This window comes from Styela clava, chromosome 4, assembly GCF_964204865.1.
Source record: "Styela clava chromosome 4, kaStyClav1.hap1.2, whole genome shotgun sequence".
In the NCBI taxonomy this organism is placed as follows: domain Eukaryota; kingdom Metazoa; phylum Chordata; class Ascidiacea; order Stolidobranchia; family Styelidae; genus Styela; species Styela clava.
The window spans coordinates 17160256-17232344 of NC_135253.1; the positions used below are offsets into that span (position 1 = coordinate 17160256).

At 34.5% G+C, this 72089-nt stretch overlaps 5 protein-coding genes across 6 annotated transcripts in view; 4 read left to right on the forward strand and 1 right to left on the reverse strand.

The window, feature by feature from the left end:
• Positions 1 to 1763: 1763 nt before the first annotated feature.
• LOC120327163 (uncharacterized) lies at positions 1764 to 14110 on the forward strand. Its single transcript, XM_039393588.2, has 10 exons — positions 1764 to 4489; positions 5097 to 5413; positions 7761 to 7928; positions 8559 to 8726; positions 9150 to 9243; positions 9679 to 9942; positions 10642 to 11445; positions 11813 to 11919; positions 12506 to 12590; positions 13334 to 14110. Exons 1-10 carry the CDS (start codon positions 3304 to 3306, stop codon positions 13348 to 13350), a joined length of 3210 nt encoding a protein of 1069 aa, XP_039249522.2. The 5' UTR covers positions 1764 to 3303; the 3' UTR covers positions 13351 to 14110.
• Positions 14111 to 16246: 2136 nt separating this feature from the next.
• LOC120327207 (uncharacterized) lies at positions 16247 to 21173 on the forward strand. Its single transcript, XM_039393657.2, has 13 exons — positions 16247 to 16913; positions 17814 to 17885; positions 17972 to 18098; positions 18344 to 18442; positions 18528 to 18611; positions 18694 to 18722; positions 18963 to 19014; positions 19088 to 19141; positions 19386 to 19537; positions 19705 to 19738; positions 20175 to 20255; positions 20747 to 20804; positions 21047 to 21173. The coding sequence occupies exons 1-13, from the start codon at positions 16675 to 16677 to the stop codon at positions 21115 to 21117; spliced, it is 1152 nt and encodes a 383-aa protein (XP_039249591.2). The 5' UTR covers positions 16247 to 16674; the 3' UTR covers positions 21118 to 21173.
• Positions 21174 to 25605: 4432 nt separating this feature from the next.
• On the reverse strand, positions 25606 to 29307 carry LOC120327198 (uncharacterized). The gene is made up of 2 exons (XM_039393642.2): positions 28787 to 29307; positions 25606 to 27338 (listed from the first exon to the last, which is right to left on the reverse strand). The coding sequence occupies exons 1-2, from the start codon at positions 29276 to 29278 to the stop codon at positions 26370 to 26372; spliced, it is 1461 nt and encodes a 486-aa protein (XP_039249576.2). The 5' UTR covers positions 29279 to 29307; the 3' UTR covers positions 25606 to 26369.
• Positions 29308 to 45591: 16284 nt separating this feature from the next.
• Positions 45592 to 49140, forward strand: LOC120327216 (L-serine dehydratase/L-threonine deaminase-like). Its single transcript, XM_039393674.2, has one exon. It carries the CDS (start codon positions 47028 to 47030, stop codon positions 47994 to 47996), a length of 969 nt encoding a protein of 322 aa, XP_039249608.2. The 5' UTR covers positions 45592 to 47027; the 3' UTR covers positions 47997 to 49140.
• Positions 49141 to 49186: 46 nt separating this feature from the next.
• Positions 49187 to 72089, forward strand: part of LOC120327155 (uncharacterized) — a 26860-nt gene continuing 3957 nt past the window's right edge. Inside the window, exons 1-19 of one of the 2 annotated variants that reach the window (XM_039393577.2) lie at positions 49187 to 49629; positions 53430 to 53518; positions 54330 to 54538; positions 55642 to 56544; positions 57011 to 57382; positions 57690 to 57788; positions 57990 to 58340; positions 58621 to 58710; positions 59232 to 59403; positions 60353 to 60528; positions 60930 to 61007; positions 61248 to 61586; positions 62798 to 63142; positions 63922 to 64227; positions 65738 to 65887; positions 66022 to 66127; positions 68138 to 68190; positions 70705 to 70829; positions 71722 to 71860. In XM_039393577.2, coding sequence (XP_039249511.2) covers positions 49187 to 49629; positions 53430 to 53518; positions 54330 to 54538; positions 55642 to 56544; positions 57011 to 57382; positions 57690 to 57788; positions 57990 to 58340; positions 58621 to 58710; positions 59232 to 59403; positions 60353 to 60528; positions 60930 to 61007; positions 61248 to 61586; positions 62798 to 63142; positions 63922 to 64227; positions 65738 to 65887; positions 66022 to 66127; positions 68138 to 68190; positions 70705 to 70829; positions 71722 to 71860 — 4545 coding nt within the window. Of the gene's footprint in view, positions 49630 to 50523; positions 51470 to 53429; positions 53519 to 54329; positions 54539 to 55641; positions 56545 to 57010; positions 57383 to 57689; positions 57789 to 57989; positions 58341 to 58620; positions 58711 to 59231; positions 59404 to 60352; positions 60529 to 60929; positions 61008 to 61247; positions 61587 to 62797; positions 63143 to 63921; positions 64228 to 65737; positions 65888 to 66021; positions 66128 to 68137; positions 68191 to 70704; positions 70830 to 71721; positions 71861 to 72089 lie in introns of those variants that run through there. The other variant, XM_039393578.2, reaches the window with a different exon arrangement.

Below are 72089 nucleotides of genomic sequence, written 5' to 3' on the forward strand. Positions count from 1 at the left end.
TACTTAGCTACTTAACATCAGGCTTTCCTGGAGCATCGATTCCCTTGTTTGCTACATTACCTCTTAACCATACCCAATAAGAAATAATTGCAGTTTCTGCAGCTGCTCAGACAGATGTTCAAGCGGGGTTGTAAACATTGCCTGGTTTTTATAATTTTGTTTTTTTGCGTGTTATTTGTCAGTTTTTAGCTCTGTTTCCAAAAAGTAGTTGAATAACTTTTTATTATGCCTGATATGGTTTATGTGAGCTCTAGTTTAATTCTGCAATTGCAGTAATCAAAATTTAGTCTCACGAATGATGTGAGTATTTTCTCGACTATACGCCTATCACGCGGATAAGCCGACTCCCTAATAACAGCTTCGAAATAGTGAATTTATAAAAATTCGCATATACGCTGTTTCCACAAATCGTAACACGGCGCACGCATCTATTACAGTCAATGATGTTCAATTCAAATTTAATATTCAAATATCGCGATTCGCTACCTTCTTGTATATGGCACACACATTCTAGCGCTGCTGTCCACATTTTGATTAAAACAATTTTCGATTATTATATTTTCTGTTTTATCGTAATGGAAGACAGCACTTTGCGGCACAACTAAATTACTGCCAACATGAAAGGAATTAAATCAGCGCCGACTTGAAGCACCAAACGTATAACATGAGGACATTTTTGATTGAAAATATTTTACAATCATTGTTTTATATTAAGGTAGTCGAGATATCCTGAGCGGACACGGCAATAAATTTGGTTATTTTTCGCAAGTCTTCTGAAACATAATTTGTGTGCGCTTCATATATGGGCTGATATATTTTATAATGTATGCCAAAGTGTCTCCCGATTATTTAATTGACTTTGTATACCAGTTGTTATTTGTCTTAATCCTAAAAACAAAAGCGTGGCCGGTGCAATGAAGCACTCCCTGCCCGATAACGGCACTTCAGAAAGAAAACGGCTACCACGAAATAAAGTGATTGATTTATGACCCTTCCGTTTTGCTGATTTAGGAAAAAACGGAAAACACAGCTGTTGCCTAACCCATGGACGTACAGCATAGTATTTATCACATCATATTCATATGTTATTTCAACCTTTCAGTTACCGTAAATGGTTGTTCAAAATGATTGAAATTACAGTTTTATTGTTAAGAATTAATGCTGTGAGTATTATTCTACCTGAAACTTCTATCTGATTCTTACTTCTGCACAAATGATAACGTTTTGACCACGAGACGGCTGGTAGATCAATGCTGTTGCTCTTATGCAAAAGATACAATTAAATTTAATCAAATACAAGCGGTCACGTTTATGATCAGACAATCACGCCTGGACAAGCGATCGCGTGTGTGGTGTGGGCGTGCACGCTCTTTATCGTGAGAATTAAGCATGGTTTGTAGCTATTGCAATTACCGGCAAGTCAGCATTATATCATTTCGTTGCGTGATCAAAGTCTCGATGCGCGGAGGAGCTGATTTTTTGGTGCTATCTGAGGTATGCGCGCATAAGACGGTCCCTTAGTTGGGCAACTTTTTTTTTTAGTTTTAAACTCGGCGTATTTGCGAATAAATACGGTACGCTAAAATTATTGAATTAGATATCAGTGGTCCACCTGTGAGCGGCATGGGGTTAGATAATTTTTTAATAAAATTGAGGATTTATAAATTTAAAAAGTGAAATTTTTTCTATAGTAAGATACAATATAGGGAGACAAGTTTAAGTAGAAACATGTAGGTATATTACATGCTGAAGCGGCACCCTGTCTTGTATATTTTGAATGGTAAAATAATTCTGTCCACTTGATATTTATTTCACCTTCTACAGTTCTATAGGAAGTTTACTTTCTATTTGTGTGCCTCACTGAATAACATGATGGCTTTAGGTCTACATCATCATCAGTACGTTGCCAAGGGCGCAAAATCTGACTAATCGCGGGGCTTTTGTACTTGGTAAAATTGTTGGCTTTTTCTGGCTTTTTTGTGTCTTGATTTGGCTTTTTTGATCGCTGGGATCTGGCAACCCTGGCTAAAGTTGCGGCCCGCGTTTCACCCAGTTATGGGTTATTTGTATCTGGCCCTTGTATTGATGGCTGCACACCCCTGTCTTGGGACATTGCAGCATCGGGACCTAGAATCAGAATTTTTCATTGTTATTACGGTACCGGTATCGGTACTTCTTCAATTACAGAACTAGGGGACAGAACTGCAGAACGCAATCGAGTAAACCACTAACAAATCAGGAGTTTATTGACTCATAATGTCATAATAAATTGCATTATATTGTAATGATCAAGAGGGAAAGAACGGCTGGTGGTTTACCATTAAACAAGGAGATTCTGGGACTGTTAGACTATGCAGTAGCCTGTGCGGAACTGTGAGTGAGCTCGTTGAGTTTGAACATCAGAACACATAGACTATTACATATAACGTTACAATTTCGTTTCTGCACTCATCAGCTTATGGCTGTGTGGAAGAACATCAATGGCAGACATGTATGGTCTCTATATTGTCATAGCCACCAAGTTTTTATGTATTAACGTTTATAAAGTGATAAAATAGTTGGTTAACCCCTTGACGTCAGGCTGAGTGTGGGCTGAGCGAGTGTGGGCTGGGGTAACTTTGGTCCCAACGATTAGTTAGCATGATGCAGCCTACTTACCGCAATACCACTTGTTAATTTTGCAACTTTGAGTGCATGTTATGTAGGCCTACATGTGCACTATGCGCAGAGCCAGTCTGCCTAATAAGCATTTTTGGGTCTCATGTAGTTTCGTACCTAACATACTTCTAGTGGGCGTAGCATGACAATTTTTTCAAGTATCAATCCTAATCCACACCCGACTACACCATCCAAAAATTACATCATTACGACGTCACAGTGACGTAATAGAGCCCTTCAAACTATATGAACTGCCTTCCAAGACGCGCAAACGAGCACCCGAAATTGAACAGTTATTTTTCTCGTTTCCTCATCGCAACGATTCCAATAGGAGAGAGATCAATAACATCAGTCAGTTCTTTATCGTCGGTGCCAATGCCATTTCGGGCGATTGTCTGTATATTTGGCAAGCTCTATGATGTGATTGTGATGTCGTAGTGACATGAGACCCGCATTTTTCTCATTTCACGTTTAATTCGATAATTTGATGTGATTTTGAAATTTCAATATTTAATTATGTGACATTGAAAAATTTATTATACACAGATATATTGGTTGTTCCCATGATTAGGAGCAAAGCTAATCGGCCAGTGGTAAACCCACTGGAATCATTGCAAAGTTAGTTACGGTATAGGAAAAACGGCAATGTCTTTTGAAAAAGTAATAGCTAAAGTCAATGAACACACAAAGAAGTGCACTGATTTTTATGACCTTGCGGAACACCTCAATATTTTTGAGAAAAAGTTGAATGTTGATGTCACTCCCCAGTTGAAAAAGGTTGATTTCTATAGAGGGGGAAGAATACCTGATTATGACTATAGTTTGGAAAAAACAGAAAGTCTTGGTCAATATTCAAGCAAGGAGAATGAAATTAAATCAGATGTGGAGCTTGACCAAGTACTCAATGACTTCAGTCAAGGTCATATCTGTTTGGTTGGGCCAGCAGGATGTGGTAAAACAACCCTTATGAATGCAACATCAAGAAAGGTTCTAGATGGCAAATATTTTCATGGGATTATAAAGATGATTCAATACATGGAATGCGGAATGTTCAACAAGGATGTTAAACTAACAGCCAGTGAATTCATTTTCACTTCTTCAAACCTCACAGAAGAAGAGACGGGATTAGCGGTTACATATACAAACGAAAATCCAGATAAAGTTTTATTTATGATTGACTCCTTAGATACGCTCACATATTCGCCGGACGGAGCCTATGAAATAATCGACATAAGTGAACCAGCATATCCTGAAGTGATAGTATTGAATCTTCTGTCGGGAAACCTATTCCCTGGATGCCGCATTATAAGCTCTACCCGTGAGCATGCGATCAGGAATTATCGCGCTGAAGTTCGGCCAGGAATCGTTATCGCACTCACTGGATTGACCATGGAATCAATTAAAGAAATCATTGCAGGATATGGAGGAAATGAAGAAGCAGAGAAAACCATTAAATATTTTGAAACCAAAGCGCCGTTACTGTTATTGTTATGCACTACGCCTGTGATGCTTGTTTTTACACTTATAGGTTTAAAAATCAATCCTAACCTCAAGCCTCGCAGTATGACTGGAATAATGGTTCTTGTTATGCAATGTATATTACGTTCCCCGCATTTCCACCGGGAGAAAGTTTCAGAAAGTTTTTACTCCCAACATCAAAGCATTCTGGAATTTCTCAAATCATTAAATATTCTGCGAATGGATTTAGAATCTTTCAAGGAGATTGTAGCGAAAGATCTACATACGAGTCCCTATGTTTTTGTTCGCGAAATGGTTTGTGGATTATTATTGGATTGTGAAGTTTTTGAAATGATTGGAATTTTACTTGAAGGTAAAGAAATATTATTGAACAAAACTATCTTATCTATAATGCTAATAAAAGTGAGCATCATGGCCTGCGGTTATTGCTTTGGACTTGACTGTTTTTGCTTTGCACAACACATATTTCTAGTCCAAATACCATACCCGTCGATAAATTGGGTAGACAATGCCGAACAAGTATGATCCCGGTATTCCCCAAAATAGTAGATACTTGCATATCAGAGCCTTGTTCTGAGTGAAAAGCATGAATAAACGTTCTGCCTAAAAACAGATATTTTTTCCTGTATTTCAAACCTATAATAAATTCAGCAACATTAGTAGGCCGTTATGATTTAGTGGCTTTTTCTTTTTTTTTTGCCATACTCACTTCATGCCAAAAAGTAATCTCAAGTATTACTAAGGCTTACCATTCCGGTAGTTGTAGGGAACCACAGTTGGTTATCAAGCAGTGATATTCATGGTATTAATATCTACTCAAAGTTTAATAAATGATCAAGAAATAAACCCTTTAATAACTGTCATTGTCAAGAACAACTTTGAAGTGCCATAGAATCATGCGTAATTGCATACCATAAATTACAATCTTGACTCGAACCTCAAACTTCGAAATTTTGCAGGAATGGGCAACCTGAAAGAAAAGCAAAGTGTTTTGAGAACAAGTTTAAGATCACAATTGAAAAATACGACCAATGCATCAGATTATATGGAACTTCTGAATGCATTAAATGAAGCTAAAGATGGAATAGATGACATAATTGGATCATCTTTGCATCGGATTCATCTTTCCAACTATCCCCTCACAATGAATGACGCTTATGTTATCAGTTCCGTAGCTTCCCTCTGCAGATCAGTAGCAATGAATCTCTCTTCTTGCAATCTCAACTCAAACTTACTCAAAATTATGGAAACTGAATTGAAAGATTCCAAGGTTGAGGTGAGTATGCTTCTGCTTAGGTTCGGCCAAATTGACTTAATTCACTATTCAGATTACATTTGTAAAATGATACTTTCAAAAATGGCATTTCATTGATTAGTGACAGAAATCAAATTAAATCTATTCTGTCTGACCTCTAGCAGATTATTCTAGACTAGACCAAGGGCGGGCAACCTCTGGCATGCGTGACAAACTTGGCACTCGAGCCCATTTTTTTCGGCACGTGAGCAAGGCCTTGGAAACCATATCATTCTCCTACAAATAAAAAGTTACAAGACTCTAAATTGCCCGATGAAAATATTTTATTTATTTATTATAGATGGTTAACAGTCCATTATTTAAACTCTCTTTGTCCTTTCATGAATTATGACTACACAGAAATATATTATGACGTAACAACTGAGTGAGATCTCGTCGAGAACATTCTTACGTAATACAGTTCGCCTGTGGCACACGTTTTCTTTGTTTTTTGCTTGATTTATGAAGTTGTACAGCTCATGTTGGTTAGAGTTACTTGGAGTGGAAGTGGTCACTCCTCCTATGGGCCGGGGCCACAACCCATCAGGCTATGGGCCGTGGCCCATCAAGTTGTACATCGGGACTATTCACTTGGCTAACACAGACAGTCCCCGAACTCATAATAGAACTATAAGATGAAAAATCTAAACAGAATTTTGTCCTAACCCTAACCTGGTACACATACTACAGGAGTATCCTTTTCTGTAGCTTGGTATTTTGCTTTATTTTGATATAAATGCTTATCGTAAGAAAAAAATTTGGTGGCAACCAAGATTTTTTTTTTGATTCGAATATTGACAATTTTGTAAAAATTGAAAATTTTGGTAAGATAATTGTATTTTTCCTGATGGGGCCGCGGCCCATAGCTCGATGGGCCACGGCCCATGTGGCCTGAATAGATGAAGGGTGGTGACTCCTCTACGGCCCATGGGCCGGGGCCACGGCCCATCTAATTGGGCCACATGGTCCGTGGCCCATCAAGCTATGGGTCGCGGCCCCATCAGGAAAAATACAATTATCTTACCAAAATTTTCAATTTTTAAGAAATTGTCAATATTCGAATCAAAAAAAAAAATCGCGGTATGCCACCAAATTTTTTTCTTACGATAAGCATTTATATCAAAATAAAGCAAAATACCAAGCTACAGAAAAGGATACTCCTGTAGTATGTGTACCAGGTTGGGGTTAGAACAAAATTCTGTTCAGATTTTTCACATTATAGTTCTTTTATAGATTCGAGGACTGTCTGTTTTAGCCAAGTGAATAGTCCCTTTGCACAACTTGATGGGCCGTGGCCCCGGCCCATGGGCCGTAGAGGAGTCACCACTTCCACTCGATTAGGATGCTATTACCGAAAAATTTTCGTATCTTAAAAACTTTGCTACTGCATTACTCTCCATGTTTTTCTCTACATATGATTGTGAATCTCTGTTCTCAGTTATGAACTTTATTAAGTCTCGTATCAGGAGTAGCCAAAAGATGAAACCAGTAGTTTGTGTATTTCTTTACAACAAAATATAAACCCAATGTAAAATCTTTATCAGTGGTTATGCAGCATCAGAAGACTCGCTGATATAAAATAAGAAAAGTATTCAAATCTATTTGTCAGAATCATATTTTCCCGAATAGTGAATTTGTCTGACATGTTTAAAAGGTTTCTGATTGTGTATTTTTGCTTTGAAAGTAGCAAAGCATCGTTTTTAATTTTGGTCGGCACGGAGAATTTAGTCGTTAAATTTAGCCGATTTTGGCACGCGAGCCGAAAAAGGTTGCCCACCCCTGTTCCAGACTATTCCTAAAATCAATTTTTTTTTATATCAAAAACATCTAGAGCTGTTGTCATTGTCATTGTAACAATGATCACCAAGTTTGAGCTACATATAGTTTTGTTATTGTGTTTTTATATTGTTTTCGCTGGACTAGCACTGGACTTTCAATTTTGTACTATGTATAAGAGTAATGTACTTCCCAGATGACTATTGGATTTTATATTTTGTCATAAATTCTCTTGAACCCCTACAGCTCGTTGTTTTTCGAGTCATAATCCTGTGTGTGTTTGAAAAATAAAACATTTGTTCCCATCCAATTCAATGTTTCTCTCTTATTGATTGCAATGACTGAACCGATCAATTTCAAATTTTTATTGTGTATTTAAAGCTAGTAGAAAGGTATTATTTTTTAGTACTACGGTGCTGATATTCATTCAAAATTTTACTATATTATTTCATTTCATGGATATTTCATTTTCTCTTATTGTAACAATGGGAACACTTTTGAATGGCCTTCGAATCTTTGTGCATCCATACATGTTGCTCCATTATTTCATCAGATCAAGGTATTATTGCTAAATGGAAACAAAGATATGGGAATCAAAGGTTTGTCGTCGGTTGGTCGAATACTTTCCAACCAATCTTTCATCGATGAGCTAAACTTGAGCAACTGCAACATCTCATGGAGACAACTGAAAGCTTTCAAATCAACATTAGGGAACACAGAGGTATTGCTATGTTTTTGAATGAACCTTCCCATAGTAGCATATTGAATGAGCTGTATTCTTGTCTCGTTTGATGACATCTCTATGTTCTGCAGAATCTGCAAAACTACAAGACAGTGTCAAACTTTTCTGCTGCCCGAGGTGAGTTTCTGATAATGCTGCCCCCTATACCTAGCTTCAAAATAATTTTAGGGATAAACATATTATAGATGTTGTTATACATGAGAACAAATAAATTAAAGATCAAGTAAGAGTGAAATGTTTGAGTGAAATATTATTATTAATATTTATTTAAACCATCGAACTAAGCAACAAAGTCACCCCTATAACGTGCTGCACGGGGCTGCCCCCCCTCTACACACCCACTGCTTTAAGGTCCTAAATCACTCCATGTCACCCAGATAACGACTAGCGGTTTTTATCTGAAATGGAGAGTTTGCAAATCAGACATCGTTTATTTATGTCTTTTGTTCCGAACAAGGCTATACAAGTAGTCACTGATATCTAATGATTTACATGGAGCTACTTTTATTTGGAAAAAACGGAATCTTTCCTTTTCGACATTGCCTACCCAATTTATTTCACCTATTATCAGTTCTAAGATGAGTATATGTTCTTATTTTATTAAAATAGATTGAACAGTTGGATTTGAGTGGAAAACGTATGGCGAGCCATAAAGATGTTGTGGCAGTAGCAAATCTGCTTCCTAATATCACTAAGGATTTATTTCTGGATGGATGGGAAATCAAAGACGAAGATAAAAATATATTGCAGAATAAATTGAACGAAATTAGTTCTGAGGTTTGTTTTGTGCCTGTCGACCGTGCCTGTCTTTTTTTTTCTCGGAGTTCAGAGCTGGAATCAGAGTCCGAATTTTTACAAGTCAGGATTTGGTGCCTAAAGCTCTATCTTATTATTTGCTCTTTGTAGAAGTGAGCTTTGATAGATAATATTAGATAATGATTTATTTCTGAATATATCAGAGTACACATTGCAGTAAAAATTAAAAAAAAATATAATCATAAAATATAATCGGAAGGGGTTGAGCAAAGTCAACGAGGGCGACCGACCCCTTAGCTTGAATTTTTATAAACTAACCTTAAGCGTTTTAGCAGGGTTTTGGGTGTTTTTAGACGGGTTTTAGGCGTTTTAGTATATTAATTCATACTGGCTGTTGGCATGTAACATTTGCTTGATTCTAACAACACTGTTAAAATTTTTCAGAAACTATTGATTTGGCTTCCAGAAGAAAAGATGAGACATGAGAGCGATCCACCACGTGCTACTCCTGAACAAACTATATCGAATACAGATTCTGGTAAAGCATCGTTTTTATACTTTTATTGAGGAGTTTGTTGCTCTGAACAAGGCTTAAAGCAGCAGGCAATACTCCACTCCACACACTTTGAATCATTACAAGGATAATAGGAAATTGCTGATCATGTTAGCTATATGGGAAAATACCAGATGCCAGAAATACTATAAAAATACATGTGGGCATCATTGCAGAACCTTTGCTCTGAACATAGCTCAAAGTAGACAGGCAAAGATTTATAACTATGATATTTTCCATTCGGAATGTAGCCCATTCTGTAATAATGCTTTATAAATAAAATATGTCGTTTTCTGAAACTATTTTTGTATCTAAAAATTGACAGAATCAGAATTTCAATATACCAATATCAAAAATGTAATATACGGAATATAACTTTTTTAACATGTAAAATATTGACACCATATATTCTATTTTTAGTTCTACCCAAGATCAAAAATTTTTGGTCTCAAGTAAGTGGTTCTAACGTACTCTTGACCTGGAATGAAGTCCCAGGAAATGACATTCTATACAAAATAGAAGTTTTCTGTGATGATGTGAAGCTCAAAGAAACTCTCACAACGTCATTTCCTCAGTGTAGAATGAAATCACCAATGCCTGGTAGACAATATCGCTTCCAAGTATGGGCCGAGGATTCTCTAGGCAACTTTGGAGCCAAAACCCAGTCAAAGAATGTTATTAAAAGTGAGATATGGTTTTTCTGTTCATTCTGGAGGAATGGAGGAAATCCGATAGAACAGCTTGTTTATGACGTACTGTAGCCTCCCTTTTATGGTAACAATTCATTTCGGTTACGAGAATAGCTAATCAGATAATACAAATGCGGAGACTAAGATATTGGCGGCAATAGCCAATAACTACCATTGTGGTTCTTAGTCATCCGTGTCCCAAGAGTCCTTCCAAAGACAGTCAACACAAGAATGAGGAGTCAAGCCCAGTGTGCAGGCCTCTTGTTCAAGTATTCTTTATCGGAAATCTTAAACTGGTCAAATTATCAGATTTGAAAAGCGTTAAGAGTCAAACTTTGCACCTAAAACTAATCAAAAGTGATTTGTTGTCAATATTTTGTCATCCAGGTCTAAATCAAATATGCTTCAGTCTGTTGCCTGCAGACAGAAAAAAATTCTTCCAGGCTCTGGATTGGTTTCAGAAAATATTCTTGCGTAGTAAAATATGCCCATGACTATGTAGAAGCAGCCACTGATATATGAGGAGCTACTATTATTAGTAAATATCTGAAGCTATCTTGTTCGATATTGCGTTTATATTTTTATTGCATTCTGTGTGTTTTGCGGGGTTTGAACACAAGAACCTTGCCCTTTGATGCCGATGTAGTTAGGCCCAGAAATGTCCATTATTACAAAGTTGATTTTTGTTTTGCAGTTGAAAATATTGGAATTGAAGGAGGCTCAATGATCTTGAATGAATGTGATATTACATTCCCTCCCGGGACGTTTAACAAACAAACAGTAGTATCGATCTCTGCTGCATTAGACAACTCAATATGCCCAGATGGTTATATTTGTGTCTCACCAGTATTCAATATCAGTGCGGAATCTAAATTTCTAAATGATGCAACTATGCGTATCAAATCTTGGTGCTTCGGTTCAAATGAAGTCGACATCCTCCACTTTTTACCTGAAAATACTTGGAGCGTCATCAAACCCGACCGAATTTCAAACGATGGAATTATAGAATTTCGATGCAGAGAGTTCAGTCCAGTAACTGCTGCCCTCAAGTGGTTGGTTGGGATGATTTGGCGACCACAAATTGTTGTCGACAATTGTCTCTATATTTTGAATGGAAATGAATTTCACTTTACATTTTACGCCAAGTGCGAGACTGCTCGTGATGACGTCAGATTTCACTACAAGGAACTAGGGGCTCAGCTCGCTCCTGTTTGGTTCAATCCGGTAGTCCTAAGATCGTCCGAACGAGTTCGCATTGGTGTACAAATACAACCGGGCCCAGAGAATGTACAAATGCAACAAGTACACTTGCAGTTTGATCAACCCCATGTCCAATTTACTTGTAATGAAGAATTTCTATTGGCGCAACGGCAAAATTTCACTTTTCGACTTTTTCCCAAATTACAGGAATTCCCCGAAAGAATAATTGAATGCAGAATTGAAAAAAATGAAATAGAGTGTGGCAGACGGAATTTTACTTTTCCACTGCAACCAATTGGTAAATATATTTTCTGAAGAATTTTGCTTGACCACAAGAAAAAGGGTTATTGAGTCGGAATCTTGAGCCTGTTGTTTTGCTGGTTTTGGAGTCGGAGCAATTTTTCAAACTCAGAAGCCGAATACCAAGCACTAAAAATTTATATATTTTCAATCACTGCCTTAAGTGATTTCTAATTGCTAATAGTTAGACAAAAAAGTGTCTCATAGAATGCTGTTACTTTTTACTCAAATTCAATATGGATACATGTGAATCATCACACAATTGTGCTAGTTTTGAAAAATTGTGTTACCGCATGCACATACACATGCCTTAAATCTATCACAACGTATTTCATTATGAATTCATTATGTAATTTCTTTTCTAGGTGGCGATCAAGCAGGACAACGTCCGATGAACTTTTATGGAGATTTCTTGGGTGAAGTCCATATGATGGGACAAGGAAATGAACATGTTCAGCAAGTACTACAGGAGGTAAAGGCAATGTTTGATTTTCCATTTTGAAGATCAATGGTTAAAATCCCTTCATGGGAAAGTGGGCGAGCTGTACCGAACCAAAACATTTTTGTTACTCCACTGTTGAAGCGATCATTGCGAAACGAAACACAAAACTTATTTTAGCTTGTTGAAATGCCATTTTGAATGCTTTTTTATTTATTTTATATATAGTTAAATTTCCCTCAAAACAAGATGTGTACTCACTTGAAGGTAATGCAGACTCATTCCTGTGCACCCACTGAAATGCCGGAACCATGTAGAATTTAGCTGGTTAAGTAAATATTTAATAATCTACTCCTGGATGAATTTCGAAATACCATTGAATAGTGATTAAATTGGTCATTTTTAACATCGGTGTTCCACTTATTTTAGATTATTAGAAATGAATTTAGTAATGCAAAGTTTCAATCAATGGTTTTTAATTTTTACAGTGTTCAAAGTTAAATGGAAGTCAGTTTTTTTTAAATTTATTCGTGACAAATATAAACCTTCGATTCTACTTGGTAAAGCTTATGCTTTGAGCATTTACTCTCTGATTTGATGCCACTTTATTTGTTTTCAGGCACAGAATGAACAGATAGAAGCAAATGAACAAGTTAATGAACAAGAGTTGGCCATAAATGAACCACTAGTGATGGAAGATGAAGGTTGGTTGATGATATTTTCATATTCGCCTTGGCAGAAAGGGAAGTTTATAGAACAAAATATAAGGGAATGCTATCTCTTATCTGATCATCACTCCAATTCAGTCCTAAGTCCGCCCATGGGTGCTTATTTTTGATGAGCGTTTATATGGTGCTTAGATTTGACCCGTTTCGTGCCCTAAATATAAATTCATGTCTGCCCCAAAGTATGCATTACCATTTCACAACAAATATAAGACAAGAAGCGATATTTGATGCCATATTTCCAGACTTGTGATCAAACAGACTGGGCGTACAGCTGGTCTTATTTTACCAATTTTTCTTTTTTTCAAATAACGGTCCCGTGTGATCTCACAGAAAGACTTGATAGATTGAAAAGCTGTAATTGGTGTGGTGTTTATATTGTATTGAGACTATTTCATTTGTTATGTCTTATCAAATCAAATCTGAATACCTTGCTATTTCGAATGGGTCCTAAATTTATCCCGGGAAAAGGGAAGTTGATCAGACAGTCTAATACTGTGTTTCAGTCTCATACCTGAAGAAATACACATCATAGCTTACTCATTTATTTAAATGTGACATACTTCTTGCGGTATGCTAACTGTTTCAATTTTGGTATGAGAACAGTGGACTAAGATGACAGCGCCCTTTTTTTTCAAAAATACCATATAATATTCAAACCTGCACTAATTTGAATGTGGAATATTCTAAATATATTTGATGATATATTATTTCTCTCTCAGAATTGGATCTTTGTTGAATGACTGGAATTTTGGGCTCGCAGTTCGCTATGCATTTCCAGGATTTTCAATATAATCTACTATTCCGAAATTATTTTAAAATTATTACCGGTTATAGATGAAAAAGAAGAATTTATAGAAGGTAATGTATATCCAATGAGTTCAAATTTGGATATACAGAATGGTAAAACAAACAATGATTTTTATTGGTTCTTTATTGTTTCAAGTTTTTAGAAATTTAATGTTTTGGTCACACTGGGACTAACATGATCTTTTTAAAATGGGACTGTTCCAAGTTATTCATATAATCCAAAATATCTGTGGAACCGAATAAATGTCAATTTTATCTCACTTTTCCATATTTTCACTTGCTCGAATTTTTGACTTAATTAGAAAACTGCTTGTTCAGCGCTTAAAACTGGGTTGCAGAGCCCAATACATTCCATTTGATGGACAATTATCAATCAATTAAAAGAAAGTGTTTGATTTGTCACTGGTGTGGTTTTTAATTTTTAAATATGTCGAAATATTGTTTCAAGGATTGTTGGATGGACTGCTCTAATTTTTTTATGATGATGCTATAAGGTTTGCTGAACCAGCAATTTTTGATTACTGATTTAAGATCTCACCATGAGTTTATTTATATTCATATTATTGACCTATTATTTATTCATATAAACTATTCAATTATTTTTCTTAATTGGCTGTACATTGAAAAAACTATGCAATAGTTGATTATGCTTCACAACCATTCTGTATTATCCAAAATATATTTGTAAATCAGGTTTAGAGACCTTTAGTCGTGCTGAGGACAGGGACATATGTCAAGTTCCCTCGAGCTATTGAATAAAAGGTGAATATTAGTGACAGAAGAGTTGCAGGCCACCACACATATGCTGAGAGATCTATATTAAGGTTTATCCTTGGAACACAGATGCCAGTAAATAGTGGATAATGAATTTAAAGCATTACTTCAGGAAAATATATGGGCGGACGTTTTTAAGTGAAGAACCTCCATTGAAATTTAGTTGTTGGGATACGTCTTTAGCGCTAGTCAAATTTTATCACCCGGGAGAACTTTGGCTGATCTGACACATTTAAACAAAGTAAGTACAAAGTACTCCCGATTCCAGTCAAGAAAACGAACTACCATATTTCATTAGGATTCTACTCATTTTTGGGGTTGACATAAGTTCAGTATAAGAAGACTTAATATTATGATGAACCATGGTTATTAGTTTACGTCAGGAATGCACAACCTTTTTCCCTTTAAGCGGATTTCGTTTTCGTGAAAAGACTACGGCCGCCATTAAAGTCGAGGTCTGTTACGAGATGTAAAAATAGCTTTTTTTTAGGTCAAATAACTTTATTCAAGACAATATTCTCAAGGAATTCCAAATATATATTGGAATAGTGAACAGCGCTTGATTTGTCCCCCGAAAAATTCCGTTTGCTCATCATTGCATATACCAGTTTTTTGAAAAAGTTTCATAGCTTAGTCAATATGAGACGCAACCTCTGCTTTGATTTTCCGTACCATTCATAGGACTCCACCCTCAAACATAAATTTCCTTGAACGGATCAGATGATACATGGTTTATATATAGAATTACCATATTTTTGTGACCTAGGTGCGGGACGTCTCCAAAGTCCATAGCTGTGATTTTTCCAACTCTAAATTAACCCATTTTACATTAGACTAGAGGTCTATATTTAAAACCATCCCGGGTGTCTTCATTGACCATATATATTGTCATCGAGAGTTATGCGGTGTCTGTCTAAATATCGGTTACAGTTCGAATAATAGAAAGAAAATTACGTTAACGTTGAACACCCTTTTGGCGTACACGTAACAAAATGTAGCAAATGAAACCACGCATCCAACTTCAGTAAGTAGGCAACAACAGTATCGAAAACATGCTAATAACTGGTAATGTTGACTGTAATATTATGCTGACTGGCGGGACTGTTGACTGACCGGTCGGGACGCCGGGAAAAGACGTTGAGAAGTGGGACTGTCCCGCCTAAAACGGGACATATGGTAATCCTATTTATATACATTAACTGTGAATCTTAATAGTGAATTAGGGTCGTATCGCTCCCTCCAGTTTATACCGAATCTGTCTGTACGATAGGCAACAAATGGTAAGAATGAATTTCAAAAGCAAATTAAGCCTTATTAATATATTCCACTGATTTAAGTGCAATGATAGATGCGAAAAGACATTATTGAACTAAGAATTTGGTAAGGCATCGAACTTTCCAGAATTGAAACCTGAAATCGGCATCATTTGAGTCTTTAAAATGTCGCAAAAAACACCAAATTCTAAAAGTTGAGAACCAACTGATGTACATAATAATAAGAGAGCTGTGCTCAAATATATGGACACGTCACAAGGTGTCCCTGTTTTTAATTCTGACACATAAAAAAACGAATCTCCTAAAGTCCACAGAAATTTTTGGCAAAAAGATCAATCTTTAACCACTGAAAATTTCGAAGCAATTGGTCCTGTATTCGAAGAGAACGCGAATTCGTCATGACGAAAGAGAAGACTAACAAGAACAATAACATAATATTGAAACGATCGTTATGTACACTGACGTGTCCAATAAAAATGTGCATTACTTTATTGTATTAACCACCGTATAGACATAGAAGGAAAACGTATTTCCGTATAAAATACTCACGTACCAAAAACGGCCTGTGCTGTTAAATATTGAAACGATCGTTATGTACACTGACGTGTCCAATAAAAATGTGCATTACTTTATTGTATTAACCACCGTATAGACATAGAAGGAAAACGTATTTCCGTATAAAATACTCACGTACCAAAAACGGCCTGTGCTGTTAAATTCCCGACAAACCTTACCAGAAGATGGATTTAAAAAAGGTAGTTGAATTATAGAGGGTCAACATCATTCTCCGTGGTTGAATGTTGATGTCATGTATCATTAAGTTTGAACTTTGTACGCCTGGCAAGAACTTTGACCTTCCATCACTAGGAAACATGCGCATGATGTCACAATGGCACAAAATCACAATAGGTGGTTTGATTTGGTTACCAGTGGCTACCGCATTTCCAGCTCACTCGCAATTTAATGTTGCTTGTGTTTGGATGTGTACGCCACTGGAAAATAATAGAAGCAAGTTACTGTTACAATCCTGCTTGTTGCGTTAGAGGGTTATGAAGCTACCACCTGTACGTTACTGAATAACTATAACTTTTTAATTATGAAACATCGTTAGGTAAACGCAGTCTAATTGCTTATTATACATTGTATTATGCAGTCTTCTCAACTTTCAGATAGGTTAAGACTAAGTACGACCTGTATCTACCAAAATGGGTTCAAATTGTTGCAAATTTAAAAATACGACGACGCTAGACGATGAGAGCGAATTAAAGATCAGAAATAAAAGACAGAGAAAATCGCGAAAAGAAAAAAGCAAGTTGTGGAAACATAACAAGCCCAAAAAAAGCAATATATGTTTAGACAAACCTGCATATACAAAAAAAGAAGTTGAGGGTGAATCAAAACAGAATCAAATGAAAAATGTTCGTCAAAGGCAAATCTCTCTTTTGTAAGTGTCGTTGTTTGTTAACATTTGGTGGTCAACTTTCCGTTAGTGAAAAAATTGATTATTTTTCAGAAAATTATATTCGTTTTTTTTCATTCAATACATTGGATTTTATCCTTGAATATTCCGGATGAGTTTTAAAAATACCATATCCAAATCAAATATTTGCGGATATTTCTCAGAAATACTCTATAAATGTTACGCTGAAATTGTAGTTTCTATGCTTCTATATTTATTGGAATTAAAATAAATAGTTGGTTTTCTTTAATTTATTATACTCCTACCTAATTCTCAAAATATTTATTTTGTTTTAATTTCATCACACTGCCTCTCAAAACCACACACAAACGACTTTTATGCACATATCCATCCATGCACCCACATACCCCGTTCTGTACCAAAATTATTTTCGGAATGCGAGTATCTCTGTCAACTGTGATAGCTGGAGATGTTGGAAATCAATGCGCAATTATGATGTTATCTGGAAAATTTTATCAATTTCTGGTGGAAAATATGCAATTGAGGTTCTAACTGACTGTGGATCTTTGGATCTTTCGTGATTGCATTGAGTGAATACATCAAAGTAATTTTAAGTTCGACCATTGAATCTCCTTTTTTCGCACAGAAAAAACAAAAACAAATTTGCTTCTATTTGCGTAAAAGCACATTATTTTAAGGCGTCAATTTTAGTTTACGAAACAACAGTAAGGAGAAGATTTCTTCCATTTTACAGTTCATGGTTTTTGGTGACGTGTGTGCTGAATCACATAGATCCGATTTCAGGTTCGAGTTCTGTATGGTGCAAGACCTGAATAATTTGATAATATCTTCTCGCAGGAAATATTTTATCATTGCACTCAAATCCAACTATGAGGAACGTTGAATACATTGATTTTATTTTAGAACCGGATCTTTTGCTGAAGCCAACTGGGTGTTTGAATCGGATTTCGAGAAGCACTTAAGAAGACGTAGAGAGTGAGCGTACATTTATATCTTTTTTTTAAAATAATTTGAACTAAAATTCAAAATAGGATGGTGTGTAACTCCGCTCTGTTGTACAGGATACGAATGGCGTTGCAAATTGCAAGAACGCATATTAGTATGTTGGCTACGACTGTTGCAAACTCTGCAAGGCATTATCTTCCAACTTATATTTCACAAGCTTTGCGAGAAAGGTTCTATGGAAATGTAAGTTTTCATGTTTTGTTTAAATAATAGTTGTATGATGGTATATATGTTATGGCCCTGGTGCTCTTGGAAACCTATTTTTGGGAAAACTCCGATATTTCTTGCTAACAATAATGATCATTTAAAATTTTAAATTGTACATATCATGTATTTAGCATAGGTAAGTTTTTAATGTTGAGCATAGTCAGTATATTCGTCGCTTCAAAGTAGTAGAGGTAATGAAAAAAATTATACTTTTGTTGCAGAATGTGGATATTAGAAAAGAAGACTTCATGTCGACTTCTCATATATTGTCAACACTCGCTCTAAATTTGAATCAAAAAATGATATTAAATCAAACTCAGGTAGTCTGGGTTATTTGATGAAACTTTTATTGTGTTTTGGCATTTCAATTTTACCTCATTTCAATATTCGTAATTTTCTGTTTAGCAAACAACAGAAAGCTGTGCAGTAATGAGGAAAGTTATTGTAGAACAGAAAACAGAAGAATTTCAATCTGTATCGAGCAAGGTGGTATGTATTACATTATTTTCATAATCCAATTATAAAAAAAATTGAAAGCATCTGAATCAGCAAAATTATTTTTTTTTATCAGGTGTCAGATGATGATTGTAAAGAACTAACGTAAGTGAAATCATTTTTGCTAGGCATTCACATTCGATTGATAAAATCGTTTATTGTTTAATTACTTCTAGTTTTTAAAACAAAAACACTGCTCAATTCTTTAATTTTCCCTTTCAACACCAATTTATATCAAGGATTCTCAATCCTTAATCTCTTATTTTCAAAAGTGCAAACAAGCTGATATATTTTCTTCGTTTAATCATCCGTATGCATAACAATTATTTTTGAACTAATTTTTAGCGAGATGGAAAAGCTTCGAGCAGAGAATGCTACGTTAAGGAAAAAGAATGAAGTCAGTTTTGAATTATTTCTTATTAATTTGGATTTGTTAAAAAAAAACATTCAACTTGAATTCTATTCTTTAGGAACTTCGAGAAAAATTATGGACGGCGAATGATGAATTGGCGAAATATTCCAAGGTCAGTATTTTGTTACTATTGTTGTTTTTAACTCACCAGTACAGGACTCCGGTTCCGACTACTCAGCTGTGGTACATTGTTGCGTAAAAAGTTCTGATATTCCCAATGAAAACATTTGTAGTTGTCGATTATTCATCAAGTGAAATTTATTCTGTAAATGCATTGAATTGAAAACCCTCATTATAACAGGATTTTTAACTTGTATCAGAATTATTATTTGATATTTATTGTTACATTGGCATAGGATGGACAAAGAAAAATCATAAATCCGAAAGAAACACATCTGCGAATCGCAGGCAGACACAAACAATGTAAAAATGTTGGCAGGAAATTGTACGTTGCTAAATCAGAACAACGCGATGATAATATTGGAAAAATTAAACAGATGGCAAATAGGTAAGTCTCGTAGTAAAATGGAAGCTAATTTTTATATCGTGTATAATTATATATTATTGCTTTGAAATCATCTTGTTGGTTGGTGAAGATTATTTGAGAATATTTTGTTTTATAATAAAGTAATGCTAGTGGTTTGTAGCATTAATCCATTTTTATAATATTTCCAGAATTTCTGATCAACGACAGAAAAGGAGCGTCAATGTTAGTATTGATAAATATTTGTCATGCTTAAACATTCTACAAAGTTATAAATTTGATAATTGGCAAGGGGGGGGGGGGGGGGGGGACTCATCACCGTCGTAGGGTTGGTTGTTCACGCAAGCGCTGTTAGCTCGCGGCTTCTTTCACCATCAAGTCCACGTAACTAAGACAAATAATTGGTCAACTAACTATTCCAATACCCGACGTAAACTGGTAACCGTACCTTGGTTCGCCGAAGGATTGAGCCATCTTATCGACTCGGCATAAATATGGAAATCATATATCAACTTTATAACCTAGGCATAAGATAGCATGAACATCATAGTTACACTTTAAATTTATTTTCAAAGTTATTTAAGTTATAACCATTTGTCGAAGGAAATAAAGGAAATTCAGCATGCAGATATTTTCAAAATCATTCCATTTATTTATTCAGAATAGAGCAAGTAAGTGCACGTACGAAAGAAAATATCCAGGTCCAGTGTCCGAATACCGAGGGATATTCGAAACAAAATTAGTAAGTACGATCTACTGTATTTATAAACAATATACGCTGTAGGACTATCATTACGTTGACACAATTTTGAAATGGATGTTCCGGCGAACAATAATCTATGGAAATGTAGTCGGTTCAACTTTACTTAATTAGTGAGGAAATATCAATACAGGAATGCGGATTCTTCACCGCAGACAAATTTTTCAACTGCCCTGAGCCGGAGTCGAAATTCCTAATTAGTTGGGAGTCGGAATTTCATTCTTTCAATAATGCCAATAAAAGTCAACATTTTCTTCCGAAACTCAAAAGACATCATGGTTACTGAGCATTTATAATAGTTTAATAAAGGAGGTTGCATCCGCCAATCAAAGTTTAATTTATTCCGAGTTCTGTCCTGAAGTCCTGTCGCAATCAAATATTTTGTCAAACTTGAGTCGATTGTAAACTTCTCCGAATCTACAGTCAAGTTTCCAATTATGTATTTCCTAAGGAGTATTCTTTGATTTTTACAGTTTAATGCGATTAATCAAGGAAAAGTTGATGAAATACCATTTGAGGAAATCAAATATGGTGAGTTCTTTTTTGGGCGGATTTTTTTCAACTTTTTTGTGCTTAGTACATGCCATTCCCATATACCACAAACAAATTGGACATCAATCTTGTTTTTAAACAGACTTTTGTGCAATTAATTAAGCTCAAAGACCAACGGAATATTCTCTGCCTGATAAAATGCTTTTATGCCATGATTGCACTTGCACTTGTAATAAAATGTTGAAGCCTCATATTGTAAATATTTTTTTTTTAATTTCCAGGGTATCATAACATCAGATGGCCTGGAATCGTCTGTTCGCCGTGCTCACCAATTATTTCCTATTGCAAATGATTATTTTTTATTAATTTTATATTCTGTATATTTATTTTCATATATATATATATATCTATATCTATTTATATCATTATTATATATAATAAGTATATTATACCTCCTTCGTATTAAATATAAATATATCTATATTAGTAATGCTTAATTTGTTTTTGGTCTTCACGCTTAGTATTTGTTGTTCGTCGTATCTTTGAAATAGTCAGTCGTCGCGAAAGCAAGAAGAAAAATTACCAGTTAAGTTATACTGTCGATCTGTAATAATCTGTTCATACCAGATCAGAATAGAACTTGGTTCTATATCCGCGCTTAAATGATGTGGTTAGTTCCTAACCAATACTTTCAAGGAATGTATATTTATTTAAAGCCTGCAATACTTGTTTTGATGAAAAGAAGGTAGTAGAAATACTGATTCTCAATCACAGAAGTCAGTAAAGCCTCCATCTCTCCATCATTCCTGTCTAATATAAACATTGATTGTCTTGTCCAGTCGAAAACAACTTGAGCAATTCTGAGTTCGCTAAACATGTGAAATTTACTATAAAATGTGCGATGAATTGGTGAAAATAAGAACAAGAGGGCAATGCTCAAATATATGGACACGAAAGTCAAATTATGATCGCCAGCTAACTTTTTTCGACAATGCCTCGTATTTGATGAATGCTTCTGTTTTGAGAGATGCGGCATATTGAACTATATTCCAGTTATGTTTTTCAAAAAATTTGACATTCAAAATTATTAATGGTGGCATTTCACGAACTTGAGTTTCTGATGTCTAGTTTCGCTCGTATTTGCGATACTGATTGTACTTGAACTTTCCATGGCTATGCATTGTTGGAATTTTGGAATAAAAATTGCATTGAACTTGGCATATGCGAAGAAATCGTTCAATGATTCTATTCAACGATATTGATCTTTTCTATATGGGAGAGTTAACTTGGTGGCAAAATATCGGCTACCCGTCTTTGCAACGGACTTGGGCGAAAAATTTATCATTCTTATCGAAGCGCAGTTATTTCCCTACACCCCGCTAAAATTTCAAACTTCCCCCGCCACTTTTCAGGTGTGGCACCATACTTTGACAGATGATCAGACAAATTTGGACCCCCCCCCCCACCCATTCCCCCTAAAATAAAAAGCCGGAGAACATACCGTTGAAGAAGGCATTATCATCTCCGCATGTGATTCGAACCTGCGATCCCAGTAACTGTAATCAGAGATGCGGCGGCGAGCGTGTTCTTAACGCTTAGCACGATGCACCACACCGCGGAGCCGAGTCCACTCCGCAATATTTTCACGCCTATGGTCACAAGGCTACTGGGGTCGGCTATACAGTGTTCATGATTCCAGTCTAGTATAAACGAATTATGACCAATTTAACGCGGGTACTTTCTGTTAGTTGTCTTAACTTATGTTTTAACGGTCTTTACAAAGGGCAACAAATGGTAAGAATGAATTGCAAAAGCAAATTGGGCATTATTAATATATTTCACTGGTTGCAATGATAAAGTATACCTATGAATGCGAAAAGACATTATTGAACTAAGGATTTGGTGAGGCTTTCAGAATTGGAATCTAAAATCGACATCATTTGAGTTTTAAAGAATGTCGCAAAGAACACCAAATTCTAAAAGTTGAGAACCAACTGATTTAGATGAAAATATGCTTTACTTTGTTGTATTAACCACCGTATAGATAGATAAATAAGAAACGTTTTTCCATATAAAATGCTCACGTACCAAAACGGCCTGTACTGTTAAATTAGCGACAAACCTTACCAGAAGATGGATTTAAAGCAGGGGTGGGCAACATACGGCCCGCGACGAGATTTTGACCGGCCCGCTGACTGTATCCAACCACACTCTGTAATGTGGTGCGACGCATCATTCCTGAAAGTTGCCGATCGCTCTACTTCCACCGCACTGTCAGTGCGAGCTGGTGAAATAAACAATTGCTTAGATGAAATAAACAATTGCGTTAGCACACTTCTTAAACAGACAATACGAAAATATCGGTCGGAGACCGAAGACTTATCGATCGAAACTTCGGTTTCAATTCATGGCTCTATAGTGACACCGCGTGTCCCATCACTGAATAATTAATGGGAATCTGGTCCGAGATATGTTGAATGCACATGCAAAATTTGGAGCAGATTCAACCTCGCCTTCGTGAGATATCGCGTTCATCTAACAAACAGACAGACAGACAAACATCTATCAACATACCCCACTATTGTTATCAGTTATATTTAGATTCTAAATATAAATAGATTTTAGAAATTAGACTTTATATTAAATTTTATTAATCATGAAATATCCCAAGAAACGTAAAGTTGACAGAGAGTGTCGGCATTTAACAAAGATTGGATACCAAAGTATTTTTTTTGGAATAATCCGGCCCACCGAGGACTTTAATTTCCCACATCTGGCCCGCTGACTAGAGAAGTTGCCCACCCCTGATTTAAAGGGTTGTTGAATCGTAAATATATACTACTACGGTTGAATGTCGATGTCATGTATCATCATGAATGACCTTTCTGTTAAGTTGAATCAAGAGACCATTGGATGTGTAGCAAATAATAATATTATCAATCATATATTTTATACTGATGACATGTGTTGCATTTCACCTGCAGCCAAAGGTCTTCAACGTTTACTTAACATATGCGATAAATACTCTATTGAACATGACATCTTGTACAACTCGAAAAAATCTGTTTGTATGTGTATCCAGAATAAAAAGTTTAGGCTGAATAATTTGCCTGATATCAAACTTCGTAATTCTGTATTGACTTATGTTTCGTCCACTAAATATCTTGGTGTTTTCCTATCCAGTGATCATAGAGATGATCTTGACTTGAAACGTCAGTATAAATCAATTTATTTTATAGCCCATACAATTTTGAAAAAATTTGTCAATTGTTCCACTACTGTGAAAAATCTTTTATTTAGGACGTCTTGTTGTAGCATTTATAACTGCCAGCTCTGGTTGTTAAAAAAGTTTAAATTTCATATAATAATGCTTATCGCGTAATTCACTGTGTCTCTAGATCTGAGAGTGTCCGTCACAAAATGGTATTTGGGAACATTCCCTCTTTCGAAGCACTCCATAGAAAAAATCTGTGGTTGTTCATGAACAGATGCAGGAACTCCAATAACATTCTATTACAATCATTATTTGATTCCCAGATACTGTTTGTTACGGGCTATCTTAGATTCTATACCTCACTTTTGGTCTCTTAAATTGCTATAGTATAACTCTTTTTCGAGACTTACTGTGAATCTGATTGTCATATCAGGTATCTTATGTATTTATTGTGTTATTTTTGTTTTGCTTATGATTATTTGTTGTGTTGTTTTTATATGGACCACAGCGGTCTGGAGTAATAAACGAATTGAATTGAATTAAGTTTGAACTTTGTACGCCTGGCAAGAACTTTGACCTTTCATCACTAGGAAACATGCGCATGATGTCACAATGGCACAAAATCACAATAGGTGGTTTGATTTGGTTACCAGTGGCTACCGCATTTCCAGCTCACTCGCAATTTAATGTTGCTTGTATTTGGATGTGTACGTCACTGGAAAATAATAGAAGCAAGTTACTGTTACAATCCTGCTTGTTGCGTTAGGGGATTTTGCGGGGCAGTTATGAAGCTACCACCTGTACGTTACTGAATAACTATAACTTTTTAATTATGAAACATCGTTAAGTAAACGCAGTCTAATTGCTTATTATACATTGTATTATGCAGCCTTCTCAACTTTCAGATAGGTTAAGACTAAGTACGACCTGTATCTACAAAAATGGGTTCAAATTGTTGCAAATTTAAAAATACGACGACGCTAGACGACGAGAGCGAATTAAAGATCAGAAATAAAAGACAGAGAAAATCGCGAAAAGAAAGAAGCAAGTTGTGGAAACATAACAAGCCCAAAAAAAGCAATATATGTTTAGACAAACCTGCAGTTACAAAGAAAGAAGTTGAGGTTAAATCAAAACAGAATCAAATGAAAAATGTTCGTCAAAGGCAAATCTCTCTTTTGTAAGTGTCGTTGTTTGTTAACATTTGGTGGCCAACTTATAACAAAAAAATTCCGTTAGTGAAAAAATTGATTATTTTTCAGAAATTTATATCCGTTTTTTTTTCATTTAATACATTGGATTTCATCGTTGAATATTCCTGATAAGTTTTAAAGATAGTAAGATACCATATCCAAATCTAGTATTTGCGGATATTTCTCAGAAAATTTCATAAAAATCATAAAATTTCAAACACCCCCCCCCCTTTTCAGGTGTGGCACCATACTCTGACAGATGGTTAGTCCAATTTTTTACTGAAAGTAGAAATTCAATCGATTCTCGCAGGTGCCAGGTTTTAGGGCCCTAATATCTTCAAAATGAATTCCTTTTAAATATATATTAAGCTACACTCAAATCAAACGTTCACATCTATAGCCATCGTTCATAAACCACACGCAATAATTGTTTTTACGAATATATTTTATTTTCACAAACATAAGAGCGCTAATAAATTACATAACAATGAAGAATATTAAAAACAATATTTATATCATAAAGAAACATGAATACGTTCAACCTTATTTACGGTTCAACTATGTTGATTAGCTAATCACATAAATATATGTTGAAAACAAGAACGTAATGTTTACGTTATTTATTCATCTACCAAAATCTTATCGACATCGTAATACAGGGGTAAAAAGTGATATGCAGTCTTATAAATAATAACAGATGTTTCACCCAGCGCATTCCCAATTTGTTCACTGACGTAACATTGATACAAAGATTACGTAACAATTGAAATTTAGCAGCCGCGTAAACACCTTTATCACTCAGACGGATTTTCAGGCATGGTTGTGAACATAGCTCTTTTTTGTGACTTTGCTAGATATTTATGTTTGAGTTGTTCCACCAATATCTAGGTATAGATCAAATACCTCATTGATCATGGTCATTCTGCATTCAGAGTAGTTTTGCTGCAGTAATTTAATATTAGTCATAAAAAGCTGCGATAGACTAGAGTAAAAATAGTTTTGAATAATTTTAAATTCTATGTGCTATTTATTTTAAATAAATTGACTATTATAGAAGGAGTAAACCAGTTTTTGAGCGCCCACTAGCGGAAACACTATCAAAAATTTTGTAATGATTACGCGGTTTTGATATTGCAGCAACTACCAACTCTTTGCTTCAACTTATTTTGTAATATTACTCTCTAGACGAAGCATGTTTCAAACAGGTCTTATATAATCTTCGCTCAAGCTCACGTCATTAGAGTACCGGTAGCATCTCCCATCTTGACTGACAGCTCTTGGAGATACAGAATTGATGCCAGATTCGGAAGTTCTACAAACACCTGAACCTGTTGAATCTCTTGATGAAAAGATTGGCGGAGAAGATGTAGGATGTTGTGGGATGTAAGGTTCTTTGTCGGAAGCAGGGCGTTTGTCAGACTTGTCGCCCTTCTTCGATTTCTGTGATTTAACACAGCAAGGGAAGAGTCTAACTCTCCAATCTTTGAATGACATAAGAACACAGGCTAGATTGATCACAATATTTACATCAAATATGAGATTGGTTACAACACGAGGTTCTTCGACAACGAGTCTCACAATAAGACCACAGAAAATGTCTGAAAGAGCGCAAACAATAGCCGTAATCATGACACGCCGGATAATTTTTAGAAGTGCTTGTTCACGCTTCTTTCTTTTGCTGCTGTTTCTACTTCTCCATTTTCTTGTTAACGTACCGGGACTCAATGTTGACTTGAATGACATTGTACGATTTGCTCTAACACTTTCATTTTCCTTACGTTGTACTTGTGGAGTGTTTATTTTAGCTGCCTGCATTGTAGCACTGTGTCTCACCAGAGGATAAAGAAACAGGCCCAACAGAGACGCCTGAGAAACGACGGTGCACACAGTCAGAATTCCAAATCGTGCGCTGTTGGATAAAACATCACCCGGTGAAACAGTTTGACAACCACCTTCCTGATCGACTGAAATTGTAGTTACCAAAAACATCGCCATGTTCACTCCCGATGCGAGTATGATGACGATCAATACGATGAACAAAATAACAGTCAAAACTCTGGATCCAAGATGGCGCATGGCGGGATGTGAGAGAAAAACTCTGACTCTGTACCATAAGATCCCATACAATACGGTAACTGCCAATGCGTAGGTTACCACCATCGCAATCTAAAAATAGAATATAAGACAGTATGAATATAATATCGTAATGAAAAGTAGGCCCTATAACCTATTCACACACCAAAGACGGTAAAAGCCGTTCAAGTATATATATATATTTTTTGAAATAAAGAATTCGAGTGTGCCGAAAAGTAAACATGCCTACAGCTTTGAACCTAAAATAAAGTTCACATTAGTCTATTAATCCTATTCATAAAATATTCCAGACCCATTTAGATCACATTCGAATTTCCGTTGTCTTGAAATTGCCTACGTTTGCCAAATCATTTCGAATCGTGACGACTGGAAAGCCTAATTAGATGCCGGCAGACACTTTGCTAATTAATTGCTAATGGATACAAAACCCTAACGAATGCAAATTTACTGATGGGAAATGTACTAGGATTTTACATTTGCTTCCATATGAATTCCCGGTAATAGAATGCTCCCAAAACTACAAAACTTTGTTTACAAGTATATACTTGTTGACGGTTCGATTTTCACATACCCCACACTTCCGGTTTTGGTATCATTTTCAAGCAATGCAGTTTTAGTCGGCGCAATATAGAATCAAATGCTTGTTTGTATATGTTTAGTTATGCAATATGTACTCAAGTATATCTGGTGTTCAAGCCGCTTCAGAAAAACGTCATAAAAAGTAATCTTTACTTTGCTCCAAATGTTCCAACAACCAAGAAAAGCAGGGGAAAGAGTCATAGAATTCAAAAATAAACTTGATGGATCCGGGATTCAAAATATTCAAATATATTTTATACAAAAAATACAGTATTATATATATATATATATATATTTATAACGTATTGCATATCGATAAAAATCTGGAGGTGGTGAAATTTCAAATTTGTTCACTTCTCGAAGTAAAAACGTCTTTTTTTCAATTTCGCTTGTGAAGTTATCATCAGCAGAAAATGATTACAAGTTTCATGTGCCAAATTTCGCGTTCTATATTTATATCATTTCCCGGAGCTATTTAGTGAAAATTGCATTGTTCAATATGAAAACAAAAAATGACCAGACAGTCTGATGAATATATGGCAGGTTACGGGAATCGAAAACGTATAATGACGTTAGGCGATCACGTATTTTTCTATAATTTTGCGGGGGAGCTGAACTGCATTAATATTGCGTTGAATGTCATATAATTGCCAAACATAAATCGTACATGATAAGCACTATTTCTTCAAATTCTCCGGTAGATATGGATATTGTAATTATGCTACATACAAATTTACATTTTGCCTTCAAGATAATTGTTCTTTCATGGTTCAATATTTCGTGACAGCTGAGAATTTTTCTTTATTGGATTGTGAAAAAAATGGTGTAGCAATGTTAAACATGATCTAGACTTACCCAAGTAAAATACAGGCGCGAATTAAATTTGATACTCGTCAAAAATAATAATGTTACACATTACAACGTGATTAATAATAATTTACCTGGTAATCTCTGCAGTCCAGTCTTGATTCGCTGCTGGGCAAGATCTCGATCTGTTCTGCAAGGAGACGGATTAGAACAAGAACAGAGCCTGTAACGCACATGTTTCGTAAAATTCTTGAATTCCTGGCTGATGATGTTTTTGAACGACACGAGTTTTGAGAATTTGAATTCGACGAGTCTGAAGTCCCGCCAGATTCCTTTGGGCCCTTCTGCTTCATAGACGATGACCGTCGCTCCTGTTCTTGTCGACACCCTGATTTTACCCAGTTGTATTGAAGCAATGCAAAAGTCACATAAACAACCATAACTGATAATGTTATTGCAACTGACTGGTATAATATTTTTCGTTCCAATGGTATTCCCAATACAAGTTCTGTTGTATTTCCACTGTTATTTTTTTCTTCAACCATGTTGAATGTGTCAGAATATAACGTGGTTTTCTCGCCATCTTCAAATATCACAGTTCGGGTACGGTCGGTAATATTAGCCATTTTTCATAAGTAATTGATGAAATTTTATATCTGAAATGAAAGAATTCAATATGGTAATAAGAAAAATGTGTTAATGATATTTAATATTAATAAAGATGTTTTATTTAGCAATTAATTAGTATTAGACTTATGTAAAATATACCCCAATTATTTACTGTAGCAAACAAATTAGTCATGCACAGTTGGTTCCTAGGACACTACCGAATAAGTATTTTGATGAATTGTTTTCCGTTAAGGTTTTCTTTTTTTCAAACATATGCTTGAATTACGCATTTTTGCGGCTTAATCTCAAACCAGATCCGGAAATCACGGCTCAACATACTCTTTTCTGAAGTCCAAAAAAATTATTTCAACAATTTGAAACAAAATTAGGATAATCACGATCCCAATAATACGACTGATATTGATATACTCAAAATACTGCGTACTCTTAAGAGTTTAATTTGACTATGTTATTTTTTAACTTGGATTTATATAATGAATCATTTTTTGCAACACATAATAAACATAGTTCAATTTTCAGCATGTGAAAACATTAAATCATACTCTATTTGTCTAAAATATTAGATTAGTTTTTTTGTTATTGTATAAAAATCGCTACAGTGTGTTACCACTTTATCGAAATCACCTATTATGCTCTACCCCTTTTTGAAATTGCCAACATTGCTTCAAGTTTATTGTCAACCAATAATTACTCTATAAATATAAATATGTACTCTCGCTTTTTTGCAGCTGCTTTATAAGAATCATTTACGTTTTTGTGATGGGGTCACGTAAACTGCCTCGCCATATATAATAAAAAAATATACATACTATACTATACTATACATACTTTCTTCGACTAAATATCTGCAACCAAATAATTGCGACCTTTGCGCTGCCGCTCAACTTTTGAATTAATGTTGCACTTTTGAAATACCAAAAATAATTGACACTCCTTTTTCTTTGATTTTCGTCATTACCACATATGTATATATAAGTAAATATACCGTTTGCTGCGAAACAAAATGGACAATCCCACTTTCATTAAATAGTCTGTGGTTATTATAAGATGAAAATTTATTGAAACAATACACTCCAGACACAATAATGACGTCTGATCAATACTTTCATTTTTTTTTGTATATATTTATCAACGTCGGAAACTCAGTAAATATGCATCACATATTGGAAAAATTCAAGACTGCATGCCGCTGTCGGATAAAGCGTAAAATTAGGATAATACATCTCCATTTTTTTCTTTTTTTTCCAGTTTTGAAAATTGTTTTTTCTCTCAATCAGACAATCATGATATTACTGATACTAACTCGACTAAACTTCGCGTTGCTGTATTTTAATCCTGCATGATATATAAACAGGCAAAAGTTGAAACGTGAATAATAAGCTTTATCACTCACCGGGGACAAAACGTGAACTTTTTACATATGACCGTATCATTTAAAATGATTCAAACATACAAAATCCTCTATCGTGAGAAAAATTAAAAAAACAAGTTTAGCGTGTACATTATTACTATTCTAATAATATAGCAATATTTTTTTGAGAATTGAAACAAGCAAACCACATAAGCAAATAAAATTACGTTTGTTCCCGAAGATTTGATCGATCTTCCCACTTCTACACTAGTGCGCTAACTAACTATATTGCTCCATTTATATTCCCCAATCTTGTAACGAAACGCCTACCTTATTTTTATTTTTTTTTAAAGCACATGATGCCGTGTCATGCTAAAGACTTATGGTCCCTGCATGGCAAACTAACGGTATCGATATAAAACTTATACCACACATCTTTATACGCTATACGCAAATACCTTGTTAACGTGCGACAGACATAGGTTTCCATACTCCTGACTCATGATTTAGGGCGAAGGATGGTTGACAGACGGCTGTAATAGGACTCATTAGTAATGTAAGATCTTCTACTTCTTATGCTTATGTCACAAAGGATATGTCATTTAAAATTTGAATAATTTTTTTAATATCCACTTTTCGAATCGCGCAACACAGTCAGATTTATTTACATATTGCTGCTTTTTCACAGAAATTTTCAATCAAATAATATCTGCTTAATTAAAATCTCACAAACAATCTTAATTAAATTTCGCAAACTATGTGTGGCTTGTTTTCATTTATAATCTTTCTCGTTTACTACAATTGAAACTAAAACTAATAAAAACTGCGAATTTATTCAGCGCCATTTACTTTTAAGTAAATTTTAGGGTTTTATAAGTGCAAACATGAGTCAAAAGTGCATAATATTGAGCAACGGTGGATTGAGTCACATGTATTTTGCGCAATGGTTGTTGTTTGCATGACATTCTTTCGAATAAGAATAATATGATTAATAAAATAATATATTTAATACTTTTACTAAAGGTTATTTCCGGCATACAAGAGTATTGAAGCTACAGAAATGACAAAATTTTACACCTTTATAATCTGTCTATGCTGAGATAAGATAATAAAAAACAATAGTTTTGGGTCAACTGCTGCCAATTTTGTTGCCTCACCATAGAGTTTGTTTATCTTATTTTCTGCGTAATTTTTCACCCCAAAAATAAAGCTTGTTTCAATGTGCAATTAAAATAAAAATTAGGTACAAAGACCATGTTAACTGGTTTTCTATTTTCAAATATAAAATTTCCCTTCAGAAAACACAGATAAAACTCAAATATCAGCGAAACCAATAGTCCGAGTCAAAATTCAAAGTTAAGCTCAATAACTCAGCAAATTTAAAATTAAATACCCGACTTAAATTACAGTTCTTATCGTGGCATCACAAATAACTTTGTTGTACTAACGCCACCAACACCATTAACGCCACCAAAACGACCGTATATAGTCCTGTAGTACACTACCTTGTCACAAAGCTTGCATCCATCTTTGCCTTCATCTGAATTTAAAGTGTTGTAGCATCAATCAGATTACAAATCAAGTCCAAGTCACATAGGCGTAATTTTAATTTAGTCGTTTTGAGCACTTTTATATATTGGCGGCGTGCCAAAGGTGGTTGCAATGTGGAATGTTTCAAAATGTTTGCTATACAATATTAAATTCATTTCTACGTTTCCTTCGTTGTTTGTCGTCTTACTCCAATCACGAGAAACATTATAAACAGCAATGACACATATGTATGCTAAGCTTCGAAATATATCATAGCTAACTCCTTCATTTTCTAATCTTCTTACCTGAAATCAAATTTCTACTTCACTCTATTTTTATTGTGTTCCAGCCACTCCATATAGATTAACAGTTACTTCAGCAGCGTCAAAAATCATAAATGAGATTCTATCCCTGTCTAACCAAAAATAACCACATACTGTATATGAAAACCTTATATGGAAATGAGCATTATCAATACGCAAAAGCATGATCAGTGTATTTTCGATACCTAGGTGATGAATGTTACAATGCTGCAGCAAAGGATAATCGTTGCAAATAAAATTGTGCGATTTTGTGCAGGCATGTAGCGATTTGGACGTAAATATAGAAATTTTATCAACTTAAAATAAACCTAATAAATTCCAGCTAACTGCTTTAACAAGAATTAGATTATATGAAAGCTCGTGGCCACACTTGTTTAAACGGTATCCCTCGTACCTAGTTAAAGTGAAAAAGCAAAATCGACTATGAGTGAAAAATCATTTCATATATAAAAGAAAATAATAGAAAAAATTGGAGCATTAAATTGTCATGGACATGACTCAAGATGAACCGGCTTTTTCATTTCATGTTTATCATATTGACGTTAGTGACCTGTGTCCAGACGATTCACTAGAATTCTTGGTTCAATAATCTTAATATAGAAAATGCCAAAAACGATGAGAGTGACATTTTTTTCAGTTTTCAAACAAAAGCTTACCATTATTAAATTCAACAATAGAAAATGAATTTTAATTACGCTGCTGTTAATTGTCATACAGTTTAAAAACGTACATTACGTAACTCATCAACAAATCAATACCGTTGTGCAAAAGAATATTTCAAGTTCATTTTAATAGTATGAATTAACATTGACATCACACTTTATTGTGTTATTCATTTGTAGAAAACGTATTTTTAACGTAGATTCTATGGATTTCATCTCGATGAATTTTAACGCATTAGTGAAGTTCATGAAATATTCATAAGTTATTGTGTTTAACTTGCGAAAAGTATCCGAATTGGGTATCAATTTTCAGTTCTGATTAAGAAATTGGACAATTTAAATGCAATCTATCAAGACGCTGCGGTAAAGATACACTTTCTCACTATACTTTAGCGTCGGTGTAGCTCATCCAATATTAAAATATCTACATTTTAACTAACTGTAGTTGATTTGTAAGATGTCAATGCATTGTACCAAGATTTCAACCACGCTCTCCTGATTGCGCTTCTGACGGTTATGGCCATGTCGCTACGCCGCCCAATACCTGATATACTAAATCCTGTAAGTCTTGAGCGTCTGCTTGGGTACTGCATTTTACGACCCAATTTATATTGCAAGAGGATAACCTAGCGATTTTTTGTCGGTGGAGTCATCGAGCATCGATTTTTAGTTTTTGATAGACTGACACCCGGCAACTACTGGAATACCGTCATACCAACTACCGTCATTTACTCACAGCGTTGATTCCCAGGCAAAAATGTATGACCGTGGAAGCTTTTTGTCGGTGTGTGTGCACGCATTTATAGTTATAGTTTCTCACTAGATATATGATCCATTCGATGTCTTGAAATATGAGTAATTATAAACAGAAAACACTTATTGATATATAGCAACAGCACATTGGTATTTTATGTGTATGCGTTCCCAGGCTAAAGAAAAAGCACACAAAGAATTCACATTTTTATATGCTCACTGACCATTGCATTCATGCAATGAACTACATACAAATGTTTAAATTGCATGAGTTCGACTCCTAAGTGCGTAGGCGACATCTGGAATTTTATGTATGACGTGAAAGACACGTGGGAAAGACTTGAATTCAAGCACGTACAATTCGCGGTTCGGTCTTTTATATTAAATATTGTATTCACGATTACGTCCATCTGTGTGGTACAATTTTTCGTAATCAAAACTCGTTCGACCGATCCAGCATCAGTTATGTTAGGGTGGCGGTTTACGAGCATGAATCAGTGAAAAATTCAATCAATATTCCATATGCAATCCATATAATACAGTGCAGGAAAGATTTTATATTGGATAAAGTATATGCGATTAGATTTTCCCCCGTTCATTTTGCTCAATTAGAAGACAATAATAAATCTTAATTTTAATTAAGTAACATTTAGAGCTGTCTTTTCATGTGTATGTATAGAGCCAGTTCAGCAAGGTAACCAAGTTGACGAACGAATGCTATATTTTGTGACCATATGATTTGTTAGTCAAAAGACCTGCAGTGACACAACTTATGACATGCCATACTGTAAACGGAATTATATGACCAGTTATCGCGAACTCCAGAAGTCGGTCATGGAGTTCACTGTACATACACGTATCAAAATACGAGGTATAGCCGCATTCTCGACCTTTGACACGTCACTGCAAAAATAAACCAAATTTTGATTTTTTTTTCATATAATTAAGGGTCACAGTTCATTAAATTCGACCAAAACGATAAACTTGTGTTTTTTTTGATACGCAGAGTGAAAAAATAGCGGACCTTCGTTATAAATCACTGTCTAGCTCAGTGTTTCCCAACCCGAGTCCGCGGTCTCAAATGAGTCCGCAGAACGTTCGAATGAGTCCCCAACGACCAAATTAGAAAGTTATGTAGTAGTATATTTAATGTAGGTCACTAACCTTTTCAGTGTCGCAAAATTCATTGCGGGCCGAAAACGTTTTTACCAGACTTAAGTACCAGCCAAGTTACGATTTACGTAACATAAAAGGCAAGGAGGGCTGAGAAAAAATATTCGAACAGCAAACTATTGGAAAGCCTGGTAACATGTGACTTGGACACAGCAGGTCAATCGCGCTGAATCAAACGATTAAATTGCACAACGGACTCGCAGATTTCTGACAAAAACACGAGTTCACACGTACTTTTCGCTTCCGTTAAGATTGAATGGTATATTTGTGTTTTTCATCTATTTGTTTCCTGTAACACCATTGCTCCCTTTTTAAATGATCTTATTGTGCGTCAATATCGCATGAATTTCACATCTTTCCAGTGGGCTATTTGGTAAAATTCGATTCGCAAATACAAATAACAAAAATGTAACATTTACATTTCAAAATTTTCCGAGCGGATATATTAATTCGAATATGAAATACCATTAGGTGAGTTCTATCAGATTTCAATGGATACGCAGTAACAACATTTCGGAGGATTTGTTTCGAGGCAAAAAAAAATAGACTCGATAGAAAAATACAGACAGAAAATGACAGCGATTTCAGGAACCAGCCATAAAGATATTGTTAACTTTTTAATTTTACGAAGGCGATCGATAAGGACAAAAATCAGAATGAATTTATTTGGAAATTTTAGTTGCAAACTCTTTCCTATAATTTTCCTCAGCGAATCGTCGCCAGTGATCTCATAATATCTTTCGAGTTTGTCAGAGCGAGCAGTTCTCGATGACTGAGCACCCTCGCTATGGTTTCGATTAAATTTTGTAAATATGGATTATGAACGTACTTCTTTAAAATTCTGTTATTTTTGATTTTATTGCTCCTTCACACAGAGTTCGGTTTTACAGTTAACGCACGTTGAGTCCGCAAAGATTTTCCCTGGTGTGAAAATAGTCCGCGACAAAAAAAGGTTGGGAAACACTGGCCTAGCTAAATAGTTACACCGTAATATATAGGACTGTATTTGAATCAAAACGCGCGACACAAACATAATTATGCCTAATTCTCTAACACTGATAAGCAATCGCGCCCACTTAAGCGCCGGTTTAAAGTAAAATCTTGGAAAAACTGAATGCTTTGCAATTAAATGGATTATAAGTTAACACTGGAAAACGTGTAAAGAAGAGATAAAATAATTGCCATTCATATTCAGATTAAACAATGAACTCTCGGTACAAGAATTAAAACGTGATTTCATGTTTCCGACAATCAATCCGGCCACAATACGTTGCACATTGCTCATTTTAGTACCTGTGCGTCATTACGCAAGTCGCATCCGACATATAGTCTGAACGTCATAACATCAACTTTAACGCGTGATTTTCCGGATATATTTTCAGCTCAACTTAACACATGATTTGACTCAAAATAGTTTATGATTGACAGGAGCCAAATATAACCAGTTTTGACGTTCTTGTGGCAGCATTTTAATATGCAATTCGACTACTTGATCCAAATAGATTGTGTAGTGCATCAGTTGCGCGATGGATGTCAGTGACCATTCTGAAATGAACAAATCCACTTCGTTGTGTTTTCGAAAATAATCCCAGTGGCAATAAACTTATGTATCGTATGTATTGTGATAATTTTACATTTATGCAAATATGAACGCAACTGTACATGATACACACACCAAAGCCAAGTACCAATTGTAAATTGAACCGTCGATAGGGGATTGATAGTGAGCAGAGAATAGAGAGTTTTACCTATAACTATGTAGACGTGGCATGTCAAATTCATTCCGCCTAGCCATAATGTCCGACACCTCCAAAGAGGTAAATAAAAACACTGCATCGCAACTTTGTTTCTACGTATCAACTTCCTGATCAAGCATGTACGTAAAATGCGAACATTATATTGTGTAAATAAGATTGACTAAGTATTATATATTGATAAATTTTCAGGTGAGTGAATTAGACATTAGGAATTGTCAACATATTACAATCTATGACGCCATAATACTGTGTAGAAACGTATAGTTACGGACTAAACTAACGTAACAATCCTAACGACTTTTAAAATGTTCCTCAAGTCACACAAAATATTGGATATGTAAAACTTTTTAAGAAATTCCTAAGTATTCTATCTGACGTTTTGCGTGGCATGTAACCAAGCCATAATTGACATATCAGCTTCTGGCAACTTGTTGTGCGTTGGCTGGCTATTCGCAAAGTCACGCTCTTGCATTGTGGGTACATTTCGAAGAAACTTTGTAGCAAATTACGCAAGCATGTAACTCAATAACAAACGTGGCCTAAATTAGTTTTCTGTGGGTTTTTCAGTTTCGATTGGCCGCCTTTGATATTTTTTCATGTAAAAAAATAATATGTAAAATGTACAAGGATTAAATGTAATATATTTCAGCTTGGCAAATATTTGTGAAGACAAGCAGCATAAAATTGAATGCATAAATAAAATGCCTCTTCCAAGTTTTAACTTCATCTGCCTCTTAACCTAGCTTCTATTATAGTAACATGTTGGGCCCCAACACTCGTCTATTCTAAACAGCACTGTATCTGTATCTTCTGAAAAGATAGGTCTGTTGCACGGTTCTTATACCTCGTTTAACCACTTCCCTAAGAGGTTATGCTCTCTGTTAAAAGGGTACATTCACTATTAAAAGGCTATGAACCTTCAAAAACCCTCTACCTTTCTGAAAGGCCACTAAATGGCAGTGTCTGATATTCAGAATAGTTTACGCATCGAAAATAATTATAAAGGTACGTACGTATATAAGGTTCTATCCGTTCCTAAGGCCTAAGTTGTAAAAATGTGACGGACCTGTTTTACGTGGGAACACTTGAGATGATTGATTTGATCATTAATGTTTTCCGGTTTCTTACAATATTTGACTTCATTAAAACTTTATTCCTAAGAAGACACGGCGATTTATAATAATCAACAATTGTCGAGTTAGATTCTAGCATTTTGCGCCTATTCGCCCAGAGTACATTTGCAATGATATCTTAACTGTTCGATTTACGACACACACACACTGTAAAATGATCCAATTTAGGGTTTCATACTAATGATTTCACAGTAGCATCCATGGGATCTGTCGTAGATAGTGATTCCCCCTCAGAGTTTTCCCACCAGAGTTTGTCACTCAAATATGTATTATCATTGTTACAATTGTAGAATTTCTGTTAATGTATCAATATAGTATACTGATAAATTATTATATTAACTGCATTATTGATGAAGAGTAACATTCCAAAATTTTTCGTCTGTTTTTTGTAATGAATAATATGATGTTTTCAGGATATATATCATTATCACATTTGGCAATTTCCACTTTGTGGATTGTATAACTTCTTGCATATCCGATATAAAAATTTAATAATGATTTATTATCTTTTCTCAGTATTATGGTATCCTAAATTATCTCAAGGTTTCGTTCAGGTCATGTGGTGCGATGATCAATAAATATTAGTTAAAATACAGCCGGGTGGAGTAAAATAAGTTCGAGCTTTATTCTAATTTTGAATTTTTTCTACAAAATTTCAATTGCTTATATTACTTTCTAAAAATTTCGATATACATTGTTGGCAATCAAACAAATTGTTAATAAAATCACAATTTTTGATAAATTCTGCACAACAAATTTTTTCTGCTAATTACATTCGGACACAATTATTATCGGATGATGAATGTCTGGCCAAAATATTTTAAAATAATAAAATTGTCACGAAACCCTTAAAAATTCTGCATTAAAAAGTACCGAAACAAAAAATTTTCGTTGTTTACTTACACCCACCCAAAAGTGGCATTTTTATGGCACAAAAAGTAATGTATATGTTAAATAAAATACGCCTGCAAAATGAAAGAATAATGAAATTGTGTTATTTATATTAAATTTTTAAAAAATTGGATTGTGAATGCATGTGCGTAGGAGAATGAATTGTCCCACAGGATTGACGTGTTCACGCAAAAAATAAAACCCTGAAAAGGGAAATATTGCTGACTCCAATTGATTAGATTTCCTATCTGTGGTTTTCTGCGCAATGCAGTGCTAAGTACACATCCGTGCGTTCACTGCCAGGCTCCATTTTAATCGGAATTTATAGTATGAATTAATGGACACAAAATGGAAATATGAATCGTTATGCTAAATTTTTGTTGTTATCTTGTTGTTGTAGTGGAGGAAAATTCTCCACAACAAATGAACCAAATTTTCAGTATTTAATGATAGTTGAATATGATAAAAAGGCTTTTATTTTTATTTATTTTTTTCGAATTTCTGAGACTGTTATTGGACAGATATTTACCCAAAAGTTTGCAATTTTATTTGAGAGGAAATTACTTTTTCTTCTACAGTGTACACTTCTATTCTGACAATTAGTTTACCGAACGACATCACCTCGGTTAAAAAATCCCATATATATTATAAGTAAGATAATTAGTATATGAACTGAGTGAGATTCACGTTGATTGGCTGTTTTTCTGAACATCAGTGATGGGCTATACATAGTATTAATAAACTGAAATAGCAGCAATTTCCCATCAATATTTTTAATAATAATATTTACGTTTGTTATTTGTAAAATTTACAATGCTATTCAATCTGCCAAAACGATCAAATACCACCAGATCACAGATTAAATTATTTCAATGCAATTACGCCATTTTTATATTAGGTCACAGAAAATATCGCCAGACAGAAATAACAAAAACCATAACAAAACGATCCAAATAAGAGAATAATATGTGAAAAACGTTGCGAAAAAACGTGACCACAAAAACCAAATTGTGAAAATCGATGACAAGGGTAATTTTCCGTCCATCCAAGCAAAATTTATAGAATTATTCTTACATTTTTGTAAACTTATGCAAATTTGATGGAAAATTCACTAACCATATCTATTATTTTTTGCTCTTTTTAGAATTAGCTACTAAAACGAATTATCTAGTAAGTTCGCTCAAATCGGGGTCATGACCCCTAAAGTCCCCCTGAAAATTAAATATATATCACTGTAGGGCCAATTACAAGTAATATCTGATAACCGACACAATGATATCAACAGATGAATTTATTGACACGAAATGAACATAAAGATAGTTTTGTTAAAATATTATTTTTATTAAATAAAAAAAATCGCTTTCCTCCAGAGGTAAACGAATTTTCAATTCCAAATTTTCGGTGAAGATGGAAGAAGTCGCTAGAATTTTATAACTTTCATCATTTCCCGATATATTACCCTGCATTTTTTTTTTCAAATTCATTGTCACATCCTTTGACATTGGTACAATTCTTCATATTATTCGATACAACTCTTCAACACATGGATGCAATTTTGCTGACATTGCGGTGGTTATATTAGCAATTTTATGTTCATATATTTGATCATTGCTCTCTCGTTAGTGTTATAGAAATAGTAGATCCAATGGACGAGAAACGTGAAGAGATACCAGTCATCGCGATCAGGAAATCAGCATGCAGAGATAAATTTAACAGCGCGGAAATTTTGTAAAATCACCGTTTCCTTCATTCCGTCTGAGACCTTAATTACATGCGATTAACGCTAATGGAGCAAATTGTATTAAGTTGAATTAAAATAACGAATCACCCAGCAGCTGATGATATGGAACAATGGTTAATCTAAAATAAAATCCATTCTGCTATCGTGTTCGAATGTCACTCATGACGTAAATTATTCACTTCGTTATAAGTCAACTTAACAACTATTTGGCAGATCAGACATTATAATAAAGCATTGACAGCATATTGGCAGATTGTGCATAACGTTTCCGGTAAGCTTTTCAAGCGTAGTATAAAATTTTACTGTAGCTACTTTGACATATAACTTTTGCATATGTTTTACTTTTAAGAAAAATTTAAATTTGTTTTGCGTATGCATTTTCGGATATAGGCTTTAACTCAGTATGCACAAAATTTGCCTTTGCCTTTCAACATTCAGCATTGAATGTTCAAAATTTGCCCTTGCTTCGATATGTGGTTTAGTTTGCCGTAATGCATGTGGTACAGTCTGTTAAATTATAACGGGGAACGAGCTTTTATTGCGGAAATCGTTCTAGAGGTAAGCCTACATAATAATAAAACTTCAACATAGCTTGTATGAATTATCGTAGACTAGAGGAGAAAAACTGCCACGGAACCCAAACAAACACAAAACATTGAACATCAAACATTCAATACCCCTCCAGTTTTGCTTTGCATCATAATCTACATTGCATGCTATCATAATCTAATGCCTAATCATGGTATTTGTCTGTTTTCAAACAACCCTCATTGGCAATCGACGACTTTGGTTACGTCCTCCAGCTCTCCAATGATATGAGCTTTATTTCATATGCTTAAATTATACAAAAGTTAAGGTTATAATCAGTGCCAGATTAACCAGAAAGCAAAATAACAACGTGTTTGGGGCACCAAGGTAAAGATGACAAGAGAAAAATTTTCGTACACGACCTGCAACAGAATTCCAAGGAATGCATTTATAATAGAATGAAAAACTGATTGACCATAGCCTGCTTTTATCAGAATTTGGAGAAATATGGCGTGTGGCCTCGACGTGGTATCAGAATAAATAGAAAGGTATATTGGGCGTACTGCGTTTTTAGTGCATGCGGTAGCAGGATTTACCTGTCGCGAGGCTCATGAGACAAAAGACGGTGTTTTCGTTTTATTTTCAGTGTGTATGATATCCGTTCAATGTGTACAAGAGCATAACGCCGCTCAAGAGACAGAAAGGATCAATTTGATAAACTGCCTTCCAGGCTTAGTATTCCTCCACTGACAGTCAGGAATTTGGTTTGCAGATTCACTCCTTTATTTATGTGTCTTGTCACGATGATTGCATGATAACACATTTTTCTCGTAAAAAGTAAATAAAATGAACCACAAATGAAAAAGGGGGTATCACGGTATATTCACACATTCAATAGGTAAAGCGTCGCTCACGAAAGTCCCAGATGAACGCCTTCCGTTGAGACATGCGTTGAATACACCTGCTTCGAACCGACGCAGCATCCTGCGTAGCCCTTTAATGATTATTCGAGGCAATCAGCCTCGTCGCGGGCTACCAAGCGTGACGTCGTTAATTAAATAAGATTTTGATCCACGCAGTCCTCGTCAGTAGCGGTGGCGTAGGGGAAGCGTAGGGACATTGTCAAACAGCAGGCCAGAGATGGAGATGGGTTCAAACCCTGCAGAATATACTGATTGTAGATCGACAAAGACAATGTGGCAGGGGAAAGAATGGGGCCGATGAGTGAGCGAGAGCAGCACTGAGTTGCAGAGGGAGGCAGAACAGGTGGTCGGGGGAAGAAAGGGACCGACGAGTGAGCTTACAGCAGCTCTCGGTGGCAAGAAAGGTGGTAAAGGTCCCGGCGAGGAAGGCACTGAGCTGCAGAGATGGGGACAAGCAGGATAGTCGACAGGGTGGGTCAGAGGAAGAATAAAGTGCGAGCGAGCGAGGGAAGCGCAGCACTCACTGAGCTACAGAGACGAACAAGCAGGAAAGACAGGATTGGGCCAGAGGAAGAAAAAGGGTGCGAGCGAGGGCAGCGAATACCACTGATGCGGCGAGGCGTCTAAGAGAAGGGATGATGATAGCGATCGAAGGGCGGCAGATGGACAAAGCAGACAAGAGAGAGAGAGAGGTAGGTGGGTCTGAGGAAGAAAAAAATGCCCCAGCTCTGAGCTGCATAGAGATATGGGACAAGCAGACAAACAAGGAGGAAGAAGAAGGCGTCAAAGAGCGAGGGCAGCACCGATCCCGCAGACAAGCGGGCGAGACAGAAAGGTGCGTAGGCGCGAGCGTGAGTGCGAGACAGAAGCTCTCAGCAGCATGTGGGCCCGAAGACGCGCGAGAGCGCAGCACTGCCTGAGGAAGAAAGCCGCAGAGATGGACAAGAATTAGGTGTGCGTCAGAGAAAAGGCGCGGACGAGTGACCACTGACTGAGAAAAAAGATGCCCACCGAGATCGAGAGAAAAAAGCCCCCTCACAGCACGCGGGTCCCGAGGAAGAAATGATATGCGGATGCGAGAGCGCAGCAGCACTGACTTGAGGAAGAAAAGATCTGAGCGAGCGAGCCCACCCCTGGACTCCACCCCTGGACTGACTAAGAGAGAGAGAAAAAGAATGCTTACGAGAGCCTGTACCGAGAGAGGCAGGCAAGTGGGCCCGAAGACGCGCGAGAGCGCAGCACTGCCTGAGGAAGAAAGCCGCAGAGATGGACAAGAATCAGGTGTGCGTCAGAGAAAAGGCGCGGACGAGTGACCACTGACTGAGAAAAAAGATGCCCACCGAGATCGAGAGAAAAAAGCCCCCTCACAGCACGCGGGTCCCGAGGAAGAAATGATATGCGGATGCGAGAGCGCAGCAGCACTGACTTGAGGAAGAAAAGATCTGAGCGAGCGAGCCCACCCCTGGACTCCACCCCTGGACTGACTAAGAGAGAGAGAAAAAGAATGCTTACGAGAGCCTGTACCGAGAGAGGCAGGCAACGACGAGAAATAATAAAATAAATGCCCAGCAGCTAAAGAATAAAGCAGATAGGATACCTGCTGTCCAATGAGGACAGTGAAAATATATATGTGTCCAATAATAAAAAAAAATAGAAAACTTCACAGCACGCAGGTCCGAGGAAGAAATAATGCGGATGCGAGAGCGCAGCAAGCAGCACTGACTGGGGAAGAATCTGAGCGAGCGAGCCAGCCTGGACTGGACCTTACTGCACCGAGAGAGGCAGGCAACGACGATGCCCAGCAGATGAAGAAAGAATAAAGCAGATATGTCTGCTGTCCAATGAGGACAGTGAAAATGTTATGTGTCCAATAATCAAAAAATAGAAAAAGAATGAAAAATTACACTATCCAAGTCTCCAATGAGGACAGTGAAAATATATGATAAAAATAATCAAATAATTAAAAAAAAAAAATTTTTGCCCAATGAAAAATGATTACACTTAGAGCATATTGCGCACTTCCTTTACGGATTTTGAACCCATCTGTCTGGTTTTTGCTTTCGGGCCTTTGTTTACTTTCATTATGACACGACACCACGCGTATACTACTATTCAAAGGATTCGTTACTAGAATACACATATATATGTACTAAGGTTTTATATTTGACATTCTTTTGTCGATTAGATAAAAGGTGACTTTTGTATCATGACATTGTAGAGAATGAATTTTTTATATGTATTATTCAATGTTTTATTGGTTGATAGAAATTCGACGTTATTGAGGTTTGAGGCTATATGTCATCTAGCGACAAAAACCTTGAATAGTTGAATCCGCTTGGTGTTGTATCATAATATGTAAGTAAACAAGGGCTCAAAATCGATAACCCGCCAAATTGTGCTTTGTTAATTACGGTTAGCCACCTATCCTGAAAAAAAAACGGAGTGGCGGCCATACCGCCATCTGTAAATGCAAAAAAGTGGGAATTTCGTGGGAAATGATAATGCCTGTTGTACCAATGTAGATTAGAGGGTGGCTCTAACTGAGAATGTGATTTCGACATTCAGCCTACAAAAAAGATCTGAAATCTGAAAATAGATCTCGCCTGCGTGGGAATGGGCCATTCGATTAAAGATTTTCATGGAATCCAGACCCTGGCTCAATTGTTTGCTTCTGGTCAATTTAGTACCGTATGCAGGTACGGTACCGGTATGACCGTATGACATGACCTAAACCTTATTGCCTGCCTTATAAAAACAAAGCATCAAAAGTTATAAATTCTATTATTCATAGTGCTGTAGTGCATTAGTCTGTTAGTGAAATATTACATACCTGCATACGGTAAGTCTGTAAGTTATCAAACCCCTAATCCAGTATCTGAGTACCGGTACTGCGGTATAGAGTGCACTGTCAAAGTCTACTCAATGCACAAATATCCCATGACTGTATGATGGGATGACATTTAATGATATGTCACAATTAGTTTTTATACCGGTATATAATTTTTGAATTTAGATAGTAGGGTTGTCGTAGTTGTATTACGGTAGTTGCTTTGTCTTGAAGCTATGTACCAGTAGCCTATGCTATGAATTTTAATTTGGTGACTCCTTACTACCGCTCTTCCTTGATTGGCAATTTTCTATCATTTTTAAATACTATTCAATCGCATGCAAAATAGTTGATTCAAATTTTGTAAATATAAAAAAGTACCGTAACGCTAGTAGGGCACAATTCTCTGATTCTAAGATGTCCTGACATTTGGTTCAATAAAACACTTTATTTGTCCCAGAAATGAAGGCATCTTACACGAAGACATACCGGTATGCATCACGTCGAGCTTATCTCTAATGCTCAACCGATATCACTTTTTGACGCCGATATCGATATATCGGCCAAGTAGTGGCCGATAACCTATACCTATATGCTGTTATTAATATAAATCATATTTTGAGCCACAAAATGGGCTTTTATTATGCATCTCGTAAATCTGTAGTTTCATTTTGATATTTATCATCATTGTAGTAACAGTAAGACTTTTATTTAACTAACTCCAGTTAATGTTTGAACAAATATTATTCTCTAACTTTACCTGCGACTTCAATATCAGTCTAGCCTTTTCCAGGAAAAAGAATTGTTATTCTGACGTTTGATATTGTGATAGCATATGTGCAGTTGCATGTGAAATTTTTAATAACTATGTTTCTAGAGACTCTCATTACCTTATTTAGTCAATTATAATGAATTAGGGTTTTTAGTGTAATTCTCAGCAAAATGATAAACAACCATCAATATTGATAAAACTGTTAACCCAGAAATTCAAAATTTAATTTAGGAAGGTCAAGAATTCGGAAAATAACTGTTCAGTTATGATCATGCATGAAATGGCTAATCATGTGCTAACTGGAATTAGGAGAGACACCTTTTTAACGCAAAATGAAAGTGAGAGAAATATTGGGTAACCAGCAGTTATGCAGAGGCAAGAGCCGTTGAAGCACGCATCCCCGGCGCTTGCCGAGTATGGCCAATATATATCGGTGGTTTACTGCCTCTACATGACCACAATTGTGTTTTTTTTGCTTAAAACTCTTGAATGCTATAGCAAATTAGATTATTTTTTTCTGAGGAATCCAATTGTGATGTTTTTTGATTACACATGTTTAACATGTTTTTTTACTTTATTGTGCAGTGCCAGTTTTCTATTTTGAGTCCATATGGAGGACCAGATAGGTTTGCATTCACTGTTATATTTGATGTCTTACGCTATTCTTGTAATCCAAGAACTGTGCCCTACTGGACATAGCTGCCTTTAGATTTGCTAATTGTTATACTAATCTGTTCACTTTTTATTGTAGCTACAAAAATCTAGCAACTGCAACCATCAGTCCATTGTTCTGTTGTTACTGCATTTTGAAAATATTGAGCTGAAATTCTTAAAACCATTATGCCTGGAGTGGATGATTGAAAGTTGAGATTCAGTTGACTGCTAAAAACCGTTTTACAACCCTCAAAATACCCCAAAAAAATTGTAGTGATTGTATAAATTTTTTTTAACATTAATAAAAAAGCTGGTTAGAATTAATTTTTAATTAACAATTTTATCGCCATAAGATATCTATAGTATATCGTCAGATTATATCTGACTGAAAACTTGAATATATATTAAATGGCATTTTAGGTAAGTTATTCTTCACCAGCATTAGCTTCACTACTTTTTTCATCATATTTTTAATATGATTAATTTTGTTTAATCAACAACAGTTTTACATAATTTCAATTTTCATTCGATTTTTTGTATATATACTGACTGTAATATTGAAACTATAAAATGTTGATATTTTCTCCTTGAGGACAGTTGTCAAAACTTCCTGTATTTATTACATACGTATCCTATTGCCTTAGGCTATTGTACGAATTATCATACAAAACCAATCTTTATATTCCTATTATGTAGTCAATGTTCAACGGCATTTAATCTATATATAATGATGTTGCATATAAAGTCACCTTATAAAAAAAGTTCAAGTTTATCAAATTGTTGTGGATTGAATGTCTACATAAAACTAGACAATGTACAACCAAGTGGATCTTTTAAAATGCGAGGAATTGGTCATTTATGTTCTAAATTTGCCGAAACAGGAGCTTCGAAATTTGTTTGTTCGTCTGGTGGAAACGCAGGACTAGCTGCTGCCTACGCAGCTCGGGAACTCGGAAAACCTTGTCAAATTTTTACCCCTGAATCAACACCAAAATTTATTGTTCAAAATTTGAGGGACTATGGAGCTGAAGTGATAGTTGAAGGGGAAGCATGGGATGAGTCTAATACTCGAGCAAAAAAAGAAGCAGAAAAACCTGGTTGTGTTTATGTATCACCTTTCGATCATCCTGATATTTGGGAAGGAAATTCAACGATTATTGATGAAATAAAAGAAGATGTGGATAGATGTTCCTCCCTTCCAAAACCTGACTTGATTATATGCGTCTGCGGCGGCGGTGGTCTACTCTGTGGAATTGTTCATGGATTAAAAAAACATAGTTGGAATGATATTCCCGTTTTGGTTGTTGAAACTGAAGGTGCTTCTAGTTTGTACCAATCAGTAAAAGCAGATAAACTTGTTACTCTTCCTGCTATTACAAGTATAGCTAAGACTCTTGGTGCAAAAACAGTGGGAAAACAGACTTTTGAAGTTACAAAAACACATAAAGTTGTGTCACATATTGTATCTGATGCAGATGCTGTAAAGGCAATTGCTCTTTTTCTGGATGATGAACGAATTTTAGTGGAACCGTCGTGTGCCGCAGCTTTAGCTGCCGTGTATAACGGAACTTTGAAAAAATTAATCGAATCTGGTGAACTTCCATCCAATATTAAAAATGTTGCCATCGAAATATGTGGAGGCAGTGGTATAAAATTAGATATGCTAGAAAAGTGGAAAAAAGAGTTTTCTGTGTAGTAAATTATTGATTTGGTACAGCGAAATAATCCTTATTCTTATTATCATTCTTAGTTTTAGTTTTATTCTATGATGCGTCAATTGATTAGATTATGAGGATTCCAAACTCTTTGTGTATGTAAATGATAGCTCAAATAATCATAAATTTATTATGTCTATGATACTGATTGGACTAATACTCAAATTATTCAACCAAGGTCTTTGATAGATTGTTCAGACCAGAAAAACCACTACCTCGTCCATGGTTATATAGCTTAGTAGGGGTAGGGTATTTTAAAGACAAAATATGAACAACTGATAAACAATCAGTGTTAAAAAACTAATAGATATTTTGAATGGTTTTCACTGAGTTAATTAGGGTTGACCTTACCTAAGCTTTTATAAACGTCGTTTCAAATATTATTGAAAATACTGTTAGTTATGTATAAATAATGAAATATTTGAAATTCTTGTTTGATTTATTAAAAGTTTCATTGCTTTTATCTATTTTATGATATTCATACTGGACAGTAAAGTTTCAACTTATATTTTTTAATGTATTAAATTTGATTTAAAATACCAGACCTTGAACTCATTTCAACTTGTGTAATTACTCTATCACTCCAAAATTTTTATAAATGCCTAATTATAGTTATATAAACCTCAATATTTTAGGTTAAATAAATTAAAGTTTAACTTTGATAAATATTATTCTGTTGTATTTACTGTAAGTGTTTCTTGTACTATTCGATCATTAATCTGGCGCTAAACTTGCTTTTTGTAGCATGATTGCTTACTTTATTTGTGGGTTTGAAACTATTTGAATGATCATCTGGGAGAGCATTCCTTGACGGTCCAAGGCGGGAGAGTTCATGTAACTATTGGCTATTAACCAGTTATGCATTGCTGTACAAATCATTGTCTGTATCAAATGTATTTCTATTATTTCCCCAAAGCAAGACTGGCTTGTTTATAGCTAAGAAAACTTTGAAATTATAACTTTTAATAATATCAGATGAGGAATTGATGAAAAAATTACTTCATTTATTTTACCTTTAGTTTAAATAAAAAACCTTTAAAACTTTCTTTTGACATTTTATCATTAATTTATTTATTGTTCAAATTGAAAACATAACCTCAAAAATGTTTTTGTGCATTTGACAGATATAATATATACAGTAATATACATACACCATCCAAGCAAAATCATTATGAATTTTATTAAAAGTGGCTGGTCATATTTATCATCAAGTTTCACACAAAGTGAAGAAGATCCTGATGAACAGAATACAAGTTTGGAATCTTCAAAAATTACTGATGATATAATTGAGGAAGCTGTAGATACAGTGGAAAACGAAGCATGGGGAGACTCTGTAGATAACAATGACGAAGAATTAATAGAGTTCACAGATGCTATTGATAGCACAGATGATCAATTTAGGCAGACGCAGCTTGACGTAACACAGTCTTATGTCGATTCCCCTGAGAGTGTAGTGGAGTCTAATGAAATTTTAGAACAGCAAAGTCATTCTGTTAATGATATGACAGAAGGTGTTACTTCAGCTGATAGTTCTCAGAATACAAACACAATCAATATGGATAATTCAATAGAAAGTGAAGCAGTTGGGTCGGAAATAACAACAAAGGCAGAGGGGTATGTTTTTGAATGAATTTTATGTGTTGGGGTTGTGTTGTATTAAAATTCATTTAGCCATGCATGTATTTAAACTAGGTGCATAAATTTTCATTTTGGGTCTGCAAAATTTACGTTCAATTTTGGAATAGTACGACACCTCCATTATAACATCAAATTGTGGTCAATTTTGTTCAGTAATATGAGGCAATATGAATAAATCGGCAGAATTATCACACTTAGTTAGGTTTTGATTATTCTGTCGATTTCACGTACATATACAAGTGTGATACTAAACTATGTTAGATTCCTTATTTTGGTAATATAGTTTAAAAATGATAAAAGTAAAAAAAAACATAGTACATTATCCAGAATTCTAACTGAAATTTTTCTTTAATTATAATTTCACTTTAAAAAAAAATTTAGTTTTACAAAAAAATTTCAGATATCTGACTTCATTTTCAGATACAATAATTCCAAGTTTTGCCACCATAATTGAAATTAATGAGTACTATCTAAGTGTTTGAATTGCGTTTTAATTTATGTTGCCATCATCTCAGCCTCATAGTGTGTCAGGAATCAGTTCTTTGATAAGTTTAGTTGAAACTTGAATTTAAGATTTACCTGCATGCCTTCAGAAAATGCCAATGCCACTGCTTGACTAGCTTGTGGAATGCATGTGTTGGAAGATAACATGTTTGACAGTTTGTTTATTCAGCAATAGTTATAGAAATAACTCACAAACTGTCAATATTTTGGCAGTATGAATTTAGAGTTTCTATTTATCATAGAGAAATAGATATCTTGTTATAGTTCTTAGTTAGCGTTTGCCAGATTATGCCTTAATTTCGAAACTATGCAATTTCACATTTCTAGCACCTCATAAAATATCTTTTTTGACAAATTAAAATTTAGAATTTTTATATATAGTGAAATAAATAACTGAGTCATATTTTCTCATTGAACATTTGCTATCTGGTGACTAATCATTTAACATGGTGTGAAATGGTATTTATATGTGATGGTGATACTATCAATTAACCTTACATGAATGTCCTGTAAAATCGTTTTGGCTTAGTAATTAGACATTGATATAATTTGGATTAAAATTAGTGGATTAAAATTAGTTTGAAATATCATTCGCATTAAGCATTTAGTTCCTGGTTTGGTCCTAAATTCGAAGCAAGTTAACAATCGTCATTTCATAGTAGTTCCTAGTTTGATATATCTTTATTTTATGGTCCACATCCACAATTTAACTGTGAACAGGGTTGCCAACAATTGAATAATTTACTATAACTAATTTATTCAGAAACAATAGGATCGAAAAAGGGAATTTCATTTTTATAAATGGTGTTTAGCAAATAGGAAGAATGTGTTGTTATTCAAAATATTATGTGCCAGTTTTTGGCAGTTGTCCAGTGTGTTAATTTATTAATCGATAATTCAACATTCCTATATATTTTCCAACAAGTGAGAATATGGATTTTAAGTGTTATTGTAGGATTTATAAATTTTGTCAATATAATGCGGAGTAACAAATATAAATGCAACAAATATTCATGTAACCAAAATATTGAAGAAAAATAAATAAAATAATTACCAAACTGCTGAGAATGTTGTTATGCAATAAGTAGTATGGATTGAAAACGTTTTGAATTTTTTTTTTATTGTAATCCAAATCTTTGTGCAAATTTCAGCTTCTAGGCAATGTAAGTTCTCTAATTTAAAAAAGGATATATTTATTCATTTACAACATTTCCATCATTCTAAGTGGTAATATTCATACTATTCTATCAATCACCATTCTGATCAAGATGTTGAAAAAAATATCTGAATATATGGCCAAGAATAGAGAAAGGTATTGGTGTGTCTCAGCGCACAGGTTTAATTGCCACAATATACTTTACAACTGTTTAAACCACACGGTTGCACTTTTTTACATACACATGGATTGCACTTTTGAAACACTAAAATTTCTATCAGATTTCTTCCATTTTTAGGTTTGATATTCTATGTCTAGTCACTTAATGTACCAATATGTTAATGTCCTATGCATTATTTAATCTTTATAATTCCTTTTCCATGCTCATTTCGTAGTTTCAAATTTCTAAACTTTTTCTGTATGGGAATTTGATTCACACCCGTTTTTTCTGTCATCGTACCTACTGTCAAGGCAAAAGTTGAAAACAGAAGATTCCTGAAGCCAGTTCAAGCGAAAATTGGGTGAGGGTGTTCGAGAGAGTTGATCGAAATCAGTGGATATCGTTTGTCACTTAGCAGTCACTGGGCACCAGTTTCATAATGGCCCGTTCAAGGTATCATGAATCTGATGGAATCCAAAAGGAAAGTTGATTATACGGAAGCATCAAGGATTTTCAAGCACGCTGTTGATAGTTTCGAAATCGGAAATTGGTTTGCAGGTGTATTCGCATTTGAAGACTTCTTGAGTCATATTCAAGAAGAGATTTACGCTACAGACAGGGATTCTGTAGTGTCAAAATGTGCTATAGTTAACACTGCGGAGATCCCTGGCGAGCATTGGTTTGCTGTTGGTTATGAAATAAGGCGAGGCATGGTTACTTTTAAAGCAAAATTCTCTTATCCCTGACTCTAATTCCTAGGCTCCACTATATACTTATAAATGCTTATAAATGAACTAAATGGCAATGTTGTCAGTGAACTTTTTTTCAGCACTGTAAAATCAGTTACCGTACTTATGTCACTCCATGCTATTGTATTTTGCTGGGAGCAAGAATATTCTTCGACAATGGATAATAAATACTTACCGTAGGCTATTCATAAAACCAAAGCATAAAACTGTTAATACCGCTTGGCCTTTAAAATGCACTGTTTTTTATGTATATTTATTATAATTATGCTTTGCTATTTCTTTAGCATTTTTGCCAATCTGTATTGAATCTTGTGCCTATTTATTATGAACTACCGTAATTTATTGTTTAATCCAACGAATACCTTGTAAGTTCCTATCTTTACCATTTTGTGAAATTGTGTTCTGTTCAAAATACATTAGGCTATCTAGAAATGAATTTTCTGAATGATGAGAATGATAAATTATGTTTTAACATTTGAATTTTCCACCAACACCATGAATCACAAACTCTTGTTGTTGTTTTTTATCAAAAGTTGAAACTATACTTTGATTAGTGATTGCACTGCGTGGTGTTTTTAATTGTTTTATTGCTGCAACCTAACTTGGGTGAACTACAGATGCTCAACACATTTGCTTATTTGCATTGGTATGTATTATTTGCACATTTTGCTTGGTGTGTTTACATTCTATCACAATTGTTATTGCGCAGTGGCCTAGCGGTGATCACATTACATCAGAAAGTGCTGAGAGATAACCAAATGTAAAATTTCATGCTTTAGTCATGTTGTTTAAAATGTCCACTTGTCTAATACTATAGAAATTGTAGACATAACTAGAAGGTTGCTGCTTTATTTATATATAATACAAATGTTATTAGAGCCTGTCTTTTAAAATTTTCTGATACTTTATGTTTCAAAACTAAGAATTTTAAGTTATCAATCAGGATTGCTGTTTTTTTATAGTTTTGTCGAACATTCTTTCGTCAAATCAAAATGATTTTAAGTTTGCAATATTTGATTTTAAACAAATTTTAATCTTTAATCAAACTTTAATTGAAAATTGGAACAAATTACTTAATTTTGTTGATCAATTTCATTTTTATTAACCGTGTTTGTTTTTCGAGTGTTGAGTTGGATTTTAATAATACTTGCTAATGATTAACATATTTGGCCAACAATATAGTAACGTATATAGCTTTTTTACCCAGATATACATCTTTGGAAGCTTCAGATTCTGATGATTCAGGGGAATTTATTCCTCCTCCTGCAGCTCCGGTTGGTCCATCTGTTAACACAGGTTTGTATTCTATGTTTAAAATGGATATTTTGTTAAGTTTAAGATTAATTTATGCTTATGGTTTAGCACAGAGGTGTGCACTTGTGGCCACAACCAAGCCCGCCAAGCCGTTTAGTGTGGCCCTTGTCAAACCTCAGAATTTTTGCCTATTCAGTCATAAAATCCGAATCTGATAGTTTATATTTGAGTCGCCCACGTTGGTGAAAATACATAATGTTTTTTGCTTTTGTTGTCTATTACTGCAAGGCTAAGCAATAGCCACATTATCTTCTCTTGCCTTACCTGCATGGTTAAACTGTTTTCGTGTGACCAGACTATATGTCTGAAGTTGGTGATAATATGGCTTATTGGAAATAAATATTGCAAATCCCTGGTTTAGCAGAATATATATTCGGCATTATATGCCTGACTACTTATCATTTTAACGATGCAAATATTATTTAATAACAATGTATCTAATCTATCTTTTTGACAAATGAGTGAGTCAATGCATTATGTTCCATTTCATAGTTCATAGATAGTATTTGTAACATTGCTTTGAGGAAATGTCATAACAATGAAACTGTTGATATTACTGTCTGTATTTATAGTACGGTATGTTTCGTGGATTTGTTCAAACCGCTAATTTCATTGGATTGCGACTATGTGTTGTCTGTAGTATTATTATATATGAGGCACTGAATACAATTACTCTTGTCATTTATGTACATTGAATTCTAAACAAAAACTCAAAAAAAAAAATGAAATGAGGTTCCTGAAATGATTCATAAGATTTTTAAATTTGTTTTTGATGAATTTTTTTTTTATACAGAATCACAATTGAATGAAATAATAAAAAATCTTGGAGGTGATTTGGGAATTTTGACTCTCGAAGAAGAAACTCAATCAGATGCAACAAACCCTGGTGAAAACACAATTGGTGAAAGTCTATATTTAACTGCATATGATCAAACCATTTGCCCATCTGCCGAAGAAACTTTGTTCAACTCGTTTTCAGTTACAGCAGTCGGAGCTGATTTGGTGAGATATTTCACAACAATGGACAATGTTACTATAAACCAGTGTTCTTCAAACTTCATTCATCAGGAGTCCACTTCGCAATTCCAGGAACAAAAATAAAAATGAGCAAAATTTGAAAATTGAGCAAAAAATAAAAGGCCGAAGTGCTTGCATAAATTATTTTGACACAAAGTATTGAATCTTGGTTTTATTTTGGTGATGTTGGGGTTATGTTCTAGATTCAAATATTGCAAATTTGGTCGATATTTTGTTTTAACTTGAGTTTGTTTCGAAAAATATTTTACTGCTCTCATCGACACCTTATGCGACCCTCCAGGTTGTCAGAACTTCCAGTTTGAAGATTACAAGCAGTACTTCAAACATTGCTCCTTTTTCCCAACTCGTTAAACTATGAGAATAAGCTGTCAGACCTCTGATCTCTATTGTTAAGCTGCGTTGGCAACTTAGTTTACTATCCTGTACTTGTTTTGTTTCTTTCTTGGTCATTCCCAATAGTTAAAAAGCTATTATTAATTAAAGAATATCAATAATAATCAGGTTGTCAATCAATTTTTTCCGATTGAAGTTGAAGATTTATTACTGTGAGATTTAGTTTTTATATTCAGTATCATTTTATTTGAATGTTCCTATAAGTTTATTTCTGAAGATCCAAAAAATTGCTCTCATTCAGTAGTAGTCAATGTATAGTAGCAAGCCAAAATTGTAGATTGTTGCGTTACGACTAAAATTGTTGCAAGCTATCCTAAATGTGCCAAGGGATACGAATATTTAGATTTACATCAGAGAAACTCATAAATATTGATTGGTGTCAAATTGAAGTACACTCAAGTTAGCTCTTTCATCAGAGCAAATGAATTTAGAAAATTTACATAATGCCAATCGTATATGATGGTAATTGTGCATTTACAGGCAGCAGGCGTTTCTTTATATCCATTTTTATGTTCTATTTTAATAATTTCGACGCTACTCAAACTCTAATTTATTTGCCTGTATCTGAATACTTGTGATTTTTATTGTCACATTTTGTTAAGATATGATTTTTATTTGACAATGTTCTCGTATTTGTTATTCAATATCCATTTTTTTTCTTCTTTTTCACACAGAACTATAACGGAGAAACCAGTCCCGATTCAGCAATTGCAAGCTCATCTAAGTCAAGTATCTGCAGTATAGACTCTGTGAAATTAAATTTTGATTCTGCATCTGATCTACCAGATAAACCGTTACAAATCACCAATGCCATTGACGCAGATCAACCTTTGACACCACAAATTACGGACGGCCAGTTTTTCACAGGCTTAGATGACACTCCGGTAGATCAAGCATTTTCAAATTCAATTTTGGATACAACTGTTAAAGAAGTCGATAATACAGAAGAATCTTCAATTGAGAATGCTGTAACTCATTCTTCTGATAATACTGATAAGGAAGATAAAAATATTGAAGCGCAAGATAAGGAATCAACTATTGATGTGATACCTGATATTGTATCTGATACTAGTACAAACACACAAAACGACCACGGAAACGACAAAAAAGACGATAAAGTGCCAGTTTCTTTCGAAGAGAATAAGTTAGAAATACAATCATCAACAAGTTCTCAAAATAACGAAAAAGAGAGTTCAGAATCCAAAATGGATGAAGAAGAGATACCAATAGGTCGTGGTGCCTACACTATTGATTTTGATAACTTAGATGATTTCAATCCATTTCAGTCTACAAAAGCTGTGAGTAATTCTCCTGATGTTCCAGATAAGCCTTTTCCTGCCAGCATAGCCATGCAAAATAATCTTTCTGTTAATGATCCAAAACCTAATGTAGAGGACGTTACTGCCATTGAATCTAATCATATTGAAATAGAACAAGAAAAACCAACCAGTGTTTCTAAGATTGAAAAAAGTGTTTCTGACGAACCCAATCAACAACCAATCATAAATGATGTATTACCGACGCAAAATGAGAAAATCGTTCAAAATGAAATTGTGAAGCCTGTGGAAAATAGCATTGTAAGTTGAACCATATTATAAATTACTTTTTGCTATTTTAATTTATGAAATTGAATATAATATTTGCAGCAGGTTTTTAAGTAGTGTAACAAATTTACTCGAATATCGGTTGAACTCAGGGTATAATGTTTCTTTTTTACTGCACACGAAAAAATCAGATAGTCATTCATAAAAATAGTCGCGGTGTTTGAAAATCTGCTTTATACAAGATGCAATGCGACAAAACAAATCTGATGTCAATACATTAGTCATGAAAAGATTCGAATGAGAGGAAATAAGGGTTGAAAACAGAATATAGCGAATATCCTTTTATCGATAAGATAGTTGATTTTTTAAGGGAATCTGTTTAAAAACAATGCCACACACTTTCAGAAGTAAGGAGACTCATCTGTGAGCAAAGTTAATGCGGCTACTGAAATACCGTTTAGAAATTTCTCCTGTTACTCATATTACTTTTCTATTACAGGAAGAACTGCATTCATCGAAAACTGAAGATAAATTACAAATAGATTCAAAACAAGATCTGCAAAACGAGGATTTATCAAAATCTAACCAAGAAGACGAACCAATTCCTATCTCAAAAGGATCATATACTCTAGATCTCGATAATTTAGATAGTTTAGATCCTTTCAAGACCAGCAAAGGCCTTCAGAATTCTCCTACGAAGCCAACTTCTACGTATAGCTTCAATCTTGATAATATGGAGGACGCTGATCCATTTAAATCCAGTAAAACTTTGTCATTTTCTCCTCCTAAATCTCCAGTGAAGAATAACGTTGGATTTTTGAAACACATGAATAATAATGAGGAACCCTCTCTTCCTGAACCTGTTAAAAAGGTGATTTTTTTTTCGTTGTTTGTAATATTTAAAGAATAGTTCGAGGCGAAATATTTGACTCATAGCAAGTAGTAAACGACAGTCATCTTTGAACAATATTACGGGCGACCACCCAAATACCAAAATCTACTGAAATCATGTATAATTATGGTGCAGTCATCAAGTTCCAATAAATATGGTTGCCGCAAGACTTTAAGCAGTACAAGTCTCTTGCCAAACACCAATTATTTCTATAGTCCCAGAATGGTTGTTTGTTGTTGTTTGTCTTTTTGCTTGCTGAAATCTGAATGATTTCAAATTTTTTCAGACGACTGTAGAAGATAGCAAGATAGCAAACGATTTATTGATAATAAATGATGACGTGGCTGGAAATTTGGAGAATGTTGATCCCTCACCCAAAAAGAAGGTAAGCTTGAATTATGTTTTTTTCCAAATTTGTTCACACAAATACATGTTGATAGAGAGAATAATAATTCAAGTTTTTGTTGCATATTTTGTGGCTCTATTTGTGTCATTGCTAGCTTACAGCTTATCAACACATCCTTCACTTTTATATAGAAATTAATAAATCTGTCTAGCGAAAAATCAAATCCTATTTTATATACAGCCAGCTAAGAAGCCAGTGTTAGGAGCAAATAGGAAGAAAGTCAACCGACCTATGAAAAAAAAAGAAGCTCCAATAAAGGCACCAAATCCTGAACCATCACCAACAGATCCAGAAGATGAAATCATACTTCCGAAAGGATCTTATTCAATAAATTTTGATGATCTTGATAACTTCGATCCATTTAAAACATCAAAAGGACTTTGTAATTCTCCTACTAAAACCGTGAGCGAGCCGTCTTTTGCTCCGCCACCTAAGGTCGGGGAAGAAGGAAGGCCTGGAACAGTAGAAGACTCGCCAGGCAAAGGAACACCTGTTGATCCGCCTGGATTATTGACAAAGAAAACAGATGAGGTGGGTGTAAAGTTACTAAAATTCAGAATACACTCTGGAATATTGCATTATGTGAAAATGTTGCATTATGTTGGGTCTTGTTTAATAAAGAACACATAGAAGACAATTTAGTTTCACTGAATTTGAAGCTACTATGTTGAAAAAGTAAGAAAGCTATGATAAAAATGATATGATTGGCTCTCCTTTTTTTTTTAACTTTTGGGAAATACGGTAAATACCACATAGCCGATCTATCCACATTGCTTAATATAAAATACTTTTATTTTTTATATTCATTTAGCCGATGCATCATGAAAAAGAGGTAGAAGATAAACCAGAAATATTAGAAGAAACAAAACCAGTTGAAATCGAGAAATCTCCTCTGAAAAAAGTAAAACAATAATCTGTTTTGGGGCAAAACCACATTAGTAAATAAAAGAATTATACTGATGTTCGTGTCGACAAATCTATTAAATGATTTCATTTGATTGCGTATCTTAGTTTTATTAGGATTATACCAGTGGCTCTGAAACTTTCGTTGTTCATTCCCTTTTTCTGAAGACGTTCAACGATGCTGTTCTATGAGAATACATAGTTTTGTTTGCAAAGCATTTTGATTATATTTTATTTGTCATATTCAGTAATAAAAATGTAAACAAACAAAGGTGAAAGACTAAATCCACAACAATGAAAGAATTAGACAAATCATGTTTAAATTAATGTAATCGATGCAAATGGTAACTGAGCCCTTTGCTCAGTGCACTCAGTGGGGAATCGTTCTATGGCCTACAAGGGAGCTTTGAGAAACTCTAGTTTCGACTAAATAATAGAAAATTAATTCGATGTAATTGCTGTATTGTTGCAAATTTCATATTCAAAAATTTACTCACTATATTGATGTGATTATTTCAGCCTGCAAAGAAAGTTGGAGGAACACCTGGAAAGAAAAAGAAGAAACCACCTGCTGCATTCAAACCTCCTGAACCAGAAAATAATGATGAGGACGAAATTCCTTTACCAAAAGGAACTTATAATCTTGATTTTGATAATTTAGAAGCAATGGATCCTTTTAAAACATCAAAAGGTAGTGTATGAATGTTAGTTGACTATGATAATTCCTATTTGCTTTTATGAAAGTTATATTTTATAAATACAAATTGGACACCCAGTCAGGCTTGATTATTAGCATAGTATAGTAACGACACCCAACACTAGTATTGATGACTGTTTTATTAGGATATGTCTAATGTTGGCTAACTAAGCATTATTTTTATCCCCATGATTAATTAATGAAAAAATTTTGAATTGCATTACAGTGTAGAAATGACCACTGTTGCCTGATTTAGTGGTCAGTCATTTCGCTACATTATGGTTGTTCCAATAAGCATATATCTTCTTGTTTTCAGCTTACTGTCTATGTCCCGACCTTAATTACTTATCGATCTTAAGATCGGTAAGTATATTGATAGGTATTTGTCTGTGTGTCTGTTAGATGAACGCGATATCTCGCGAATGCGAGGTTGAATCTGCTCCAAATTTTGCATGTGCATTCATCTTATCTCGGACCAGAAACCTATTGATTTTGGGCGAATTATGTCGTATAATTAGCGAGTTATCAATCAATTATTGATATAGTGATCTAGATTTTTGTAAAGCGAGAGAATTTTGAGACCCGTCGAGTGTGTGTGTGCGATGCGCAGTGCGCAAGTTACAAGAGCGGATGAATCGAAACTGCAGTTTCTGTTTTGGGGGATCCCCTAACTATCGATCGATAAGTCTTCGGTTTCCAACCGATATTCTCGTTATGTTATTGTTATTGATTATAAAAGCAGGTTCGCTTTGTTTATGGCTCATTATATAAACATTTATGTTGTAACAATCTCACACAAAATATGTTTGGATTTGAGAGTTCTTACTTGAATGTGAGAAAAGCGAAACAAGACCTGCTCTTAAGCTTCTGTGGTCAAATTCAAAAACGCTTTTTTTATATCCATGATATTATTCTTAATAATACAATTTATTTTTGATCAAAGGTCTTACCAATTCTCCAACTGACAAAAAGTCATCCATAGATTTTACCAATCTGGATTCGATTGATCCATTCAAACCATCAAAAGCGATGCAGAATTCTCCTCCATCCTCACCAAAGATTACAGTAAACGACAAGAAAGAAAATCAATCAGAACCAGTAGAGTCAAATAATGACAAGGTATTCTATTCTTTTTTTATGAAATTCATCTGCTAAAGTAAGAAAAAGATAATCTTGTTAGCCAGACAGATTTTATTATTGAAATCTCACAGTAGAGGCTGAGAATATTATCCTGAGACTATTTTTTTTAAAGCGAGTAGATTGGTGTTGACTAATTCTAATTTCAATTTTGAATATTATTCAACTACTTCAATTGACATTTGCTTGGCCCAAATGCACCATCAGAAAAGTTTGTATAGTTGCAGTGGTTAAAATGAGTTTACTTGCTGATAAAGTTTTCTCCTGTTCATTGGCTTCTTTATTCTCTTTGTTTATTCTGTTTCATAAATCATGCTTTGAAGTTTAGTTATTGATAAACTAATTTGATACAATTTATTCTATACTATTTATTCTATTCTAAGGTTTCAGAAGATAAACCCATTGTAGAATCTACAGCTGATAAAGCTGTTGAGGAAGAGAAGAAGCCTGAAGTTAAAAAGGTTTTCACATTTATATGTATTTTTGTGTTCATCATGTCCATTATTTCAGAAAATGTTTTGAATTAATTATTAGTAAATTTATATTTTTGAGAACTCTTGGTTTAACCTTTTTTTTGCAGAATAGTCATATCTGTGTCAAATTTATTGTCCAAGTTAACAGTAGAACTCTTTTGAGATAAAAATAAATGCTGTGATGCCATTTATAATATATTTTATTTTTCCATTCTTTTTTATTCACAGCCGGTAAAGAAGAAGACTGGTTTGGCTCGGAAAAAGCTTATCAAACCTGGTTTAAAAAAGCCTCCCCCTCCAACAGAAGATGAAACTAACACGGATGAACCTCCGTTACCGAAAGGAGCATATAATCTGGATTTCGATAACCTTGATGCAATGGATCCTTTCAAATCATCAAAAGGAATTTCCAATTCACCAACAAAAAATGTTCCTACATCTGGATATCCAATGAACCCGGATGACCTTGAATCGATCGATCCATTCAAACCGAAGAAAACACTGATGATGAATTCACCACCGCGTTCTCCAGCTGAAACTAAACCTGAACCTGGGGTAGTTGAAGAGGTAACTGACAATAAGACTACTTGAATTTCTTGAGTTGTAGAACTACTACATTGAATTTCAAATGGTTTCATTGTGTACCCCTATTGGTTCATTTCCAACTTATTACAAAATTAGCGTCAGTAGCTTCGGTAAAACTTCATAGAAAAGGGCAACCGCCAGAGCTTTGGTAAATGCGATAGAACCTATAAGATGGATCAGTTGCCTGGTGATATTTCAGGAGCTCAGAAAAAGTGTCATCTTTGGTGACAGAGCTCAAGATTAAACACGAGAGCTCACGGAATTTCAAATGAAATATCCTGATTCCGAAGTACTGGATGTTTCAATAAAGCGTCATATTGGCAAATTTTACTGCTTTTGCATATACAGTGATAAGCTTGGCAATTTTGTGCAACATCACATGCTTCCTCAAAGCACCCACATTTTTTAAACTGATACAATTGTTACAAATGGCGTAATCATAAAACTATTGCGGATATGGACCAGCTGCAGATCTAAATGGTTTAATCAAAAAACTAAATTTCAATTAAAATACATGGTTGGTTAAAACCAGTTTGCATGTTGTTGTAAAAGAATGTCGTGTCTGCAGATTTCAGAGTTTCCTTTGCTAATTCATTAAAAATTAATACACGCTGATGTGCTGATGTAATATCAACTAGGCTATTCCCTATATCAGGGGGGTCCAGGATTGGCAGCTCCGCGGGCCACAAAATTACTTTTGCATTGTTCGCGGGCCACAATAGTGCCAAAACTTTGCTCATTTAGCTTCGCTAGTTGCCTCAGTAAGCCATAACACTAGTCAATTCACTGACATTAGTGGTGCAACAATATGTCAAAAGATTTTTTGAATAATTTTTTGTTGAAACAACAAGAAATGCGATTTTTTGATTCCTCTCTGAATGCGATGTGGGCCACAGATAAAGAAGCGGCGGGCCACATGTGGCCTGTGGGCCTGGGCTTGGACCACCCTGCCATATATTATCAAGTTTATTTTTGACAGACATGTACAATCATACACATCTTCATAATCCACCTATGATAATAAAATTGGTTTGCAGTCTAACCTAAACAAAATCTTATATATATTGTTTTGATATTATCGCAGTTTTAGATAGAGTTTGTTGTGTTAGTCCCCTTTTTTGAATGCTAACAAACTTTGAAATAACAGTATTTATTTATATTATAATTTTTCTAAATACGAAATTTTCAAACAGCCAAAGAAAACACCAGTGTCAGTTCAAAAGAAAAAGAAGAAAGTAGTTACGAAGGTACCTGAACCTCATGTTGAAGTTGATCTTGATAACGCTGAACCTCCGTTACCGAAAGGAGCATATAATTTGGACTTTGATAACCTTGATGCAATGGATCCTTTCAAATCATCAAAAGGAATTCCCAATTCACCAACAAAAGATGTTCCTTCATCTGGATATGCAATGAACTCGGATGACCTTGAATCGATTGATTCGTTTAAACCAAAGAAAACATTGATGATGAATTCACCACCGAATTCTCCGACTAAAACTGAAATTGAACCTGAGGCAATAGCAGAAACCAGTGAGGTAAATTTATTTTGTATTTTGTTTGAATTATAATTAGTGCAACCACTTAGTGGTTGAATCATTAACATTAAGGAAGTTGGCGCCGTACATTGGAGATTTCATGGTCGTTTCAAAATATGGTAGAAATTTACATACCGGTGAGCGCTTGATGCAATGCACAGTCTTGTTCTGTAATAGAGGCATGAAAGCACGCCATATTGAATAAAAAATTGAATCATGAGTCATGACCTACTTCAGAAATGCTAGCCCATTAATGACTTCTCTAAACAAGGCTCTATGTGAGTATTTTTAGTTGTTGTTAGAAATTACACTTTTGTCAGTCCATCTTTGTGCATTTTATTGACATATATGTAAAAACTTATGTTTTGTAAAAAATTCATTTGTTATTATTTTATTACCTATTAAAGCATGGTTGGTTGGTCTGATAGGACACTTTGTCATCGAATTTTTAAATAAATTCCTGTAAATACGCCGAAAGCCGTAAATGTCTCTTTTTATCAAGTTTTGGCTGAATAAATTAGAATTTTCAAGTTGTAATTTTTTTCTGATATTAGGGACACTGATTAGATAGTTGCACTGTTTTAGACTGATATCCTCATGGACATACAACAAAGTTATCAAGTTTTTCATATTATTAAATATTCATATTAATTTGTTTTAATAAAGTATTTCAATAGGATTTTGTTATTTTAATTTCTCTCCTATTTTTGAATGTAAACAACATATGGAATGACAGTATTATTTTACCTTATCATTTCACTTTTATTATTCTATGACAGGCGGAGGAAAAAGAAGAGTCAACACAAAAGGAAGCGCTTACAAAAGTTGAGGAGTCGAGTGCCATCATTGATTCCAACGCAGAACCTCCGTTACCGAAAGGAGCATATAATTTGGATCTTGATAACCTTGATGCAATAGATCCTTTCAAATCATCAAAAGGAATTTCCAATTCACCAACAAAAGATGTTCCTTCATCTGGATATGCAATGAACTCGGATGACCTTGAATCGATCGATCCGTTTAAACCAAAGAAAACATTGATGATGAATTCACCACCACGTTCTCCTGCTGTCGAAAATGACAAGGTAATTTTTCTTTTTGTGGAATATACTTATTTTTTATAAAAAGATAGCTCTGAAGATTTGTGATGTAATAATAACAAATGTCTAAGAACTTGCTGGAATGTGAATGTGAAAAGTTTAAAAATGCCACAAAAACTTTGGTTAATTACCGAATGGATTGAATGAAAATCTCTTTGTTGAGATAAAGAAGTCTGAAATCAAGTTTTTGAGATTACAATGAATGTAATGAATCATGGTGTTATAATATGCCTAGGGCATTTGATATATATATGACATCATTTGCCATAATGAAGTATCACAATAGATATATCAGTATTGGTTTATTATGTATTACATTATATTGAAGTGAAAGCAAAGTGAACTAATTCAGTTTGAACAATATTAGAAATAATGATATTTGTGAAGATTATTTTCTTTTTATGATTTAGATAGCCTAATCATTATGAGAATATATTCTAATTAGATTATTTTGGAAGATTTTTCGTCTTTGGATGAATGCATTATGCATATTGTAAATTCTGGCATTTTGTGATTTGTAAATATAATCAGTGAAAATCAAAAATTAATTTCTAATAGAATTTCAACGCAATACTATTCAAATAATCCGACATGAATGGTAAAGATAAAATATGATTTGATGCATACGTAAAAAGAATCAAACTATGAGTGCTTTTGCAATATAGCTGTTAGAATATTGTGACCCATTTTTGTCATATTTGGGAGAAAAGATATCTTACAGAATATTATTATTAACCCACTGATTCATTTAAAAAAAGATTAGTTACTTGTGGATTGCAGTGTCTTGTATCACATAATCCTTAAATTTGGTTCCAAAATCTCTCCTTACTTTCCTATTCAATTATTTATCATGCAGGGTCTGATAATTTTAGTTTTTTTTATAATCCGTAGCATTTCGGTTTGAATAATTGAAAACTTTCATGTGCAATCGATAGACTGGACATAGTGTATGTCGGCTAGTATTGGGTTTGATGATTTGCTCATGAACTTGGAATTAGTGTTGTCAGTCATCGCTCTGTCATGTTTTTATTCTATGATAATAGGATGGAAAAAGAGTTGAAGTGACTTAAATATTGCAGAGATTTATCTATCTGAATATTTTGGTTTACCTCCATATTTATACTTTATTCAGTCTTTTCCCAGTTGAGTTATCTAGACAAATTTTTGCGGATATTTGTATGTTTAATAGCTGAATACATATATTGCCTAAAAACATTGCTTCATTGATCTTGTGCATTTTAAAAAGATTTTTATACATTATATTATTAGACTATTACTAGACTCGTCTCTTCCATTGGTTCGTTACATATGAATCTCTCATCCAAAAAAGTTAATGCAGCGGGAACAATAACTGGCTGTTTGTTCCCAATTTTTTTAACCAATGGAGACTAGTATTTAGAGAAGAGGGCCTGCTTCTTTTTTAGATATAAATATGGAAAATGGAAATGGATAAATATCACAAAAATGAAAATCCTTGCATTATTTTTTCCTACAGTTAAATGAAAATACGCCGGACAGTGAAAATAAAATGAGAGATCTAACATCAGTTACAAGTACAGATGAATTGGATCCAGCTTTTCAAACTGCTAATGAGACTGTAGATATTTCAACAACAGAAAAGCAGAATGAAAACAATTATGTCGAGGTAAATACATTCTATTGTTTCGGATAATTTAATATTCTAATTTTCTGTTGGGAAGTTGTAGAATAATAATAGCAATATCTGTAGCTGTATTGTATAAAGTTATTTGAAAAATTGAATTACGAATATAATTTTAGAGCATGGAAATTACAAAGGAAAATGAAGTAGCTGACTATAAGAAACTACAGCAAATGGAATTTGATAAAGTAAATGAAAATGAAGAGTTTTATCCAGCGAGTGCTGGTAAGTTTGAAACTAACTTTTTTCATTTAAAACCAACTTTCACATTGAAATTAATGTTCTGACGCTACTGCTACTGTTGAAATCAAAATTGATATGACTCCAGGGTGCAAAAAATCTTTATGAATATGAAGTTGAGGGCAAAGTGAAATATTGGTTGCAGAATTGTTCGCCGCTCAAAACATCTCACTCGATCTGTTTGTTTTCAAACCTTGGCATCGACAAACTTTTATTTGATACTTTTTAAATGTGCTCCATCAAGACATATTATCATCTTTTGGGCATGTGCAGTACGTTTCCCTCATTTATTGGAACACAGCAGTCACTGAGTGAATTGAAGTTGAAGACAATTTATTAGTATGATTCGAAAAGTCGACTCAAAATCAGGTTCTATCGATCTTTCCATGATATCGATCGACGTGTTGGTCACCCCTGCTATACACAATAAAAATTAAAAAAAGGCCGAATTTTCATTTATAATTTTATATTACCACATATCATAAATCTTGTGATCCTAATTAGATTATTAATTAAATTCAGAATACGCATAACCCTATTTCCTCCTTAGGTAGATTAATGTGGAAGCTTAATAATGAAAAATTAATTGCCATTTATGTTTTGTATAAACTTATTAAGTATGGGGAGTTCATTATTCATGTTTTATTTTCAATGGCCATACATAAACTGTAAAGTAAATTCCACTTAAGGGTATTTGTTATCAGAAGGGTCCTATTGTGTTGACAAAGTTTTTTCTTTCCAACATAACAGCTCCTTTTGTTACTTCTTTTGTCATGTTGAGATCAACTCATCGTTGTAGTGTTTTCACGACTCTGTGTTAATGTAGTGGTAGAAATGCCGGTGTTAGGTGGAGTCAGTTTAGTGCAGTTTCAAGTGTAAAGATAATGTGATATTATTTTGACGTATGGAAAAACTGACAAGATTTTAAAAAGTTGTTTTGGTATATTATAGTCTATAGATAGATCAGTTAGAGACGAGACTGAAATTTGTTTCCTTTTCATGTAACGACAAGTTAGTTACCGTAGTTAATTTCATTTAGTTGAAGTTTCACTTTCTTCTGAAAAAGGCTGTAGTAAATCAACTACTGATACGTTGGGACGTACTATGTTTTTAAAAAGTGGGGTTCTGTCTGATTTGTCATAGTTCACTGATTTATATTACGCTTTAGGTGAAGAGCTAGACACAAGGTTTTAACCCCGATCTTCAAGTTAGTTTCAAGTTCTGAATAATCACCAAGGAATAGGCCTAGGAATTTGTAGCTTATTCATCAATTAACTTTACCTTGTGGCCCCATTGTGGCTAACACCAAAAGCAGATTTTGAGGTATTAGAAAAGTGGAAATGATTTTAACCAGTTTTTTGCACAACCTTATTAAAACATATCTAATCACTGTCTTGTCTTCAAAACATTATATCCCATTTGACTTGTTTCAAATAGATTCTTCCTGCAGCAAATTTTATTAAAAAACGACTTTGATGCTGAATTAGGAGCAATTTTTATTACAAATGAAGCCACTGTTGTTGTCCATATTAGGGGTGTGCAACCTTTAATACCAGAGGGCCAGATACAAATAACTGGGTGAACCTGCGGGCCACACCTTTATTCAATAAATGCCTTCTCGTAGTTGCAGAAAATGATCTTATGACATACAATGTTAGCTTTGCACAAGCTAGCAGTTAAAGCATTGTAGGCATAGATAATAAATTGGTCTCAGGTATTAACTTTGCAATGCAAAGGGTTGGAATTACTTGCACATACTAGATTAAATTAAATTAAAAACTTGTTTCGTGGGCTGCACACTATTCAAAATTGGCACTTCTCTGTGGGCCGCACAATTTTTTCTTGTGAGTCGAATTTTGCCCACGGGCCACAGGTTGCACACCACTGATCTATATTATTACTATTAATATTAAGGACATGTTTTGAGAACAATATTGATTTCTCTTTTAAATGAATTCCTATATCTGACATATATTCTAATTTTATATTTTCCAGTTTTTGAAGATTCTGCCTCTCTTGATTATCTCGATCAATTATCTGGATCTAAGGTGAGTTTTGTTGATGTTTGTATTCTAATGTTGTGGTTAGAATAGTATTTCTATATTTATCTCGCTGAAATCGTACACGGTAGCTTGTTGAAATCAGTTAGCCAGTTTAATGCATGGTCATGGCTTATTAAATAATAGCGATTTTTTGGGTGTTGGCTTAATAACTAATTAAACATTACTAGGTTTTCTTTCAAACTGCTGTCATTTAAGGAAGATAATCATTAACTAACTAACAACTATGAGAATAGCTATTAAGAGCATGTGTATAAATGGTTTAGGGTCTGTTCTCTGAAAATTTACTATTAGTAAATGCAACTATTACAACTGTGCAACTGTGGTTGCACTATTACTAGCGATTAATTTTAATTTCTATTTCGTTTATAAAATAATGAATTATGGAACTTCGTGAATGTTAGATTTTATTTTGAGTGTTTTTTGGCTTTCCCCCTAGTTATTGTTCAATTGTACTAGTCAAATATTTTTCATTACACATCTGCTTTTAATTTCTTATATATCAAATATTTTGAGAATAATTTTATATTTGAACAGTATATTTACATTCTTTTATGAAGTCAAGTTTAATTAAATACTTCTCAAACAATGTTATGAGCAGGCTGAGAATGGAAGTAATGTGAGTCTGAGGTTTCGTCTTTATAAAGTTTAGTTATGCTTCTACAAAATTACCAGCAGGCAGTTTTTCAAGTTCTAGAAATATCTCAATAAATTTTAGTTATTGCTGCAACCCGTGGGCCAAATTCGACCTACACGAAATAATTGCGTGGCCCGCGAAATGGTATGAGCGAGTTATTTCGAGCCTATATTTGAGTCCAATTTATTATGTATGCTAGAGCGAAGTGAAAACCCTTGTCATAAGTTAAATATTAAAATTTTTGTGCTCGCAACTACTAGAGAGTATATATTAAATAAAGGTGAGGCCTGCGGTTTCACTCAGTTATTTGTATCTGTCCCTCTTGTATTAAAGGTTGCACGCCCCTTATCTATCAGACTGTACTGTAAGGAACGCATAATAAATTAGGGATCATAAGCATTTGATGCAGTAGATGGAACAAGCTCCTCGAAGTCAATTCTTTAGCCATTTAAACCAAGAGTATTGTCAACATGTCAGCCAAATTTTCTACATAGCTATCAGTTGAGATTACACGAGACTAATTACTTATTCCTCTTCTACGCCTTTGTACATATGGACTGTGGCGCTGTAGCATGAGTGGAGTTAAGCTTACTTGAAGTGATTTGATGGTCTTACTATCAACAGAAATGTCTTTTGTATTCGTGTGCAGCAAGACTCTTGAATCGTTCAAAATTCAGATATTTTATTTTACTGTTACATGAGCATCCCGAAACTTTTTGAAAGTTGTAAATCACCTTTTGCATTGATTATATTGTCCCATTTTGTGCCCAAATGTACCCTGCTCCACACTTGATCAAGCGTTATCTTGTAATCGGTACTAGAGTAAAGTATTCGACCAAATACTTATAGTAGTTCACAGGTTTTGTATTCCTGAGTAAATATTGACAATGAACGTATTATTCCAAAGTTTTAACGACAGGACGCTTTAAATAGTATTCAATGCTTAGTAGATTTGTTTTACAACAGTTTTGAATGGATGCCTAGCTTAATATTATTAAGGTTACCATTTGGTGAGGCAGGATTTAGTTGTCTACCGCAGCTATTATTATGACAGGTGTAGGTTGGAGGATTTGTATGGGCCGATCTGTCATTACTAGTGTTTTGTTAATTAACAAAACCAAATTTATCCAAGAATTCATTTGCTCAGAGATAGTTTTATGTAGACATTTGGTAACCAGTTACTTGGAATTAATCAATATCAAGCTTTTAGAATGCTGCATTAGAATTTTTATATGGTTAGCCATGTTGCAGTTATAAAATGTAATTTCATAATGTGCAACAAACTGTAATTTTGTAGTAGCTTAGCAATGTATCTCTGAAACCAGTATTGATATGTTATATTGAAAGTTGCCTGGGTTTACTCAGCTTTATAGCAGCTTTTTTATTTCAATTTTTGTGTCTGTGGATTAGTATGGGATTGCATAGATATTTGAAAATCATCATTTTGATGGTTGGGGGTTGGCGTGTTGATTGTTATTAGCATCAGGTGTTGTGGCATCGTATGTGTACTCAAGTATAAGAACCCTGATAACTAATGTTTTTAGGGTGGTTTATGCTAAACTGGACGGATAATGGCCATTGTATACCAGGTATCTTTCAAGTCGAAGAGTGCTTTCCACACATGACAAAATCGAAACCCTTCTACTGAAAGTGGAAGTCCATATTCAGCAGATTTTCATATCTGTGAACGACTTTAAGTGTTCAAAAACATGCAAACTCTAGGTCGAGTACCATAATAAAATATAGCTCATATTACTGAGCTTGACTCTACACTATAACCATAAACTTACTATCCTTTGCCAAAAACTTGGTGATTCTTACTTACATCAGATTTTTGTTATAAATTATTTATTCTTTTATTTCAGCCTCTAACAGAATCCGATCTAAGAAAGCAATCGCTTTATGTTAAATTTGATCCGTTGGTCGGCAATTCTCCAATAAAACAAATCGATCAACAAATGCAAAAAGACTCTCAACTGAATGTAACCAGGTAATTATATTTCTTATAATAATGATAGTCAGGGCAAAAATGTTTCGTTTCTTGTTTTGTTTTTAGGTTTTTTATTACCTAGATTAGATTCTTTGTGTTGCAGCACTAGCCTCAATTAATGGTTGTTAGCCTTTTAGATAAAATTAATAAATCAATTTATACACAATATGCCACAATATGCCCGCCAGGCCATTTAGTGCGGCCCTTGTCAAGACTCATTTTCCCTATCTAGCATAAAATCCTAATCCGACAATAAAAACACATAATGTGTTGAATCTTTCGCTTTGATTACTGTGAGGCCACCGACAAAAAATGCTGCACACCCATTTTTTAGAAAATTTGACCATACACAATTTGACTGTGCTCTTGATGTATATTAGAGATTGCCATGTATCAGAATATTTTGTATAATTTTGTTTATTTCAAGTATTTTAAATGAAATGATATATTCCAAATCTGCTTATTGAAAATTGTCTATGCAAAAAGCAATTTTCTTGAAATCTTATCCGAGCAAAACTTTTCGATATCTCTAAACCAGTGGTTCCCAATTTGCGGCCAATTATGGGCTACATCACAATTTAAAATGGCCCGCTGAACTTGAGTGAAACAACACTTTATATTTTTGTGTTCAAGATACTATCAATTGTAACATTATAATCACAGTTTAAGCGCATGTATTTTTATAAAAAGCTAACAAGCAGTAGTTTAATTATACGTACCAGTACTGGTACTGGCCCTTATGAGCGCTCCCTTCTCTCGGCCCGCAAATACCCTTCCACAACTAATTTTGGCCCCCGGTTAATCAATTTTTGAACTACTTCTCAAAACAGTTGCTGTTAGGCTTGGAAAAGTTTCTGATTTTTTATTCATTTTGACATTTTAAATATTTCAGGGATATTACTGAAAATAACATTGATGATAAAGCAATTGGTGATCATATACAAGTAACGGAACAACAGCGGGTATCACATTTACCACCAGCAGAAAAAAATTCAAATGAAATTATTACTTTAGCAGGAACAAATGAAGCTGTAAGTTAAATTCTGTTCATATACTGGTCTATACCGTGTGCAGCCAAAATTATCGAAAATGAGATAGTATTCTGGATACATTATGGAAAAATATTTGGCTCTCCAAAAGTACGTGGCCACAAGTACTTCCAGTGGGCATAGGATAATGATTTTTGCACTCAATATTCCCAACCCCCACTTGACTACGTCGTCTAAAATTACGACACTACGACGTCACAATCAAGTCATC

What these genes read in the sequence shown, in the direction of transcription:
- LOC120327216 (XM_039393674.2), top strand. Translation starts at nt 47,028, where the DNA reads ATGATGTTGCATATAAAGTCACCTTATAAAAAAAGTTCAAGTTTATCA.
- LOC120327198 (XM_039393642.2), bottom strand. Translation starts at nt 29,278, where the DNA reads ATGGCTAATATTACCGACCGTACCCGAACTGTGATATTTGAAGATGGC. An exon ending in TGGACTGCAGAGATTACCAG is followed by an intron (nt 27,339 to 28,786) that starts GTAAATTATTAT and finishes TTCTATTTTTAG; the next exon opens with ATTGCGATGGTGGTAACCTA.
- LOC120327207 (XM_039393657.2), top strand. Translation starts at nt 16,675, where the DNA reads ATGGGTTCAAATTGTTGCAAATTTAAAAATACGACGACGCTAGACGAT. An exon ending in CAAAGGCAAATCTCTCTTTT is followed by an intron (nt 16,914 to 17,813) that starts GTAAGTGTCGTT and finishes ATTTTATTTTAG; the next exon opens with AACCGGATCTTTTGCTGAAG. An exon ending in GATGATTGTAAAGAACTAAC is followed by an intron (nt 18,723 to 18,962) that starts GTAAGTGAAATC and finishes ACTAATTTTTAG; the next exon opens with CGAGATGGAAAAGCTTCGAG.
- LOC120327163 (XM_039393588.2), top strand. Translation starts at nt 3,304, where the DNA reads ATGTCTTTTGAAAAAGTAATAGCTAAAGTCAATGAACACACAAAGAAG. An exon ending in GATTGGAATTTTACTTGAAG is followed by an intron (nt 4,490 to 5,096) that starts GTAAAGAAATAT and finishes GAAATTTTGCAG; the next exon opens with GAATGGGCAACCTGAAAGAA. An exon ending in TATATCGAATACAGATTCTG is followed by an intron (nt 9,244 to 9,678) that starts GTAAAGCATCGT and finishes TTCTATTTTTAG; the next exon opens with TTCTACCCAAGATCAAAAAT.